At 44.5% G+C, this 65,355-nt stretch overlaps 2 protein-coding genes across 7 annotated transcripts; one reads left to right on the forward strand and one right to left on the reverse strand.

Moving 5' to 3' along the window:
• Positions 1–228: 228 nt before the first annotated feature.
• On the forward strand, positions 229–58,303 carry CRBN (cereblon). Of its 6 annotated transcripts, XM_039378495.1 has the most exons (15): positions 229–295; positions 1,223–1,336; positions 15,918–16,050; positions 20,821–21,023; positions 22,361–22,447; positions 44,905–45,017; positions 46,002–46,204; positions 47,065–47,214; positions 48,994–49,156; positions 49,593–49,655; positions 50,077–50,161; positions 50,324–50,439; positions 52,383–52,447; positions 53,552–53,683; positions 54,990–58,303. In XM_039378495.1, exons 6-15 carry the CDS (start codon positions 44,934–44,936, stop codon positions 55,171–55,173), a joined length of 1,245 nt encoding a protein of 414 aa, XP_039234429.1. In that variant the 5' UTR covers positions 229–295; positions 1,223–1,336; positions 15,918–16,050; positions 20,821–21,023; positions 22,361–22,447; positions 44,905–44,933; the 3' UTR covers positions 55,174–58,303. The 6 variants fall into 6 exon arrangements, with proteins under 6 accessions (XP_039234429.1, XP_039234430.1, XP_039234432.1 ...); XM_039378496.1 differs by lacking the exon at positions 15,918–16,050; XM_039378498.1 differs by lacking the exons at positions 229–295; positions 1,223–1,336; positions 15,918–16,050 and having other exon boundaries at positions 44,908–45,017.
• Positions 58,304–59,926: 1,623 nt separating this feature from the next.
• TRNT1 (tRNA nucleotidyl transferase 1) lies at positions 59,927–65,345 on the reverse strand. The gene is made up of 7 exons (XM_027746414.2): positions 65,209–65,345; positions 63,870–64,063; positions 63,195–63,333; positions 62,788–62,914; positions 62,411–62,604; positions 61,980–62,230; positions 59,927–61,071 (listed from the first exon to the last, which is right to left on the reverse strand). The coding sequence occupies exons 1-7, from the start codon at positions 65,267–65,269 to the stop codon at positions 60,823–60,825; spliced, it is 1,215 nt and encodes a 404-aa protein (XP_027602215.2). The 5' UTR covers positions 65,270–65,345; the 3' UTR covers positions 59,927–60,822.
• Positions 65,346–65,355: the final 10 nt, after the last annotated feature.

Raw genomic sequence — 65,355 nt, forward strand, 5'->3', positions numbered from 1 at the left:
TCTATAAGGTGCCTTAAAGAGCCTGTTTCGTAAGGCTGAAAGCAATTTTGGGAAATAGAATTCAGCAGAAAAATGGGAATAATTGGGAAAGCTGAAGTGGGGTTCAGAATTCCTTAATCAGGAGGATAGCTGCTGCTTCGAGAACCCTCTGCCTTGTTCAGAAAATTGGAAATTTATTTCTCTTCAACGTTAATAAATGACTTTTTTTCCTTCTCCTGCCTGTTCCAGCACCTTCAACTTCATCTCTTGCTGCTCAACAGAAGGGGAACCCTCTGCAGAGCCACTTCAAATCCAAGTAAGTCATGCAAGGCACTCTGGGGGGGTTGGAGCAGCTGCTGGAGAGCACAGCTGCTCAGCGTCCTCATTGTTAGTCAGTCCTGGCGTTTTAGACTCTCATGTCTCTCTGGGTTGTCTTAAAGAACATTTTCTATCCCCGAGGTGCCTTAGATGAGCTCTGCAGCCCAGGGTGTCCCCCGCCCTGGGGATAAATTGCTCCCTGTGATGCTGAGGGGCCTCTCTGGTGGAGGAGGGGGGTTGATGGGCTGGAAAAGGGGCCAGTTTGGGCTGTTTCCAGCACAAAAACGCCTCACTGGGGTGATAAAAGTTAATAAACAGTGAGATCTTCAGGGATGCATCAACTCTGCCCTCCCCAGAGTGATGGGCCTTGATGCAGGTGAGCAGAGGCTGCAGAGGTGCCCCAGGTCAGGCTTGCCAGGCATTAACCCCTGCAAATAATTTATTGGCTGCTGCCTGGGCCGTGTATCAAATCTCACAGTTGTTGGGGGGTCATGCCCTGGTGAGTGTAAAAAGACAAATTTTGGACCTCTTGAGTCCTTGCTGTGATGGAAAACCTGCACTCGAGGCTTTCTAACAAACATCTTCATAACACTTAACATTCAGTGGAGTAAAAGGAGGGTAATGAGCACTGCAGCCATCCCAGGTCAGTAATTACCGCCGTCATTATTAATTTTCCAGAGCAATCTCGTCAAATGAGTCATTATTATCTCAATTCCTTAGCCAGGACTGATTGATTCTTTCTCCCTGTTGTGACTAATTCCATATAATGTCAGAGTACAATATAGAACTATAGAGCCAGTGTAATTCCACTGCACAATAATTCCAAATAACCAAATCTCTTGCCTACAGCTCTGTTTGGATCTGATGCTTTATAGTGCTTAATTGAAATAAATACCCCAGTCCTGTCACTCCCCACTCTCCACAGTCACTGGAATTGCACTGGAGACAGGGATTCACATCAGCCTGGGATCTGCCCTGTGTTCTTGGCACCAACCAGGAGCTTCCCAGCACCTTGAGGAGCAGCGTGGCGTGGGCTGGGGTAAGTGCTGATAATCTTCAACACTTCATAATGTTAATTTTGACCATTTTTAAGGGTGTTTGTCAGTCTGGCTGTGTGTGGGTTTTTTTGGAGGAGAGGCTAAAGGTGATGGTTTTCCAGCTCTGTTCCATTCTCTCTGTTCCCAGTCCCGTGTCAGCAGAGCTGAGCATGAAGGAGTTCAGGGCGAGGAGAAGGGTCTCCCTGGGGGTGGGAATGTGGTTCATTCCTCTCTGGAAATGGTGAGGTAGATGAGGCAGAACAATTACCTCTCCTTGAAAGGAATTGGAAACCCACTGCTGGCATTTCCCTTGAGCTGGAGGGAAGGAAAGGAGAGGGAGACAGCAGCTATTTTACAGCTCTGACCTTTCTGTCTCCCAGACTTCAAATGATCAGAGTGGAGAGGGAAGAGAGGAGGCTGGAAAGCCAGAAGGAGCGAGAGGGACCCTTGGCAGTGGAGCTGCTTTTTAGACCATGTGATGGTCTAATTCTGAACTGTGAGGAGGGATGAGATGTTCCATGTCTCCAGTCTCAGCTTTGCCTCCCTAAATCCAGCCCTTCCTTGGCAGCAGTCATGTCCTCGTGCCAGGTGGGAATTAAAGGGTCACTCTGGATTGGATTGGGGGAATTAAAAATATTGAAATGAGCAGTAAATAAACAGGCAGAGGTCTTGTGCCATTGCAGCCTCTTGGCCTTCCAGCACTCCTGTACTTCTGCTGGTTTATTGAGGCAGTTCCTCGTTAGTCCCTTAGTGCTGAACTGAAAATACTCTGACACAGCCCCTGAAAGCAGAATTTGGCTGACAGCCTCTTCCCTCGTGGGTTCCAGTCTTTAAATCCAATGGGATTGCTTGTTACACCAGGGACTGGTGTCCACAGGATTCATCCAGGGGAACTGTCTTGCCCCGGGTCCAGCCAGCCCTGCATTGTCTCCTCCCCTCCAGGGGTGGATCCGCCCTGTTCCTCAGGGTGTGTTGCACAGAAGCTGTAAAATACACGTTAAAATTTCAGGATTTCCAGATTTTAATAGGAATACTGCATATTTGTGTGCCACCCTCTTGGAGCCACGTCTCTGCTGTGAATCCCTGCTTTTTCTGGCGTTCTTACCTTGCGTTCAGCAAGAAGAAACTGAGGTGAAAATTTTATAAACTGTTTCCTTATTTACAGGAAATAATAATAGTCTGTTTATAGTCATTTTTGTAGGTTGGAGATGCTGAAATTAAAGCAAAGCAAACCTTGAACTAATAGGAGTGTTTTTTTAGGCATGTGGAGCCCAGTGCTGGAGTCAGAGGTGGCACCTCTTGTTTGCCAAAGCCCAGAGCTGGTGACACAGTTGTTGCCCCAGAGCAGGAGCTGACCTATGTCTAAACCTTTCCTGCATCCACATGTTTGAATAGTTTGGCTGGAATCTGTGTAAAGAAAGTCTGCTTAAAGGATGTATTTATAGGAACAAGAGGCTGAGGTTTGTAGTTAAAAAAAAAAAAAATCCACAAAACCCCCCAGTTCTGGTGTTACAATTTGAGTATCAGTTGAAGTAAATGCAACTTCTTACATACAAGCAAGCTGGGAGATAAATCTGCAGGTTTTTATAATAAATGTTGCTTTGTGGCAATCACCATATGCTACCTCCAGTCCTGTTTGGAGTGTAAATCATAACAAGTGTGGATCCTAAAATGCTTTATTGTCTTTTTATGGCCACACGCGGCTGCTGTTCCTTCCACTTGTGATTAATTTTTGTAACAGTTCCCCCTGGAACCTAAAAAAAAATAATTAGAACTAATGAACACTGTGCAGTGAGAGCAAAGGAAGGAGCAGACTGCACCTCCTCTGCCCAGCTCTGAGCAGAAGCAGGAGTGGGGCTGGGAAGTTGTGCCACTGACACTCCGTGTGGAGCTGCCGACCCCCCTCCCGGGCTGAGCAGGAATCAGAGTGTGCATCGTTTCCCAGGAACAGTGCTGAGAGCGTGGAATTGAAAGCAGTGGAAGCCACAATGCTGATTTCTTAGATTTCTGTAAAGAAATCAGCCCATGGGAAAGATTTGGAGGCAGTTTTCCCTTCTGTCCTTGCCCCTGGAGCAAGGAGTGAGATATTCTGGGGACCAGCACTGGCCAAAACTCTGGTTTCAACCAAACCTTGGGGAGAGCACGACCCCTTTTCAGCTCAAAACCTGCAAGCCACAGGTCTGTTGGTCCATCCAGGTTGGAGTAACTTGTTCAGGGACCTGCAGCTCCTGGAATTCGTGGGGAAGCAGCTCCTGCCCCCACACCTGCCCTGTCAGAGCATCCCCAGTGCTGCCATTGGTGTGTCCTGGACTCCAAATCCAGAGCTGGGACTAAAGCAAGAATACTGCCTTCCAGACTGGGTTTTATCTGCCCTCCAGAAACATGTAGGTTTGATTTTATTTTTTTTTTCCCCCCAGTGCACTTGGGTTTTGAGGGTCTGTTTGTGTTTGGCAAGGCAGCACAGCCAGCTTTGAGGGTTGCTTAAAAGCCTTGGAAATTCCCTTCTCAAAATTAATATTTCTCTGTAAAGGCTGTAATTAAGGTGGAGGAGGGGTGTGTTGCTGTGCAGGGATCTGCCACTCTCTGGGCTTCCTGCAGCTCACAGTGGCTTTGAAATGAGGCTTAAGGGGAATAATTGACAACAAAGTGCTGGAGAGGGGTTAAAGTGTCAGTGCTGCAGGAGGAAACCTCAAAGGTCCCGTTCCCTGGGGGACTGGCCAGGGCTGCAGCCGTGGGGAGGGATGAAAAACAAACTCCCCAGGCAGCTCTTGGCACGGTGTCACCTCCTCCTGCCTTCATGTGTGTGCACATGAGCATTTGGTTTGAAGTCACTGTGAATTTTCCATGGCTGTTTTTCAGGCCATGAGTGACTCTGGCTCCTCCTTTTCCTCTCTCCTTCTCCTCCTTCCTTTTCCTTCCTTTTCCTCCCTTCCAGCTTCAACCTTTGTCCCCACCAGACTTCATGGCCAGTGACCAGTTACATCAATAAATACTGTTCTTCTACTAGAACAGGTTTAATTACAAAACTAAGCAAATAATGGATAATAAGGAATTATCATCATCTGCATGACTGGTGGGGGAATAAGTTGCCCTGCATTAAGTCACTGGTAGAGCCATAAAATTGAATCCCACCTTCTGAATTCCATTTTGACATCTCAAGTTGGACACCACTGTTTACCTTTTCATGTCTTATGTTGAGTCACTTCTGGTTAGAAGAGTTTTAACTGTTTAAGTCGACTTGCTTTGCAAGCAGAATAAAACCAGAGCACTTTTTAATTTCCAAAGGTTAATTGATTCCAAAAGCAGAACTGATTATAGTTAAAAAATAGAAATGCAAAGATTTATAAGAAGTTTTTCTTATATATATAAGGAAATTTCTTACAAGAAGTATTTCTTATATATAAGAAAAAAGGGTCATTGAAGTCAATGTCAAGATGCTGCCAAGTGGGCAAATGTCACTGTCCTGGCTCCTTCTGGAAAACAACTTTGATGTTCACATAATTGCAATTTTCTGTGGTAGGTTCTCTGTGAGCTCCCCCTGTACAGCTGTACAGTATCAGGAGTTAGAGTGAACCAAATTAAACTGTTGTGGCACATAAAACCAGCCAACAAAGGCAGGCAGCTTTTTTCCCTAAACCCCTGAGATTTATTCTGACAGTTTGCAACCAGATGAAATGGATAATGGAAGTCCCTTGTCACAATAACTCAGTTTAAATGTGTTGTTGGATTAATAGACTCAGTTATCCACTCTTCCAAGGAGAAAAATGACTTGTGGTTTCCAACCAGGCCCTCACTCGTGGCATCCCATCAAATTAACCAAACAGGCCAAATTCAGACTCCTGGCAGGAGCCAGGGATTTTATGAGTTGTGTCATAAAAATGAGTTTATTTATTTTTAATGATTTCAGATTGCCATGGCAACCTCTGTGGGTGATGGTGTGGCTGATCAGGGACACGAATCCCGGGATTGGCACTGTCCAGGTGGCCCTGCTGGCTCGAGACTGGGAGATGGTGCCAAGGGGTGATCCCATCCCTCTCCCCTGCCTGGGCAAGTTGGTCCTGGCTGGTCTCAGAGCTCAGGTGAGGGCAGGTCAGGGAGCTCATCCAGTTGCTAAAGAACACTTGTAAAAAGGCTGCAGGGCTGTATTTCCTCTGCCTTGGATACAGAGCAGTGGTAATTTACAGCTGGTGTAACCTTGACTTGCTGACTTTCCTCAGAGCTTGAGAAGCATTTTGTGATTTCCCACATCCATTCCTGCAGAAGGCTCTCCCTGTGCTCTGCTGCCAGGGAGAAAGCACACTGGCCATGTCTCTTCACCCTTCTCTTGTCTTTTCACTAAATAATGTCAGGGGATAATTGCACTCTTTGCAAGGTCAGGAGTTGGTTCAAATTTCCATGAGCCAGACGCAAACCCCTCACTGGCACAGGGTGCCCGGAGAAGCTGTGGCTGCTCCATCCTTGGGAGTGTCCAAGGCCAGGTTGGACGGGGCTTGGAGCAACCTGGGCTAGTGGAAGGTGTCCCTGCCCATGGCAAGGGGGGGAATGGGATGAGCTTTAAGGTCCCTTCCAACCCAAACCATTCTGGGATTCTATGATGGGAATTTTTAATTAGCTCAACCTTTGCTCTTGCCATCTTTCCTTTCCTCTTTCTCTGCTTCCCACAAAACCTCCACCTTCCTTTTTCTTCAGGAACGTAGACACTGTGCCACTAGTTTGGATTTTTTTCCCTGCAAAGTAACCCAGAGATTTGGTCCATGCTCTGAATTCCTGAGTGAAATTATACAAATAAAGATTTAGGAAAGAAGTTGGGGAGCACAGGGCCAACGGCAGGTTTGTGTTGAGTGCTGTCCCACATCAGGCAGAAACATCATCTCCTCTTAAATATGTGGGTGTTGTGTCATTTCTGTAAAACCTCTCCTAGATCTAATTCCCAGGAAGGCCTGAAAGGGTTCTCCACGTGGCTCTGTGGAAATTTAAACCCCAGCACAAATGGAAAGATTGGTGTGACCCTCCCTGGAGCAGCAAAACTGCTGAGCTCAGCAAATCCCTGGAGCACAGGGGACAGCTTTTATTTTAAACTGTTACCATGAAACAGGAAAAAAAGCTTCTGCCTTATTATTTCTGCCCTTACCACATAAAAATAGAAGCACCTGCTGCCTGCTGGGCTCATTAAATATGTCTTTTTATTTTCATAAATCACCGTGGTAGAATTTGAATTATTTACTCGGTAAACTCGCGGGGACACTAATTTACATTCTCCAGTGGTTTTTTGTGCATTAGCTTTGGAGCTGTTCCTGCCCACCTTTTGTTCAGTGCCCACCTTGGCTTCCTGAGCAGGATCCCTCCCTTTGGTGACTGCAGGGGTTTGGTGAACTTCAAAAGCAGCCCAAAATGCCAGGCACCCGCAGCTGAATTATGGAGCAGAACACAGCACATCAAACGGCCACAATTATTCACTTGTGGGTCTCTGCTTGGTGGAGCAATGAAAATCTCTGCGTTTCTTCTTTGCTAAGATGTGGGGTGGTTGTTTTACCTGCTCAGAGTAATGTTAGCAGGGCATGGGGGGACGTGTAAGATTTTTTTTTAAGTGAAGCACTTCAATCAAAGCTTCGTTCTCCTGCAAACCCAATTAGCTGCAGTCTGCCAAGTCAGCTTGGCTGTCTGCAGGGATGTGTGTAAGGCTGGGAATAATTGCTCAGCTCCTTCTCCCTAAGAAATGCCACGAGGCTTTTGTTACCACAGACGAGCCCCTGCACTTGTCTCGGAGGTTCCAGCTGCAGACACCCCCCCAAACCCCACCAGTGTGTTTGGGTAGGGCTGTGGGTGGAGAGGCTCCGTGAAGAGCCAGCAGCAGGAGGAGCAGGAGGTTGCTGAACCCGGATCCTGGGCTCTCCAAACCCTCCTGGGTTGTGCCAGGGGCTGTGGAGGGGGCAGGAGGAGGCAGAGCAAGCCCATTGCTGTAGGAGAACAGTCCCTGTGCCACCGGAGAGGGAAGGTCAGGGAATGAAATGCTCCAACAATACCTGTGGAAAATGGGTCACCCGCTCTGGGCAAGGAAGGCACAGGGTGTTCTCACTGTGTTGAACGTGCCAACTGCTGCCTCCTGCCAGTCTGGATGGGGTTGCACCCCTGGGATGGTGCCAGGTGGGAATACGGGGCTGTGCTGGTGCATCGGCCCCCCTGGCTGGGGGGACAGGGCTGTTCAGGGTGTCGGTCTCTTTTCCCATGTAACAAGTGACAGGAGGAGAGGAAACAGCCTCAAGCTGTGCCAGCGGAGGGTTAGATCAGATATTAGGGAAAATTTCTTTGTGGGAAGGGTTGCCAAGCTTTGGAACAGGCTGCCCAGGGCAGTGGTGGAGTCCCCATCCTTGGAGGTGTTCAAACATGTGTGGATGTGGCCTTTGAGGACATGGTTTAGAGGTGAACATGGTGGTGGTGCTGGTTGATGGTTGGACTTGATGGTCTGAAAGGTCTTTTCCTAATGATGGTACTGGAGGTGTCCATGGGACTCAGCTGCACAACCCCCCAAACCCTACCAACAGGACAGGCCTTCCCCATCTCCAGTGGGTTCCCATGAAATATTTACTTGCCTTTGCACCATGCATGCAGAATATCCCAAATTTTCCCTTTCCATCTCCAGGCCACCTCAGAAGCTGTCAGGGTGGTGAGTCATCCATCTCACTTAGTCTCAACTCAAGTTTGATGGACTGTGATTTCTGTTGACATCCCTCAAGGATGGCCACATTCCAATAACGTCTTGAAGACTCTCCAACTCTTTTCTTTCCAAAAATGAGAGTTTTAATTTATTTTCCTTGAAGTCTAAGGTCCATAAAGAGATATAACACTCTGTGTGATGGCCATTGGTGAGAGGTGTGACAAGATTTTGATGCTTCAGGGAAAAGGTTGGATGTGCTGCAAGACTTTCATCAATTCAGTGTTAAACTGTGTGTTTTTACACTGACACAGAGCTTTTCCCCCCCCCCCCAAATATGGCATTATATAAAGCGTCACAACATTAATCCCTTTGTCTTTTGCAATGTCTGCCAAAAATAATCTGTTTGCACTAAGACTGATAAATGTAGATATGAAAATATTTCTACTACAGGGCCGATTTTGGCTAATTTTATTAAAGCAGGTACACAGGCAGATGCCTGTTTGAACAAGTATGAACTGAGCTGCATGAAGTAGGAGTGACAGTGTGATTCCCAGCAGCAGAAGTCAGTGCCACTCTGGTTTGTCACAGCTCCAGCTCCCTTTTCCTCCAGGAATGATGGTGGTGTCTGTTATCCCCCAGACCTGCCAACAACTCCCTCCTCAGTCACTTCTGGTGTGTGTGAGGGTGGGGTGGAGGAGCAGGTGAGACCTGAGAATAGCTCATTATCAACAGGGAAAGCTTTCACTTCCTTTAAATAGAACCCACGTCTGGAGAGCTGCAGGACTCCCAGACACTGGGGAATCTAGAGGGGAGTTTTAATTTTAGCTCTTGCTGGGGGATAACGTGGAAAACACACAAACCTCCCATTTCTTTTGAAAAAATGTCTTGACTGATCATTCCTGCTCCTAAATCTGGGGGTGAACAGCAACCCAGAGCCCAGGAGGAGTGGGTGCTCCTCTGGTGACTCTTCCAAGCAGTGTAAAGCACCACACAGTGTTTAGGAACAGGGGGACAGCCCTCAAAAATAGCTGTGAGAGGAGGATTTGTCCCAGGCAGCTCCTGGGCTTGTTTGTTGCTGTGAGGAAATTAAAACCCCAGGTTAATGTGATGAGCAGCAACTCAGCACCGTGGCTCAGCTGGGTCCTGCCAGGGCTTGAGGACATTTGTGCCATCAGCCACAGGATCAGCAGGGTTGGGAAAGACCTCCAAGATCATCAGGCCCACCCTCGGGTCCTCCCTTCTTGCTGGGCAGACCTTGTTGCTCCATGTTTGCCTGGAGGCTCCTCAGGGCTCCTGCTGTTCATGTTGGTCCTGGTGGCATCCAGGTAGGTGGGATTTACTTGGAAAGAAATAACAGATGTTTTAGGCTTGGCAATTACCATGTGCTGAGAAATGCCAGTGTTACATGAGGAGGTTTTTTGGTTTCAGCTGAAAGAGGAGGAACCTCAGCCTCCCCTCAGGAGCTCTCAAAAATTGTCAGAGGACTGTGTTGGGGGTAAGAAAAATGGTCAGAAAAATGTTTTTTCCCTGTTTTATCAGTAACCATTTGATATCTTCATCACCCAAGGACGTGGTCACTGTTTTGTCCTGGCTGATGATACCTTTGACTAAAACATCAATGATGGTTTCTAAAACAGCTGAGAAATTTGGGATAATTTCAGTAGCTATTAATGAGCTACAGCCTTGCTTAGGATGAAGTCTTCAGAGAAAGGAAAGGCAAAGGTAAAGGGATTTTGTAAAATTACTGGTATTGATTAGGTGCAAGAGAAGTTTTACTCCTATTTATTTTAATTTCTGGCTGAGTATGGACTCTCTGAGTGCAGACCCCACAAATCTCAGCTGAGATGCTCAGGACACACACCCAGGGAAGCCACAGGAGCCCATCCAGGGCTCCTGTCCAGAGCCATGGCAAGGACTGGACAGAGGTCCTGCTCCTCTGCAAACCCAGCAGTGGGGCTCCAGCTCCTGCAGCATCTTCTTGAGGTCTTTTCCTTGTTTCCTGTTTCCATGGCACTGCTTAGGATGAGTTTTTAGTGCTTTGCAATTAAAGGACACTCAAGTTGGGCTTTGTAGTGGGAAGTGATGGGATGAACATCTAGGCTGAGTTCAGCCTGCTCAGCTAAGGGCTTTGTGACTGCAGAGAGCTCTGGAATGGAGGAACATGGGGAAGCTATTTTAGAAGATTTATATCTTTAGAAGATATATATGATGCTTTAAATGCAATTGGGGGGCTCAGCTAAAGGTTCTGCATTAGCTCATTAAAGGGTGGCAGCTGTAACGAGCTGTTGGTGCTAAATGAGGAGAAGCCCCACCACTGCCCTGTCCCAGGGCTGCAGGATCCCAGGAGAGGGGAACAGACAGGCTACTGCAAGGAATCCCAGGAATTTCCTCAGCTGGATTTAGCAGCCTGATATTTGATATGACCGATATATAGAATATTGTTTGTTGGAACAGAAACAGCCCCTGGGGCAGAGGGAGCACAGCACAGGCAGCCCTGGATTTGGGCAGAGGAATTCTGGCAACTGAGCTCACACTTGGAGCCAAATGCAGTGTGGTTTTTTCACTTCTTTTGGATGTCCAGGCAGAGCTGGGATTTGGGGGTTCATCAGAGGTGCTGTGGAGGTTCTTTGCAGTGTCAGGACCTCCCTGAGCTGCTCCAGGCTTTGTGTGCAGCATCCCTGGTTCTTTGGGAGGCTGAGCTGCTGTGGCACCACATAAATGAACACGTGGGGACAATGTGGAGCTCCTGAGGAGCCTTTGGTACTGCAGCAGTGGTGCCAGGATCCCTGAGTCCTGCAGGAGCCTGAGGATTCTCCAGCCCTGCCACCCCAGGGGGATCTGGGGGGAACGGACACGCTTTGGCCTCTCGTCCCTTTTAATGGCTCTGCTCAGCTGCAGCTTAGAGCCAATTAATTTTATGAATCCTATTTGTAGCTCATGTTCCTCCTTATATAATCCTCATTTGTTTCAAATGAGCAGAGTGTGCCCCTGAGATTCTAAACATACCTCTTTATTAGAGTTCAAACAGAAACTGTTACCTACAGGAGCTAAACTTAGCACTAATGCATGAAACGAGATGAAGAGATCCTTTTAAACCCCCTCCCAAGTGTTAGATAACATGGACTGCACAGGGAGGGGGAGAAGGGACTGCAGAGTGCTGTGAACAGCAGCTTTAATGGTCTATTGTAATTATTTCTCCGGGAAGAAGGAGATTAAAAACCAAACCTGCAGCCACTGGTTGCACAGCAATCGGTCTCTGATCTCCCTGAAGCTGGACAGACCAAGCCTGGCCTCCCCCTGCCCTCAGGACAGGTTTGGGGAAGGTTTGAGAGCAGTTTTATAGCTGAGAACACGTGATTTTAATTGCCTTTATTGCTGCTTTGCCACATGAACACCGTTTCACGTTGCTGAGTGTTCTGGATGCCCCAGTTGGGATATTGGTCTCCCACCTCCACAATTCCCTTCACAACCTGTGGTTCAGCTGCCAAGGGTATTCTGTTCAATATCCTGTTCAAGTCAAAGCATGAGAGAACCCACATTGTCTCAGATATTGAAGGTTTCAATGAGCTGAAAAATGTCCAGTTTTCTAACAAGCCCAGAGCTGGAGAGCAGGAGGAGAGAGGGAGGCAAGTCCAGGGAACTCTGGCATTATGACCATGGCACAGCTCCAAAATTCAGGCTTGTCAGTCCTGCCAGAGGTGACAGATCATCTGAGGGCTCAGCAGAATTTGACTTCAAACTGCAAATTGGGTAAAGACCTCACAAATTCACAAAGGTCTCAATTCAGCCACGATCATTTTCTATGCCACAAACAGAAGTGAAGAAGAGCAGAGGTTGTCTGTGGGCTCTCCAGTGGCAATTCTGCCCTGGGAGAAGCTGGGCTGGGAAGAACTGGGGGTGTGGGGGAGCTGGGACTGCCCCAGGTACAGGTTTGGGGAAAGGGGCTTTCCTTTCTGTTTTTGTGGTGGATATGTGGAATCAAACAAAGATTTTACACAAGAAACACAATTAGATGTGGCCTTTTAGCTTGGCTTTATAATCTCCCACCAATGCACTGAGGAGCTGCTTTTCCTCCTGCTCCCAAAAATCTGTCTCAGGGTTGGAGCAGAAAGGTGACTGTGGCTGTGGCTTTTTTAAACGAAATCAAAATGTGTCTTTCATCCTCTTGTGTCCCTAAAACAATTTATCCCACTGTAATTATTAGCATTCTCATTAAGAACAGTTTAGCTGAAAACCGAGACACAAAGACAGCAGTGACTTCATCAAATCCAGATAAAGCAGGTTCCTAATTCACTTCTCTACTTTGAAATAAATCCAAATCCTCAGAGCATCAATTACTGTATCTGTTGTAAAGCAATTACTATCAGCCTCCATTGCTCCCCTTTACACATTTTAATTTAATCATTATTTTTGCTTTAAAATCCAGGGTAAGGAATTTCACAGTTCCTCAGGAAGAACTAAAGCAGACAACAACAACAAAAAAATCCTGTAAGAGCAGAAATTACTTTCTTTTGTAATCAGGTTGATTAGACTCATGTATAATCATACACAGCAGGTGGGAAGATTAACATTTCACTAATTCCTAGTGGTCATTACTGCAAGGAAATTTAATCTGCAGAGTTCACAGGGATTGGAGTTGCATGCTGGTAAAGCTCATTTAAAACACAGAGCAAGACCAACACAACTTTGTATTCTGGAATCCAGTTTTACTCAGAACTATTTTGGCCTGCAGGCAACACACATACACCAGGATCTTCTGCTTAATTGAGGAATAGATTTGTATTGATCAGCCCACTTAACAAGCACATCCAGAGCCCTTCCTGCTCTCCTTGCTCGGTGGGGATGCAGGCAGGCCCTGGTGGGTTAAGCTACTTGATAAAATAGGTATTTTTACAGCAAATGCATTCTTCTGTGTGGGGGCTGTGTTAGTGCAGAGCACTGAGAGGGTCAGTTCTCATATTCGGATCAATTCAGAGAATTCTGCTGAAGTTGAACAAATTATTAATTTCTTTACCTGGAAACAAAAAGAGACATCATTATTCTGATCATATTCTGCTTCACTAAACCTGGATTTTTCCCCAAACTAAAGGGCCCAGCAGCCTCCAGGGTGAAAGTTCTGCTCACCTGCTCCTCCTGCACCTCTGAGCTCTGCCCTTCTTCCTTCTGGTTCCTCCCAGCAGGAGCCTTTCCATGGACACCCAGGGGTGCAGCTCAGGGTGGTTGGACTGAGCTGGGAATGCCTGAGGGAATATTGGATGGGTCAGGAGGGGGGAGTGCTCTGCTCTTTCACTTGGATGGGCTCTGGCTGAGGTTTGGCTGGTTCCTGTCTCTCACAAGCAGAGGGAGGTGAAGGAGCAGAAAGGAGGGTGAGTCTCAAGTGAACAGGTCTCTGGGTGGGAGGGGAAGCAGAGCCCGAGGGCAGCAGGTGGGCACCATCCTCCTCCTGCTTCTCCTGGGGCTCATCCCCTGGGCTGCACCACCTGGAGACCCCAGTGGCTCAAACCCACCAGGACACTGGGGTAGAACGATGGGGAGGAGGGGTTTAAACTGGGCATGTTGGGCTGGATTGGGCTGGACTGGAATAGGGTGTTATTCCAACTCCAAATCCACCAGGTGCCACTGAGCCTGTGTTTTACTGAACGTCAGAGATTCTTGCTGTGAAAATTGTGCTGATGTTACACTGATGTAATGCTGGGGTCCTTTGTCCACAGAAGCCCTGGTGGGACTGGTGACACTTCCTTGTCCCTTGCAGGTCCAAGAACTCACGTGGAAACATGGCTGAGGCTCAAACCTCTGGTCCAACCAGAGTCATGCCCAGGTCAGGATTACTAAAGTTGTAAAGGGGGAAAACAAAATTAAAATAACCTCCTTCTATTCCAAGAGTTACTTTCGCTTGATTTTCAAGGTCTGGGGTGCAGAACAACAGCCACAAAACATGTAGCATGAATCAAGTGAAGTGCAGCTGAACTGGGTTAATAGTGGTGTAGATGATGGTTTAAAAATTGAGAACAGCTAAAAATAGGACTGCACTGATGTTAATGCTGTCTTAGCCCGATAAAGGGACTGATTTCAGAAAGAATTTCTTCCTGGAAAGGGTGGTCAGGCCTTGCCAGGGGCTGCCCAGGGAGGTTTGGAGTGCCCAGCCCTGGAGGTGCCCAAGGAAGGCCTGGCCGTGGCACTCAGTGCTCTGGGCTGGGGACAAGGTGGGGATTGGGCACAGGGGGGATCCATGGGCTGGGAGGGCTTTTCCAACCTCAGGGATTCTGGGATTGTGTGATTGTCACTCATCAGTCAGTGTCTGGCTCAACCCTTCTCTTCAGAAAGAGCCCAGTGTCCTGGTTTGATCGTGGCCAAAATACCAAGTAATCCACTCAAACAACTGGGTGTACACAGAACTTAGTGCTCACTGCATCCATAATTCAAAGATAATTTTGGGATTCGAGCAATGGAGTCACCAAGCAGAGCTGGAGGGTTTGCTGCCATGAGGTGCCAGAGAGACCCTGGGAGGGAATTTCCATCACACACAAAACCAGAGAGTTCAAATCCATGATGGTGATGGAATGCCCTGAATGGGCAAGGGAAGGGCTCCCTCACTCCTGGCATCCCAACTCCGGGCCTGATGTTTGGCACGGCCCATCTTGGGGTTCCAAAAGGTGGGCTCTGTGGGAGAGCACGAAAGCCAACAGGACAACGTCGAGGAAGTGACACTAAGAGAGAGAACAAAATGACCAAGTGACCACGAGGTGAGTCAGGCCATCTGTATGCAGGGGAATAAATCCCCCTGAACCCCCAGAGATCTGCTCTCTGACGATGCCACGGTACAAACACGGCCCTGAGCTGCTTCAGACTCGTCCACCGAATTTTGGCTGACGTTTATCAGTTTATATGAGGGAAAATTTATGGCTGCAACCGAAATGAAACAGTGCTTTGGACAAGGAGAAATGGATTGCAGGTGCAAACAAGCATGAAATGAAAATCTACTAATGAGTTTCCATTAGCAGCTAAATACATAATCGAATAATTTTTAGCCAACATAGAGCAATGAGAAAATCAATTTATTCCTCCTAAGTACCACTAAATGGATTGATGCTCTACTAAAGCTAAGGCTGGTTTTGTTTAGTGAAAGCTGAGCTTTGGATTCAACTCACAACAGCAGAAGGTGGGTTTGCTTTTGAGTATGAATGGAACATATTTTCCTTGGAAACCCTATATAACATAAGATAATATATATATAGTTATATATATATTAATTAATATGTAGTATTTCCATCTGAAGGCTGGAAGTTAAAATATCTCAGGAAGATGGACCAGCACTGGCACATCTTAATTGACTCAGGAATATCCAATAGTGAACTAAGCCTTGTTCTTCATTGCTCTTGAAGCAACAATGTCCTAAATTTCCTTTCTTCTTCCCTGAAAAACAGCCTCTAACCTGAGTTCTCTTTGCCTGATGTTTCTCACCTTATTCAGTTATGGCAAATATTTTCTTTGAGGCCCTGGCACAGGTTGCCCAGAGGAGCTGTGGCTGCCCCTGGATCCCTGGAAGTGTCCAAGGCCAGGTTGGAGCACCCTGGGCTAGTGGAAGGTGTCCCTGCCATGGCAGGGGGTGGGATGGATGATCTTTAAGGTCCCTCCCAACCCAAACCATCCTGAGATTCTGTGATTTGTGTAAATATAAAAGACACCTGAAAATACCTTGTTTTCATAAGAACCTGTAAGAAAATATCTGTAAACTTTAAACCCAAATGAGATGTGAATTGCCTGGAATTTTAACTTAAAAATTAACTCGTTTTGTCTAAGAAAATGCCCATATTTTGGATCCATCTAATGACAATTTCCCATTGACTCCAGCTGGCTTTGCATCAAACCTCAGTGTGCTCTACAGCAGGAAAATGAGAGAAATCAGTAATTTTTTTGTCTTTCTGCAGAACTGTGAGTGCTGGAGTAACCTGCAGATACCCACGAGGTCTCCCCAGATGCACCTACAGGGATGGGATGAGCAGCAAAGTGGTGACAGGGAAGAAACCAGGAACAAAAGAAAGCCCAAATATGAGTGTCCGAGTAAGTTTTGACAAAGTGTTGGAAAACACACCCTCTCCACAGCCTCTCCAGCTGCACCACTGTGCTCAGTGCAGGGCCAGCTGAAGTGTATCTTCCTTCCCATCTTCCTCTAAAACTCTAAATGAGAAACAAATCAGAATTTTATAACCTTCCACAGCCCCTGCCATAACCCTGTGTATCAGCAGCATCCTTTATCTCCCACCGGCTGGAAAGCTCCCATTTTCATTGCCTGAATCACCAGATTCATTCATCAAACATGACAAATGCCTCCAAAACACTAAATCACACCACTCCATCTCAATGGGCTACATAATCGTTGTCAGGCCACCAATAAATCTGAAAATATCTGTGTTCCACACTCCAATCTCTCCAGCTCCTACCAGGGCCGAGAAACTGCAGCAGCAAAGCTGAACCCTAAGCCAAGTTAAATTTAAGAGTTTTGCAGGCCCTCAAAAATTTGATCCACTCGTGAATTTGTGCAAGGCTGATTTATTTTTAGGGGAAAAAAAAAATGTGTTTTCTTTTCTACCCACAGGAATGATTCATGGACTAAGAGGTGTTTTCCCCCAAGAATAAGGTTATATCTTAGTAAGTACAAAAATATAGAAGGGAAAAGCAATTTCCTGCTCTCCTGGGGAGCTGCCAGGGGTGTGGCATCCCAGAGGCATTGGAAGGGGATGGCAATATCCCTACAGCTTCCAGAGGGACAGGGATGCAGCAGAGCTCTGTTTGATGGGGCCCTGCCCCCAGAAGGCAGTGCCAGGAGAACACTGAGGCCACTGCAGGTCAAACTTTGGGATGGCCCAAAAAAAGGAGAAGTTGGGCTGTGGACACAGGAGCAAAATGCCCCGAGGGTCCCATCTATGAGCTGAGCAGAGAGAACCACGTGTGCCCTGCAGGGAAAGCAGCAGTGCAGGGCATTGATACCCTCAGTTAATGAACTCAGCCCTTCTCTCCAGAGCTGCTTGAGGAGAGTCAGGTGGTGCTACCCCAGATGACCTGGGCTCACCCAGGAGCACAGCCTGCAGGGAACTGGTTTTACTTCCATGGAGCTGGTTCTCCGTGGTCAGGGTTTAAACAGAGGGTTAAATCATGGAATTATAGATGGTTTGGGTTGGAAGGGACGTTAAATATCATCTATTTCCATCCCCTTGCCATGGGCAGGGACACCTTCCACTAGCCCAGGTTGCTCCAAGCCCCGTCCAACCCGGCCTTGGACACTCCCAGGGATGGGGCAGCCACAGCTTCTCTGGGCAACCTGTGCCAGGGCCTCCCCACCCTCCCAGGGAAGGATTCCTTCCCAATATCCCATCTATCCCTGCCCTCTGGCAGTTTAAAGCTGTTACCCCCTGTTCTATCACTACAGGCCCTTGTCCAAAGTCCCTCTCCAGCTTTCTTTTCTCATTTTAAAACAAGTTTTGTAGAAGATGCAGGAATATAAACATTTCCTCTTCAATGCTTAGAACCCAAACTGAGAAGCCTTGTGTCTGTGTGTGGGATTGCAACGTGGGCATGCAGGAAATCTTTGTTTTCAGTTCACACATGAACCTTGATTTTTTAAAAGAGTGTTTATATGCAGATATTTTCATACACATTGTCCCCAGGCAAGGATCCCCCTCACTGCTCTGCAGCATTTTCTTAGATCTTTGCTGAGTGCTATTTATTGCATTTTTCATTTTAACTAACCCAGGTCAAAAAGGACACTTGCCTGGGATTTTCACTGTGGTTTTGCCCCCCAGTTCCCACTGAAGCTGAGTATGTGATTTTGCTGTAAAAGAAAAAAAATAATGCTGATTTTGCAAGAATGCAAAACCTGTGCTGACACCAGTGGGAGTTGTGCATCTGGAGTGATTAAAGACCAGAGCCACTGCATGGGATTAGCTTGGGATCTGGGAATGAGTGTGATTAACAAGGTAACTCTGCCTTCTAAATAAGGAGCATCTTGGGGTGACCAAAACCCTCAGTCCTGCTGCTGTTTGTCCTCTGGACTCCTGAAGTTGCTTCTCCTTCCACATCTCTCCAGGTGAGCTGACTTTCCAGAGAGCCCCCCTGCCAGCAGTGCTGTCTCAGGTACTGTGGGAGGAAGGATCTATCAAATTGCCATGGCTGTAGATAATTCCACTACTATTTTTCCCCAACCCCATCTGATTTACTCCAGCGATAAATCCAGTGTGCTATATAAACATTTATTTCCTTGACAGCCCGGTTTGCTGTTAGAAAAATGCCCGAACCTGGGACCTGTTATGGCAAGTGACAGGTAAAAATTCAGTGTGTGCAGGCTCACTGTGCCCAGGATATACAATTACAGCACTTGAACAGTCAGAAAACACGTGTTACAAACCCACAACCACCTCATTATACTGCAGGAGCCACCAGGGATGCACCTGGGGACAGGAAAAGCAGTTCTTCTCAGCCCCTTGTCATATTCAGTGTTAACAGGGCTTGAGATTAAACTACCTGAAATATTTTTCAGTGGTAAGAACTCGAAGTAATGATTCTTGCAGCCTAATGGCCCCCCCAGACCAATTTTTTAACCCATTGTTTGATGCAGTTTTACCTGACAAGCTGAAGAGAGATGTCAGGAAGTTAAACCTGAGCATGAGGCTGCTTTGATGTGAAAAGCAGCCGGAGCTGGGCAGGAGGGGATTTTCCCAGCTGAGAGTTACAAAAGAACATGGTGTTTTAGAGGCAGATTCCAAGGGAAGGGTGTAAACCAGGCCTTGCACCAGGATCAGCACAAAGGCTGAGCACCCTGAACATCCCAGGGAATGCTGCTCCAGGGGTCTGTTTATAGACTGGAGCTTTGTTTCACTTCATTGGGTGCTGAGGGTCCCTGGTTGTGCCCACAGAGCTGAGGAACCTCCCCAGGAGCCACGACCTGGAGCTGCAGCTTCAGGAGCTCTGGCAGCACAGGCAGGTTGGCATTCCCAAACTCCCTCAGAGGCTCCTGTTCCACCAAAACACAGGCAGGATGGGTCTGGCAGGCTCTTCCCTCTCTCCGTTTTGCTGGCAAGACCTCAGGGATAGAAGACGTGGCCCATGGGGGTGTGGGGCTGCTCCAGAGCTGCTGGAACACAAAAATACCTCTGTGGTGCCTCATCAGCTGTTTCCACATAAAGAATATTTCAGAGGGGGGAGAAAAAAAATGCTTTGTGCAATTACAGATATCCAACAGGACTTGGGACAGTGGAATGTGAAGAACTGAGTGACCAAATCAGCTTTCTCCTCTTGGAAGAGCTCCATGACACGGCTGCTCTTGGGTGTCCTCCCTTCCCTCAGCTGCCTGGGCCTCCTGCTCTGCCCTGCCACTGCTGAGCTCCTGCACTGCCACGCTCCATTTATCCAAATAATGGGCTCTTGAAGAAAAATGCCCCTTTCCCAAGGCTGAGAAATGGCTGGATCAGGGAAAGCAGCACTCGGAACTTTTCCTGGGAGGTCTCTGGCTCCAGGGCTGCTCAGGAGCTCAGTCTCTATTCTGGCCCAGAGTGGACATGCTGAGGTCCATGTCAGGTGCTGCATGTGCAAACCTAAACCATTATTTTCATGAAAATCAAATCTTTTTCATGAAAATCAAATCTAGATTGTAGCAAAGCAGCTTTATTGTTGGCACCTAACTAGTTTTCTTAAAATATATAGGATAATAAAATATATAAAAATATATAATAAAATATATAAAAATATATATAATAAAATGTATAAAATATAAAATAAAATATATAATTATTTTTAAAATGAATAATGCTAATAGTCACTTAATGATGTGAAATCACACTAATTGCTCCGACTTTTCCCAGGGGAATGTGCCACTAAAAGGAGGTTGGACTTTTTGATCTTGGAGATCTTTTCCAACCTAAATGTTTCTGTGGGTCCATGGTTCCAGAAGAACCCTTCAGGGTGGTATAAGCAGGTGTGGCTCTGCCCTTCACCCAAAGCACCCACGAGGAGCAGCACCGGTGGATTTGGTACCTGTCCAACACCAGCACAGGCCCCTGACATCTCCAGAGCACTTCTGGAATTGCCTTCTCGTGCTCTCGGGGGGTTTTGATCCCTTTGGGTATCACAAGGGGTGGGACTGTGTGAGAACAAAATGTACCAGAAATAAATAATGATGTGTGAGCTATGGAGGTGGTTGGGGTGAAGGAGGCAGGATTGGGAGTGGGAGAAAAAGAATTGCAGTTTTTCCAGTCCAGCTCACCAGTCCCCTGTGTGAGGACTAATTTCAGAGATAATTGGTACATGATTTCCTGATTATAATCTATTGTTGTCTGTGCCCTGCCAAATAAAGCCCTGGCTAATTCCAGATAACCACGGGGTGATTCCACAGTTACTCTGCAGTGAGAGTGAGGGCTGGTTAATGATCTCTAAAGATCACATCATTTCATTCTGGGCTGCTGGTAGTTACAGCAAGCTGGTCACAAAGGGGTCACTGTGCAGGCACCAGCCCCAGTTAATTCCAGAGGCAGGGGGAAAGAAAGGTGCTGCTGATCCCACCTCAGTGTGCCAGGGTCAGCCCAGAGCCTGAGGAAAAGCACGGGATAATTTGCTATTTCGTGTGCAAAACTTCTCCTCAACCCTCTGAAGGGATCAGAGAGCTCCCTCCCTGAACAGGGAACGTGTGACAGGAATTACCACCCAGAACAGGCTCATCTTCAACAGAGCCTTGGGAATGTTTGGGAATTGCTGCAGGCTCAATGGGCTGGAGGTAAAATAAAACCACTGTGGAAAAGCACCAACACTCATTGCTAAGGCTGCTATTTGTCCTTTTTCCAGTGTTTTCCTGGCTTCAGGTGTGATTCTCCACTTCAGTGAACCTGCTGGGTTGGGTTATGGAGGGAGAAGAGTGACCACATTCACCTGTGGTTTCCAGAAGAGGAGAAGTTTGCAGCCAGTTCTCCTCTCCAAAAACAGGCCCTGGGAGCTCAATAGATTGGAAATATCTTAATGAAAACCTACAGTTCATCCAACAAAATCAGGTAAATGATTTTCAGCTTGCTGGAAATGATTAATGGGTTTAGATAAAATTTGTCAAAGAGTTGTGAACCAAAAGGAAAGAAAATTATCAGAAAGAAAACCCAGCAGCTTTGAGATGTTTCTGACTTTTGTTTGAAAATGGTGCTTTCATTTCACAGGGAGCTAAAAAAATGCATCTTGGAGGCTTTAAAGGACTGTAAAAACTAACTGGGCTGGATAAAAAATACGAAGTCACCTTGAAATAAAACTTTTTTTAGAGGGTGAAACAACCCAAAAATATATTTTAATGCCTTTTTCCTTTAATTTCTTTGGCTACAAAGTGAAAAGAAAATAATGATTATTTTGCAAAGACCATGAAACTGGTCCCACCTGCACCAGCAGTTCAGAATTTACTCCCAACTTAACCAGCTCTGTGGTGTTTAGATTCAATAAAAAGGTAAAATTCTCTTATAAGATTTTTTTTTTTTTTTAAATCCTGCTCCCTCTTTTTTTGAAGGCTGGAAGGCACATAAAATGCAATTCTCAGCAGAAGGATGTAATTGGGAGAAAATGTAATAGATGGTCCGTGTTTCTCTTTGAAGTTGCCATTGATCAGTGCTGCTGAGACGGGTTTTCTAATCCATAACTCAGAAACATGAAGGAATTGTCACTTTATTCTTTGGGTGTATGTGATTCACCTCCTACAAAAACAGACTCTGGACTCCTGAGTGGTTTTATCCAGAGTGGTTTTTATCCGGGTTCTTCTTGTGAGATGGTGTAAAGTGGGGAAGAATCAGGCTCCCAGTTGGAGTGTTTTCTGTAATACAGATTTTTCCTCACATTAAGGAAAACAGCAGCGGTTTTGGGAGTTCTTTTTTATGTCTGAATTTGGTGTAAGAAAACTGCATCTAATACCTTCTGCTCAAAGAATGTGCTCTCAGCCAGCTGAACAGTAATTAGGAGATGATTCCCCCTCCTCTCGAGGCAGCTTGTGTTGAAAAACCAAACCTTTCACAAAGAGGGGAGAACCATCTGTGTGATCTCTTTGGGAAGGGATGAGTTTTGAGCAGCACCTCCGTGTAATAACTTGTTCCCATAATGAAGGCAGTTAGTGGGATGAATTCCCGTGGCCCTAATTGGCACACACCTGCCAAAGGAGCTCTGGCCACAGCTGTTGGGAAGATCAGGGAGTCACAGACACTCCACCAGCTCCAGGACGTGGAGGCAGAAATCTCTCTGGAATTGGGGATGCGCAGGAGAAATGTCCTGGTGCTTCAAGTGCCACTTGTACTGACAAAACACCTTCTCTGCACCATCAGGTACTGCCAGGCCTTGATCTCTTTGCATTTCATTATTTCAGCAGAAAACCCACCGTTCCTGGCAGGAGTTTCCAAAGGGAAAACATTGAGGACCTGGAGGATCTCACATAAATCACTGCTGGGCCCAGGTAAGTACCTGATATGGGGGAAACCTGCTCACAGAGAGGGCTCCTGGCTTGGAGGAAACTTCTGGTGGTTAGAAATAAAACTGGATCTATGACAGGGAAGTTTTCTTATTCTCCTGCCCTTCCCTTGTCTCAAACATGGAGCAGAAGGGGCTCCCCATGCCTGCTGCCCAAAGGGGGAACACTCAAACCCTGGGGCAGGCACTTGGCTTCCTGACTCTGTTTTGATAAGAGAGAGAGGGAAAAATTATAGTCCTGAGTGAGGAAATGATGGTGATCCAGAATTCAGAATAACAGTAATTAATAAATAATGAGGAGAGCTGTGAAGAAAATTAATTTTTCAAGGACTCTGAAGAACACGTTTAGAGCTGAGGTCTGGAACCTGCAGGCAGAGAACTACAACCTTCATCTGACTGCTCACACACAGCAGGTTGATCAGAAGTTTGGTAATTAGCTGCTTCTAAATTACCTTTTGCAGCTGGTCTGGTATTGGTGAAGTGGTTTGGAGTGATGCTTTCCACTGGTTTGTGCTGGTTTGAAGAAAGAGAAGGAAAACAGTGATTTGTTCTACCAAACTGTCTTCAAGCAGCAGGTTTTTTTAAGGCCAATGTATTTGTGATGTGTTGTCCTGCTACTTACCTCTGCTTTTCCATCTCTTTGTGCCAAGCACGCTGGTTCCCACTCAGGGGCTGACTAATAATTCTTCATTAACAGCCTTTTGGGTGTTCTTGGCATCAGTTTTTGCCCAGAATCCTCCTCACCTTCTTCCTTTAGGAATCCTGTCCCGTCCTTCCCCGTGGCCAGAACCTGAGGCAAACAATTAAATATACATGACAGGCAGGTATTTAGATGAGCCTGGATTTGTTAAGGGTTCACTTCCACCTTGGAACTAAACTAAATGTTGCTTTCATCTATTTTTAAAGAAATGCCTGGTTTTGGTTGGGAGCTGCCCTGCTCCATCTGTTCCTTGGATGGTTTTAAATACAGCCCCAGTGGTTGTGTCTGTAGGAAGCACATGTGGGTTTTATGCCACCAGATGAGGATTCACACAAACCAGGTCTCTCTTACCTCCAGGATTCTTTGGAATGTCAACTTTCAAAATCAAATTTAATGATGATTTCTGTTAATTACTTGGTGCTGGCACATCTGCTGCACTTCCAGGTGGATTTTTGGACCTGCTTCTTCCAGTGCCCCTCTGCAGCTTAGGGAGGTGTGGAGGTTGTGAGTGCTGCTTGTTCCAAACTTGTTCCTAGAATCCAAGGACTCAGCCTGTGCCAGGCTGAAATTCCCATATATATGGGTGAAATTCCACCTCCATCCCCATATATATGGCTGAAGTTCCATTCCCATTCCAGTGTATGGGATGGTGGGAGCTGGTCATGGGGCTCTTGGCAGTCTCTCCTCTCCCATCTTGGGAGTCTCACTCTCATTGTCTGAAAATGAGGGACTGGGAAAACCACAACAGGCAAAACGAGAATAATAATGAGAGAAAAAAATGACTGTAAAGTGCAGCATGTGAAAGACAGATTTGCATATTCATCCCTCTTTAGGGCAGCCCCAGTCATGGTTTAGTCTCCATTGATATACCCGGTGTTAGCGTTGGAATTCTGAGGAAGATTTCCTGCTTTCTGAGGAAGATTTCCTGGTTTCAGGCCCTTACAGGTGGGATGAGGGTGCAGTGGGGGAGGCAGTGGGGTGCCCAGTTGCCCCTGGGCATTCCTGGCTCCAAAGCCTCTCCAGAGGCAAAGCCTCCTGCTGTAACTCCAGGCTGGGAGCTGGATGTCCACGGGCAGTTTCCCACCAGCCCATATTGATCAGGGCACAGAACAGTTTTGTTCTGTGCTCAACAGCCCAGCGTTGGGAATTGGGAGCTGTGGGGAGCCCAGTGACTTGTGGAGCAAGTTGGAAAGAGCAGGGCTGGAAATTGCCTGGGAATTCCCAGTGTGGTTAACAGGGAACATCAGGAGGAACTGGCTGCTCACAAAGTGCCCTGCCAGGCAAAGCCCAATCGATGTGCTGACAGACATCCTGCTGAATCCCAGGGTCTCACTCAATAGTTCTTAGAATAGGTGAAATTTAGGAGGCAGGGAAGGCATTCCATTGCATCTGAAGGGATTCAGGGATGGGAGTGTTGTTGAACTAATCAGGAGTAGATGGATGAGCTTTGGAGCTGCCTGGCTGGGTTTGTTTTGTATATATGCTGCTAAACTGTGTTCAAATGGTTGTGACTGAAAAGGGACCTACTTGACATAGAAAACCCCATTTCCCTCCTCCAGAGTGTGTTCTGAAAAGGCAGTACAATATTTTTTCCCAAGTATAAATCCAGGAATTGCCTGGAAACTAGGTTAATATATTCATGCAGGAAAGTAGTAACACCCCTCCAGCAATTTTCCCCTCAAACCTCACGACTCCCCCCGGCCTGGCACAGCATCTCCACCCTTCCACAGCCTCACAGGGCTTTTCTGGAGCACTCACTCTTTGTGCCCTTCAGTGCCAACCACCAAACTCTGCCCAAAGGTCTCCCTCAGCTCCTCAGGCATCTCCAGCTCTGTACAGTGTCCTCTGCAGTCATCACCCAGCTCAGCCCCAACCACCACCTGCTCCTCTGTGCTTAAGCAGAAGATGGTGTTTGCAGGAGTGCAAAGGTTCCAAAAGGTGATGGCCAAAGTGTTTTAAGGTCTTATATCTTTGCTGGTTAGTGTTGATCAGTTAGAAAAATCAGGAAAAAGGAGGGAACACTCACAGAGATCCTTGGTTTGCAAAAGGAACCTATAAAGGAGGTTGCCCAGAGAAGCTGTGGCTGCCCCTGGATCCCTGGAAGTGTCCAAGGCCGGGTTGGAGGGGGCTTGGAGCAACATGGGCTAGTGGAAGGTGTCCCTGCCCGTGGCAGGGGGTGGCACTGGATGAGCTTTAAGGTCCCTTCCAACCCAAACCATCCCGGGATTCTGTGATTGTCAGTATTTGGACAGTACCAGTGTTTGTTGGGCTGATGGCTGTTGGAAGCAGTTCTGAGCAAGGAGGAGGGGACATGGCAAAGGAAGAGCAAGGTGGCCCTGGACACTGTGTGTCATTCAGCCATTCAGCACAGCAGCCAGTGTTCCAGCTTTTCCAGAATTGCTGCCTGACAGGAAGCCAAGCACTGGAGCAGCAGCGTTGCAGCACCACTAAATTCACAATCCTAATGGGAGAGGGAGCCAAGGGGCTGACACAGATTGATGGAGGGGCCTTTGCAATACAGGAGATACGATTTCAGGAATTACTTAGATCCCTGTAAAACCTTGTTATCCCAGATTATGCTTCCTGAAATTACAGATCCTCTCTCAAACCAGTGTGGCCGTGTCCCGTTTCAGTCCAAGGGCACTTTGTCCTTTAGGTGGAGGGGACCAGTGAGGGCTCTGAAGCCACAGTTCCCTCTTTTGGTCACTCCAAGAGGGAACTGGTGCTACTGGAGGGGGATTCATGCTCACTGTGCTCCCACTGCCACGTGAACTGGGAATTTGGGGGGAGGTTTGAAAGGGAGGGTGAAAAGCACGAACTGTAAGGAAAAATTTGGACTGACACTTGACAACTTCTCTGCTTTGTAAATTCTAAAGGAATTTGAATTGCATGATGTGTTTTCACTTGCAAATGTTTCAGACTTGTTATTTTTCCCTTTTTTCACATATTTTAAGCTTATAGCATTGCAAAGTATTTTTTTTAACTCTGTCCTTGTGGAGGAACAAGCAGAGAGCAATAACTCAGGAGTAACTCCCTTGCAACAGCAGCCTGCTTTTGCCTGAGGGCAAAATAATCCAAAAAGATGTTAATGGTTTTAATTTCCAGTGGTGTAAGAGCTGGTGCTTCTGGAAAGGTGTGATCTTTAAACCTGTAGTAAACTCAGATGCCTCAAGCAGAGCTCGGTGAGCTCTGGGTTCATTAGAGGAGCAAAATATTGGATTGTTTGGAAATACTTTGTGGAAGAGCAACTGGAGTAAAGTAAGCAGATGTTAAACTGAAAGGACTGCAGTGGGATTTGGTCCTGGGCTGGTTTATGCTAAGGAAGGGCAGGAGAAGCCAAATGTTTGGAAGGGAATATTAGACAATGGCAGGAGATGTTTAGATAAACAAAAACCAACCTGCTGAGGGCAAGGATTAAGGGATCAGTGGGAGAGAGATGTAAAAAGAAATGAAGGGGAGGGGAAAAAAGGTTGTAATAAAATTCTGAGAGGATCTGATCAGTTTGTGCCAACTGGATTAACCTCTGTGCCCAGAGATCAGCAGCTCCTGGGACTGTCCCCAGCTCCCAGGGCAGGTGGTGTGCCCGTGGCCAGCAACAGGCTCCTCCAAACTGGGGGTGGAAAACACAAGGAAAACTGAAGCTTGTAAATGCTATGGTGGGGAGGAGGGGAGAAGGAAATGGGCTTTTTTTGCTTAGTGCCAGCTGGTGCCTTGTCTTTCATGGAAGAGGAGAAAGAGGAGGGAGGAGGAGGAGGAGGTTGGCTCTTCCATGGGAGAGGAGGAGGATGGGAAGTTACTGAGGAAACGATTGTATTTCCTGGAGTGATGGGATGGGGGAATTTGACCATCTCTTGATAGCAACAAAAATGTCTTTGCAAAAATTCTGTGCTTTCCTGGTGAAAAAAAGCCAGGAGAGCTGAGTTCTGTGCCCTTGGAAAGGAACTGGGATAAAACAAATGTGGCCTTTGAAGGTCCTTTGAGGCAAGACATGGTGAGTGGAGCATCTCAGCTTTGCATCTTCTCTGTAAAGGGACAACTTTCTGTTGTTCTCTTTTTTCATTACCCTCCACTGCAGGAAATACTCCTCAGATACTGAAAATAAACAGCAGCTCTTTTCCTACCCTTTTCCAACAATGCTTCCAATTTATGGAAGCCTCTGCCCGTCTCAGGAGTGTGAAGCCCAAGTGATGCCCCCCACACCATCTGCTGCCTGCCTGGCTTTGGCACTTTGGGCTCTTGGCAACCCCCTCAAAAAGCATTTCAGTGGGAAAAGCAACATTTTCCCCTCCTTTCCCCGACTGGAGCTTTCCTGTTAATGGCCCACATTTCCATTTCCACGTGCAGTATAAATCCTGCTTGAGCTTTGTGAGACATTCATTGGGCTCCGTGGGCTATTGTGGAGTTATTCCACTGCTGCTGAGAGCATTTGGAGCCCTTCCTGTTATTTGTCTTCATTCTAGGGAATAAACATGTGGCATTTTCTGCAGATGTGCCTCTTGTACCGAAAAAATCCCCCCCCAGCACCAGCAATTAGTGCAGGCATAACAGGCAGAGGTGGAAACACCCTCTGAAAATGCCACACTGGCTTTTCTGAAACGACAGTGTTGACATTTTGGGTTTACATGATCCAAACCCTTGTGTGAGTGCTCCGGGGAGCAGAGGAAGGCATGGGGGAGTGCTGGGGGTGCTCCTCAGCTTCCCAGCACTGGCTGTTCTGGGTGTTCATTGTCCAGGAGATTCCCCCCAGTTGCCACACTCTCCTCCCTGGTGTTTTATTTAGGAAAGGAAGTTGCTGATGAATGTGATCTGGTCACTGTATTTAACGTACCCTTGGATAACATTTAAATATGTAATGGCAGAGCAAGCTGTGCTAAACCTCTCACAGCGAGGCAGAGCAAACTCATTTACAAAAGTACTTCAGCAGGAATTAAAATAAAATTTCCATTTTCCACAGTCCCATTCTGATCCTGGTTGCCATTAACTTACTCCCAACCCCATTTGGTATTTCAAACTTGAGTAAATCATCGTGTCTTCCAATTAACTCCCATATTCCAGACAACATAATGTGACTGGTTTCATTCAACCCTGTTGTTTAATAAACAGCTAAACAATTCTTTCTATCTGAGCCACAAAAGAAATGTGCAGTTATGGTGCATTGTGCAGGCAATAATGGGCAAAAGGAAAATTACTGGAAGGAAATTCATCTTGGTTTTGGTTTCTGAGCTCCCCCTGTGAGGGATGGGCATGGCTAGGGAATGAGCTGCTCTCCTGTCGCACACACAGAAATATTTGCAAGGAGAAAGTATTGCACTCCTGTTCCAAATCCCTGGGATTTTTGGCTGCCTAAGCAAAGGCACTGCAGGGGTCAGTCGGATGCTCAGCAGCCCAGAGGGAGCAGAGGAGGTAGCAGTGACTATGAAATATGATTATTTCCATCAAAGAGACAAGTTTGGGAGCTGGGATGCTGGAACAGTGGTGGGAGACAGGCTGGAGGACTCCCTGTTCTGGAATCAGCCAGCAGGCCCAGCTGAATTTAAGGAATGAGACTTATCAGAGTGATGTGAGCTAAACAATCCTATTGCAGTAACAGAACTAGGATGTTAAGTTATCCAGTGGTTAAAAACAGAGAATGTGGCTGTAGGGGCCCAGTTCTGCTCTGGGGGTCCCTGCAGAGGCTGAGCACAGCCCTGGGCTGGCACAGGAAGGGCAGTGCACCCTCACAGAGGGTTCTCACTGATGCTTTCTCACTAAAACGGGCAGGTTTGTTGTTACAAGGTGCTCAGAACCTGTGTGAATGATTCTGGTGCCATTGCAGGGGGCTCTGTGTGGGAACATGGACCCCCATGGCCGCTGTGCTCTGCAGCAGAGGGCTGAGTGCTGGTAAAGGGAATATCAGCACTGGAGAAATGCCCTTCTTCCTGATTGTTCATTTTGAATATTCTCACCAGGAGAGTTTGAGCAGATGTGTAATCAGGGAGGAGAAAGACTGTGGGGTCACTTATCACGGAATCACAGAATGGTTTGGTTTGGAAGGGACTGTAAAGAACATCTCATTCCACCCCCTGCCAAGGGCAGGGACACCTTCCACTGGCCCAGGTTGCTCCAAGCCCTGTCCAACCTGGCTTTGGACACTTCCAGGGATGGGGCACCCTCTCTGGGCAACCTCTTCCAAGTCTGTTATCAAATGGATCACACTTGAATCTGGAATTTCAGCGTCTGTGGCCTTTCCCAAGAAGAGCCCTTGAGATGAGCTGGGCTAAATCCATTCCAATAATGAGCCTGTTTGAGGAACACAATCTCCTCAAAGGATTCCTGGAGCAAGGAAGAGAAAAGGCTTGATGCTTTGACTTCTTTGCTGATCACAGACCTGAAGCCAGGCTGTAGCACGTGGACTCCAACCTTTGAGGTGGAGGGTTCTGGTTGGCATCACCCACAGTCAGGAGCATCAGTCTGAGCACCGTGAAAATCCTTCTGCTCCATTTTATGCCTGACAGCAAAAATGGGCATCTATTCCTGAAGTAAGGAGCTCCAGCACTGAGGGAAGGCATCTGCAGAGCCAGAGCTGTGGCAGAATGCAAGCAGGGCCATATTGGCAAAAAATGAGGAGTTAATTTAGTGGTGAATGTGCGGATGTTTTTCCCAGATGTGTTTGCAGAGCCATTAAAAGCTGTGTTTAATCTCAGCTCCTTTTGCAATCTGATCCACATTATGCTGCTTCCACATAGAAAAGAGCAGTTAATGGCACTGGATGGCTCTGCCCTGCTCTTGGAAGGCTGGATGAGGTCTCCCTGTCCAGGGCTGCTCTGCCAGGGCACTGGAGGCAGCTCTGGACCCCAAGCACAGGGCTGAGGGCTGTTAATGTCTGTGTGTGCCACACTTGCATGCCAGCACCTGTGACTGAATGAAAACATCCCTGAATTAGTAATGACGTTTTTATTTTTAAGGGACTCGAGCTCAGGCAGCATTTTAAAAAATGAATCATGATTTTAGGTGATTTCTTTCTGCATGGATGGTCAGAGCTGCCTGAAAATCGTCTGTTAAAGCTGCTGCAACTTCTGTCTCTAATGGAGGTGCTCAGGCTCACTAAACTGTTTGGCAAACACTGGCTGTCGTGTCTCATCCTGCTGATTAAATTCCATATTTGCATTTCCTTGGATATACAAAGAAAAAGCAAATCAGCAATGAACAGCGCAGTTAGAGCAGGAATAACCAAAGAGGGAGAGAGGAATAACTGCTGGTCTGGAGATGACAAAGTGCGGAGCCAGACACACACCTGGGCCCTGTGCAGCAGGGCATCCTGCATCCCACAGAGCATCCTGCATCCCACAGAGCATCCTGCATCCCAGAGAGCATCCTGCATCCCACAGAGCATCCTGCATCCCACAGAGCATCCTGCATCCCACACTGTCCCACAGCCCACAGAGCATCCCGGGCATCCCAAGGCCACTTGGGTGCTGCAGGAGGAGCAGGGTAGCCCTGGACTCATTCCCTTCCAGGTCTCCTTGGGGATGCACTGATGGACACAAACACTCCAGCTCAGCACAGCTCAGATGTTGTGAGTTTTTTTCTTGTTTTTTTTTTTTTTTTTTTTTTTTTTATCCTTTTCCTTTATTACATCTAAAGGTTTGATATTTTAACACTTGGCTTAATATTAACTAGGGAAATCCAGCCGATGTACTTCATCTTATTAAAGATATGAGCAATCTCCAGTGCTCTGGTATTAATGGGGGGAGATTGACTGAAAATGTTTTGCTTCAATGGCTCTTAAGGAATTCACAGTTCATTTCCAGTCATTAAAATAATTAGTGCTGTGCTCTGACTCCTCTAAGGGCAGAGCTCTAGGGCCAGCTGCCCTCGGTGTGAAGGAGGCTGTGAGCTCCCAGTGCGTCCCCTCCTTGCTGGGATGCTCCCAGCCTGTGATGGAGGTGATCCCAAACCCTTCCAGAGGGCTGGGAAGACCCAGGGGAAAGCAGGGCTTAAATAGGACTTGGGGGCTTAAATGGCTTTGAGGAGCCTTTCAAAGAAAACATGAATAACCAACCCATTTGTTTTAATGAGGCTGCTCCTGTAATAAAGATAGTCCCATAAATAAGTGATTATAGGATTGAGCCCAAACCAATCACTAAGGATTAGATGTAACCCACGGGATCAAGCAAAGTCCTTATTTTACTGGAGGCAAGGGAAAAACAGTCTGTTCTTTGCTGGGTCACATTATGGTTCACCTTCCCTCTATGAAGAGATCTTGGAAAGTGTGACTTTAGGTGATATGAGGATGTCAGGCAGAAGGAGCTCTATAATATCACCTCTCTTTCTATACTATTTCTGCTACTAATGCTTAATCTAAAAGTCTGTGATCTTTTTGGAAAAAGCAAAGAGATGTTCTTGTAATTCTGGTAGCAAAATCTTGAAGGTATTTCTGTAAATATGCTTGGAATGGATAAAGTTTGGCTCAGGGGAATTGCTGAGGGTGAGCAAAGCTTTTCTCTGCATCAGCAGTTTGGACTGAGGTGAGGTTTATAGGGGTGGAAGGGCTGGATAGATTTGAACAGGTTAGGAATGGGATATTAGAGACACATCAGGAGAACCACAGTGCAAAGAGGCCTCAGGAGCATCCAAAGGGGCTGGAAATCTCTTGGCTGCTTGGTTTGAGCCCAAACCAAACAAGACTTAAGGTGAGAAGCTCTTCAGTTGCTCCATGACAATGCAGGATCTTAGGGACCAGGATCTAGAGAGGATGAGGGGGAATGGCTTTAAGCTGAAAGAGGGTAGATTTAGACTGGGTATTAGGAAGAAATTCCTCCCTGTGAGGGTGGGGAGGCCCTGGCACAGGTTGCCCAGAGAAGCTGTGGCTGCCCCTGGATCCCTGGAAGTGTCTCAGGCCAGGCTGGATGGGGCTTGGAGCAACCTGGGCTAGTGGAAGGTGTCCCTGCCCATGGGTTGGGAGTAGATTATCCACTCACTTTAAAGGGATCAGAGGAGTTCAGATGTTTGGGTAAGTTTTCTTTCACTGTTCCCTCATTCAGGTTTGATCAGCACCACTCATTGGAGTTTTAGAAAACCAGACAATGAGTGTGTTAGTGATGGGAAAATAGGCAGCAATAAAAAAGGCTGTTGAGACACTCATACAACGATGAGGGAATTTTCTGAACAGCTGTACTTGAGTAATTATGAACAGAACCCTTGTTTCCACTGAATAAATTTATATTAAATTATTCCCTAATTAGAAAGATTATTTAAAAGACAAAAGCTATGGAATAATATACAGTGGAAGATGTATCTATTTCCAGAGTCCCTGAAACCATCCTTAAATCTTGGGAGTTATAACTCACCTTTTCCAGAGCTCTCATCAGCTGCAGTGTAAGCCCCAGAGCTGACACTTCAGATAAGTACATGATATAGTTCAGCCCTAAAACTCTTTAACAGAAAATACATCAGGACTTACTGTAAAATTTCATGGAGGATTAGAGAAAAATATTAAGTCAATAGTTCTTTAGTTATTAGGGGCTTTTAAGGTAATCAATACTTTGCAGCCATGTTAGTGCCTACGATGATAAAAGATGACATTAATATCCAACCCTTCTCTTTTTGGTATATTTATGTATATCCTTTCTTTAGTCACTCCTGCTGAAATCAATAGTGATACAAAGAATATGGTTATTTTTAAAATGTCATCAATATTGATTTGCCTATAACTGCCAGTTTCAAGTGGAACTTGATTCCATGGAAAAAAACCTTACTTTTTCATACAAAAGCATTACCAGCCACCCTAAATCTTTGGAGTACCCCTGCCTTTGCTTATGGTGATTTTCACATTAGCAGTGTGCTAAGGCAGCAAAAACTGTTTTAGGATTAATAAATCCTAAAAATAGGATTAATAGGATTAATTCTAGGAATTCTTTAGAGTTACATGACGTTTTATGTCCTCAAAGCATTGCACAGATGTTAATTGAATTTAATTGATATCATTCAGTCCCAAATTTATATGCATGCAGTTATTAATGATTTAATTATTTTGTCAATGGAATAGATTCTTTGCCTTTGATTCTGTTTCAGAAGATAGAGTTGTCTTATGTAGAGTCCTTTGGCTGAATCCTTTTTATTCAGGTAATTTGGGAACAGAGTTGGTTCAACGACAGCATTTCCCATCCTTTGGAGCAGCACTGCTCTGGAATGTGCTTCCTTTTGTCTCTCACTAGTAATCTCCTGGGTTTCTTCTGTATGTCTCATGTAGGGATTTGCTTTAAAAATCTGGTGCTATCTCAGTGTTCTTGTGCAGTTTCCTTGTTGGAATGTCACTTCTCCCAGCTCTGAGGAAAGGGCAGGTTTGTTTGCACGTGGTGTTTTGCTCCAAGTGCCAGTGGATGAAGAGAGGATACATTTAAATGATCATGGAATGCAGAACTGCATTGTTTTGGCTAAATTTAAATAACACTGGACTACCATTTTCATCTTGTTTCCAATCCACTTGTACATTCTGATGGAGCTTGGAACTCAGACTGTTACAGCAGTTGCCAGCTGGAATTTCCCTTGGAAAGTAGCTCCCAGATGCCTTAAGGTCAGCAAAGCTGCTTCACGTACAGTTTGTCCCTTTCTGACCCGTTCTAAGAAGATGGAAGAAGGTCTCTCAGGTTTGGAAATGAAAGGAGCTTGTCCTTAAAAATACCCCTGAATCCGTTGCTTTTAGAAGCTTTATTGAGACACGTTGCAAAACTACTCCCAAAAATAAAACAGTTAGAAAGAGTAAGGGAGTGGATGCACTGGGAAACCACTGATGTTTGTGCTAAAACCAGTCACCCCAGTGGGTCTTAGGGCACGAAGCACTTGAGACAGAGCAAACCAACTGCAGAGCACTCAGAGTGTTTCTGACATGGAAGCCTGGGAATTACCAGCAACTTCCTGGACCTGTGTTCCTGGATGCCGGGGTTAAAATCCCACTGTGTCACCAGAATACCTCTGCACAAAGTGCCTTTTCCTTATGAACTACAAACATCTGAAGCGAGGCAGGGAAGGCGTCTCCGGCGCGTTATTGATTCTCGTTCCTCTCGCTGGCAGGGCTGAACACAGTTAGATGCTCTCAGGGGACACAAGGCTCCTTTTCTCTAACCCAGCCTTCTTCAGATCCCAATAAATAAGGCATTAAAAGGGAATTATTCCATTTTGCCTTCGATGGCTGGTCTTCTTCCAGTTGAGTGTCAGACCCTAATGATCGAGGCAGTGAAAACACATCTAGTCAGGCCTCTTTTTATTTCAATCCCTACTTATCTGGGGGAGGAACAAAACATAAAGAAACCACACAGAAAACACAGCATTTAGCTGCCCTCCCTCAATACATCATTTGTAAAGCTTTTGCTCCAGCTTTCCAAAAGGCCATTTAGCTTAATAGCCTCTCCCATTTTTCATTTCCTCATGTTACAGGTGCTAGGGGGATGATTTTTAAAAGAACAATGGAATGACATTTTACCTGACTTTGGAAATTAATTCCCAGCAGTCTCACGCCTTTTGTACCTTAGATTTGCTTTCCATAACATGGAATGGGTGGGAAGATTCTTTAACAAAACAATAGGAAATTTAAAATGAGAGAAGTCATCCAATTTTCCATCCAAAAGCCATTAGTAAATTGTTTGTATGTCCACATTAGTAATATAAGATTAATGGACTAATTGAATTTTCAGAAATTTAGGCAAGGACAAAATGAATTGGCCTCCATTGTAGTGTAACTAAATGCCAAAAAAATTACATGTACAAAATACATTATTTAAAAAACACTCTGAAGAGAATATGCTGAGCTGTATGTATTATATTTAAACTCTACAATATTTGATTTACATGAAATAGAATGAATAAAAAAGGGGGAAAATTATTATTTACCTGGCAATTTGAGTTTATAAATCTGTATCTCAATTTGGTTGTTCCTATTCTTATTTGCCATTGACTATGACAGGTCATTAAATGAAGGTCAGTTCCTTGTGGAACAGTTTGTTGGCTCCTTTAGACTCTTAAAACTTGTGAAGCGTGAAATCAGTGACAAATTTGGAGTCGGTGTTAGTGTTGTAAAATGTGGAGCTTCCAGTGATTCGGAACATTGGAGGAAATCAACTCTTTGGTGAATGGCCCACAGAATATGATCTATTGCTGAAAATCTCCTTAAACACTCAGCCATTGGAGGAAATTAATCCTAGGTGGGACTCTTGTGCTAGAACTTCTACTTTGATGAATTTGTCATGCTTGGAAGACAGTGATATTCAACTAATAGCATTAATAACCTCACTATTTGCAGGTAATTACCCCTAGGAAGGAGCTGTGATGGTTTGAAAACATCTGTTTCTTTTTGGAATCCGTGTACATCTGCCCTTAAACAAGGTGAAAACTTGGTGTGAAACTCTGAGGACTGAATTTCTGCACTGCGATGTTCTCTGCAATTAGATAACAGCTTAAAAATGTGATTAGTGCGTTATTTTTACCTCTCAGAACACACAGACACAACAAAACTCTCCGTTGAGAGCTGATTTGATGCCAGCTAAATATCCAGGTGGTACTTGGAAGGCACTGGTAATCAAATTCCTGAAACATCTTGTGCAGAGTGAGAATTTCCATGTTTCTGAACTTATATTTCCCTCCCATTCCCAGTGGGGCTCTTCGCTGTTGCTTTATCCGAAGTCCTTTAAGCTGTTACTCAGTTCAGTGTTTCCCTGGGAGGTTCTCTCAGGTAGAGGAATCTCCTCAATGTGCTGGTTATGCTGGGAAAGAGAAAATTCTACTCTGTGAGTCATTTTGTACATGAGAGAGGTTATCTGACAGAGCTTTCCACACAGCTGGCAGCAAGATCCCTTCTCTCCTTCCAGCAGAGACAAAACTGGCAGCTAGATGGATTTTAAACGTGGGGCACTTGGGGAATCTGAACACCTCCAAGGGTAATGACCCTCGTGAAAGGACTTGGCTGTCCCAAGGAGATGTAGGCTCTGGGAAATGCCTCCAGAACGGGACTGGGATGGTCAGTGATCTGCTTGGCTGAAATGTGGGACATCAAGGCCGGGTTGGATGGGGCCTGGAGCAACCTGGGCTAGTGGAAGGTGTCCCTGCCCATGGCAGGGGGTGGAAATGGATGATTATTAAGGTTCCTTCCAACCCAAACCATTCCGTGATTCAGTGAAAACAAGAACTCCAAAAGCATAAGAGCACTGCCTGTTCCTCTGCTCTCCCAGGCAGAAACCCAGCAGTTTGGCATTTATGTCCATTATAAGCAGTTTATGCCCATTACCTCGTAGCACATTTTTTTTTCACCATCTTTGCAGTGATGCAACACTCAGTGCCACTGCTGAAAAAGGTGGGGAATGATGTTTCAGCCCAAGAAATGGAGAAAACCTAAGTAAGCAGCCTGTAAAGACAGTGTGCTCAGTCTCTACTGAGGTGTGGTAAAAAGACAAAACCAAAAAGGTCTTGATTTCCAAGCCTTTGCTGTGCCTCTTTCCCTCTTTCTCAGTGTTTAACCCTGGCTCAGTGATACATTTTCACTGCTATCATCTGCTGAGGTTACTGGCCTTCTTCCCCCAGACAAACTGCAGACAAACTTCCAAGATAAATTCCCCAGGATTAAGGACAATATTGTTGTAAATGTTGCCATATTAACTTCCTTGAAGCTCCCTGAGCTCCGAGTGATTTTCCTGCATGGATAATGGAGGCAGCACGCTCTAAATACACACAGAAAGGAAAACAGGACTTTTAACTCACACTAAGTGCTCTGTATTTTTAACCGAAGTGAGATTTATGAACAAACTACCTCCATCTAAATGTATATAAACCCATTTACATTATTTTACATAATATATGGGAACAATTTGTCTCTGCTGGTTAATATATACATGTATAAAAGTGACAGTGCTCCCACTGTGAGTAGGGATTGCTGAAGTGAGCTCTACATAAACTCCTGTTCAGACAGGACTAACTGGATCTTCTTGGGCAATAATGTCCAGAAGTATATAGACAATGAACTATATATACCTTGAACTTGCTGGCAGGTCCAGCAGGAACAATGGAGAAAGGAAAAGAAATGTTATAGGTGGTAAGAGTCCGTGCAGTCTTAGATCACTGCCATGGTCTAGGTGACAAGGTGGTGTCAAAGGTTGGACTCGATGATCTCAGAGGTCTTTTCCAACCCCAGTGATTCTGTGACTCTGAGTCACTCTTGTTTACGCTGGTTAAAGATCTTGGAACCTCATTAATGCAAAGACAACCAAAAATTTGGTGATGGAAAACAATTAAAGGAAATATCAAACCCTTAGCTCTGATACATCTTCTTTACAGGTTAAACCAGTGGTCTGTGCTAAGCTCCACCTGAAGGCTATGGACACATCCCCAGTGGCCTGGGAGTGTGGCTGGGAACTCTGGATTTACACAGAGGCAATATTCCTAAAGGTTCCAAGGACGTGGGGTGTCTTTGACTCGCTGTACCCTTCCAGCCAGTGTTGTGTTTTCCCTCACTCTCTATCCCCTTTATTGAACCAAATTTGTGTTTACAGCCCCATTTGCTTTCCCTGCCACGCTGCCCATCACTTGTGCTGAATATGGGCTTGGCACATGTGCCAAACAGTTTGTTACTTGGCCGGGGTTCCCTGGCAAGACAATTTGCTTCCCTGCACAGTAACGGGCATGTCTGGCTAATGGGCTCTTTGTCTGGGGCCTTCTGCAGATTCAGAGCTGCTCCTTTGTCACCAGCAGATAGCAAAGAATCATAAATATGCCCTGTTCTTACCACAACACCAACTGAGGCAAGAACGAGCTGGTTTGGGATAAACTGCTCCTCTGCTGCTCTTTAACTCCCCAGCTGTTGTCCAACCACACTTATTCTACAATAGTTCTCTCCATCACTGATTTTTATGCTTTTGGAATCACCTCACGTGGTTTGTGTTCTCTGAGAGTACATTTAATATTGAAATGGACAACTCTGATGGTTTAGTAGCTTTGGGATGGCAAATCCGGTGTAAGCAGAGCTGACAGCTCAGGATCTGGGCTGGTTTTACAGTCAGAAAAAGGAATTTTCCCTGTTTGCTCGGTGCCTAAACTGACAGGTAACACCTGCATTACCCTAATTTGTGCAACAAAGTGGTTACAGAGGGAGTAATAAGTTCCACTGGTAACTTGAAAATCCAGGAATTTCCTTGGCCATGTGGATATGACACATGGAGTGTCTTTAGTTTTGGGGCTGCCTGGTTGTTGGTACAAAAATGGTGTCACATATTTTTTGTAATTGGCTTTTTTCACGTCCAAAGTACAGATTTTCTTTTTGTCCTGTAACTGCTTTCTTCCTGTCAGTGTTAAATAGATCTTGTAAAGGTTGGGAGTCACTTTTTATTTTGGAATACTTGGACAAATTGCTTTGTTCTGCCTACAGCAGCGGGTTTGGGTGGATAACAAGCCAATTTATTGGCAGGGGAGAAATCAATGGCACACGTACACAGGACTTTTGCTGGTTTAATTAGACTAAACAGACTACTTTTTAAACAGCCCAGTCAAAGCTGTGTGTTGTAGAAACACACAGACCCCTCATTTAAAAGGAGAAGGTCTGAGATCAAACTTTTCCATCGTTTGCTGTGAATCCCCTATAAATAGAACCCCCAAAACTCCCAGTGCAGCAGAGCTGAGTAATTCTCCCAGAGAAATCCTGCAAAAGTGAATGTTACAGCACCATCTAGTGCCTCTCCCTCCCACAAAGGAGAGAATTAATTTAGTTTTCCACTGAATTCCGGTTATGTAGGTGGGGATGAGGGAGGGCATTGGCTGCTTATACATTCTGACAACTTTTCTCTCAACTAGTGCCGAGAGAAGAGGGAGCTGAGGGATGTAAAGGAGCTTTGGAATTTTACACGGCAAAGATTTTGTCAGTAGAGCTGCTCTGAGTTCCTCTTTTATCTTTTTACCAGTCACACAGTTTTCCTCCCGAGCATAGTGGATGCAGGAGTGGGAATATGGGAGGGAAAGTACTGTGGTTAAATAACAAACTGACCAAATGGTATATTTTGGGGAGGTTGAGCTGTGTTTTTGGTAGAGCATATATCCTGCTTGGAATGACTGACAAGGGGAGGCTGGGGATTGTTTGCAGACACCTTGTGTTGAGAACTGCACCTGTAATTCATGCACAGGGACAGGTAACCAGCACTCAAGCCTTTGCTTTCCCCATCTCGAGTATGACCTGGGATGAAAACTAAATTAACACTAAATTAAATTCTCAGTATCTTTTGCACTGCTGTCCTTTTCTTTGTTCCTTTTTCTTCTGAAAAGGTGATTAATGTCCTCTGCCTCCAAACTACTCAGAGTTTAACCAAGAACCACTTTGCAATTAGCCAGTATTCCCAACCAGCCATGGGAGATGACATGAATTTGGGGATGAAACCCCCCAGGACTGGTGGCATGGTATCTGAACTTCCATTTTATTTTAGGAGTGCTGTTTCCAGAAGCAAAGTTCCCCCCAGCTGTCTGTGTGTATCTGTGAGAAGCAGCTGCTCCAAAGCAAAAAGCCCTTCATCACATTGGAGTGCTCTGACTTCATCTAAATTACAGTAATTTGGGGACCCTCAGACAGATTGGCACTGACCAGATTAACTGAGGGACTCTGGGATATACATAGCCTTGCCCTCACCAAATTTACTCAAATAACTTGGGATTGACACGTTGCTTTTCGGTCTGCAACCTGCTGCTTTCTGTTTATAACCTGACCTGGAGGAATAGCAAACAACTCCCAGTGATTCCACTCTCCATTTGGGAACACACCACATGCTGGGAGGGATTAAAGTGTAACCTTAATGACTCTTCAAACTAATGGCAGCTTTTTGTGATAATAAATATAAATATTGATATGTTAAATGTGTTTCCTAGCAGGTTTAATTTAAAAACCTAGAAATTAATTATACCTTAGTGTATTCAATAAACATCCTGATGGTAACGTGGTACTTGACAGAAGTCACAGATGTCAAGAAAAATCTTCACCAAAAAGTCCTCACAGTGTCTTCAGTGTCTCTTTCCCTGTAGGAAAACCTGGTGAATAGTGATGTCTGTAAATCATAGTCAAAGTCTAAGTTATAGCTAATGCCCAGTTTGGGGGGTGGATTTAGATTTAAGGCAGTAGCTGGAGTTAATGTGCTCACAGATACAGCTCTTAGCAGGGTTAGGGTCATACAGAGATGCAATAGCATCCAAAATAAGAGAGAGGGAAATCCTGGGTTTCCACTACTTATCATTTTATTATGATTTTTGTTGAATTTAGTGTTTCCTAAAAGAAACCTCAGTTCTTTCAGTCATGGAATTATTGGAGAATCTCATGAGCCACGAAAAAATAAGCTCTGTCCCTCGAGAGTTCAGAAACAAGCTTAAAAGTGTGATTTAAATGTACCCCCAGCAATCCAGTAAAAAACCAACAGAAAGCAAAATAGATTAGCATATTAAGAGAAGTATATGTAGCCTAACTTTTTTATGAAACCCCAGGGTGTGGAGAAGTGGCTCATATAATTTTTTAATACTTCAGTTGGCCAGGCTGTAAACCAGCCTGACAACAAAAACATTTGATTGTTTTTATTATGGTGTATAAACAGATACAATACCCTGCAATTGGGCATATTACACTGAGATAATGCAGAAAACCTTATGGAATCATAACTTAATCACTTCAGTGATTATTGTATTCTTATAAATGCTTAATGTATCATCATGGGCATGTTTGCGCTACATTCCTCATTTGGCAAATGTGGTAGTGATTGTTGCTCTAAAGGCACATTCAGGTCAGTATAGATAGTGATTATTTTGGAATTTCCCACCCGTGATGGTAAGGAAATTAGAGTGCTATTTGTCTTTTAAATGCGCTTCTCTAAAACGTTTTATTCTGATTGAAAAAAATATAAAAATTAGTGTTTTGCTTGCTGGCTAATCATTGGTTTCCTCTGTCACTGGTCCAGGGAGAATATTGTTGCTGAACTGAAATGGGAGATACTCAAGAGAAAAGCAGAAAGTGCAGAATTCTGCCCTGCAAAAAAGGCCTTTTTGGGACAAAACAGTCTCAGGGCTGAGATAAAGCAACTGTGAAATGCTCAGGAGCACCGTATGGAATTTAGTGATTTGTAATAAACATTGCCAACAACAGAAAAAGTAAATGTTGTAATAGAAAGGGAGAAATCCCGGAGTCATTATACGGCAGGTTTGTTTGGGGTTATTCAAAGGGGAAAGCAATGAAACTACACAAGGACTGAGGTCTGTCCCACAAACCACGCGGGTCATCTCAGCCTCCCTGGTGCCTGTCCAGCTCACACTGGCACACCAGCCCCTCTGCCAGGCTCAAAGCAGGGCTCGGGCACTGAGGCGCTTTCGGGAGCCGCAGCAGGTGCCAGCCCGGAGGCTCTAACCGGGTAACCGGGTCCGCCATGGCCGTGCCCTCTGGGGAGAGCAGGGGCCCGCTGTCCCCGGCACCGCCAGGGCCGGGAGGGACTGTCCCTCCCGGGGGACACGGCACCACCGCCCCACGGCCGCTGAAACTCCCGCTCCCCCCAGCCCACGGCTCGGGCTCCTCCTGCTGCCCCGCCCCGGCCGCTTCCCAGGCTCCTCTCCGGGTAAACAGCGATGGCCGCCGAGGAGGGAGGCGGCGAGCCGCGGAACAACATGGGGAACCACCTCCAGCTGGTGCCCGGTAGGGGCCGGGGCCGGGGGGAAGGGGCGAAGGGAAGGGCTGAGGGCGATGTGAGGGGAATGAGCGGAGCGGGCAGGGCGGAGGGGCCGTGAGGGGAGCGGTGCGTGGCCGGGGGTGCTGGGCTGTGGAGCTGTGGGCGCTCCCGGTGGGTGGGGGGCGAACCTTGGGCGGTGGAGCCGCAAATCCTGCTTTTGTAAGGCCTGGGCTCTTATAAGTCCACCGAGTCCATAAATGTGCGGTGGAGGGTGGGACACTCGGTCGGGGGTGTTGGGGCGAAACGCGCTGTGGGGTTTCCACCAGATTGGGCAAACCGGACATTTCTCTGCACATTCAGAAACCAGGCAAAGTCTGAGGAATACATGTGTTGTTTTAGAAGGTCTCCACTGCATTTAAATGCTCCCCGGTGCCGTTAATAAGCAGGGAAGCGAGGGGCCGGAGGGCAGCGTTGTGCCCCGTGTGCTGTGCAGGCTTTGGCAGTGTTTGTGCTGGGGTGTGTGGGACAGCCCGGCTTATCTGTGCACGCACCCCACTGTAATTCCTCGTTACGCGTACTTATTGCATAATAATGTGCGTTTTTCTGCATATAGTGCCTCCAAAGTGGCAGGAGATCGTATGGTTTTCGGAAGTAGCTCGTGCTAAACTGGAAAAAAACATTATTTCAGAATAAGCATGTAGAGGAGAAAGTAGCAGTAAGTCCTGCCAGTAACCAAAGTCACTTCCTATGGCAGGAAATTCTATGAGCATTTTAGGCCTGTATATTTTAAATAATATGAAAATATTCCCTGAATATTTTAGGAAGTAGGGCCTTAATAGGATTACATTGTTATGAGGTTCATATTTGTGCACAGAGGCGTCGAGGGTGGAACGGGAGCTTCTGGGAATGCCTGATGTGCCATGAGGGGAACGTGAGCCCTGTCTTGCAGGGTCCCCTCAGCACTCGCCTTTCCCTCGTCCCCGCGTGCTGGAGGTCTAAAAAAATAATACTAATAAATGTCTAGTGAGGGGTGTAAAGCTGCAGGCTGTGTTGCCTCCCCCCTGCTGTCCCCGTGGCGAGGGTGAAGACGCCGGTGGTGTTTTTTCGCTGCTCGCTGGTGCTGCTGCAGTGAAATGAGTCATCGTTCCTGTGCCACCACACAGCAGCCACTGTGCGTTTTTGGCAAGAACCAGCAAAAGTTTGCAGGGCAGGCAGTTCTTTCTAATCAACTGCTGTTAATTCCTTCTGCCTTCAGCAGAACAAGGGGAATGGCCTCGCTCTAAAAGGCTGTTCGACCTGCTAATGATGGATCCAGCTGGATGAGAGCACATGGAAAAGCAGAATATTATGGGTTTTTTTCCTTCCCCCCATCTGGCACTGCTGCCCCAGAACCAAGCAAAAACTTCCTGCTCTTTCCCTCCATATCAAACTAAGCAAAATAATGGCAGTTTTTTACGTCTTAAGTGTTTTGCAATCATTCACAGTCAGGGTTCCTAACTGAATATGATGGAAGGAAATTTCATGTAGAAATGGAATATTTTTAACAATAATTAGGAAGATGATGTCTCATTGCTTAAAATATTTTAATTAGGAAAAATACCAAAGAGAGCCTGTAACCTCCTTTTCTGACACGCTGGATAATTTTTGTTGAGCTAAATAAAATATAGGATGGATCCATAGGAGCAGGTTCTATAAACTAGGCATTATTAAAAGAAAAATGAGGTGGAGCAGAAAGAAGACTATTGACTATTTAACAAATGTGTGTGAAGGCCAAACAAGGAAAGGAAAGGTTCTCCAAAACCAGCTTATAGTTCTTCGCTGTTCTCTTGTCTTCCCACTCTCAGAAATAGTAAAATTAGTGGTGCTCCCCTTTCTTAAGGAAGATTCTTCTGTTCTGCAGCACCTTTCTTTTGTAAGATTTACCTACAGAACCCTTCAGATCAGTTAATCACTCCACCCTTTAAATTTTCAGCTCTGGGTTATTTCTTAAGAATATACTAGTTGCAAAGGCAGGCAACCAGACAGGCTGTTGTTAAGATATTTTTCTGCTTATCTTGTAATAGCTTTCAACATCTAAATGATGTTTTTCAGCACCATTGGGATTATCCATTACCCAGCAGCTCTTGGTGTAAGAATCCTGCAGATTGGTTTATGATAACATCTATTTTAGATATAATATGGTGTATAAATAGTGTTTGTGTTCAAAGAAATAGGGTCAGATAAAGCAGATATAAATTTGTGATCATTGCATTGCATTTGGTTTGGGTATTTGCAGGCACACATTGTATGGGAATGCACAGAACAGACAGTGAAACCAGCATTTTAGACATAATATTTTTTATTATTTCACTATGTTTTTAATTTATTTTAGAATATCTATACGGATTTTATACAGATAAGTACACCGTTTATGTTTCCAAAATAAAATATACTGATAATTTTTTAACTGTCCTCTTGCTGAAAGTGATTTTAAGATCAACATCTGGAACTGAGAAATAGGAAGGAAAAAGTAATTTTTAAATACTGTTTTATACCTGCAATCTTTTGGAGTCACGTAATTTGCTTCCTTAGGAGTTGCCTTTGCTGGGTTTGTGTGTTTGTTTTGTACACACAGCAGAGCCTGACAGCAGTTAAATTGTCTAAAATACCAGCAGGAGTCCCTGCATGAATACACAGCTTCACATTGCTTATTTTTATTGTTCTGGTTTGTACTGCTTCAAACACTGCATTCAGCATCCTGCAAGAAATTAAGTTATCTGGAAACCCAGTGTACAGACAGAAGACCTTTAGAACTGAGATAAAGAAGTACTACTGCAGGGAAAATCTGCACTGACAGCCTTTGTTTATTATTTTCTTCCAAAAATGTCATTCTTTAGCTTTTCAAAAGTAAATTGCCAGCGTTTGAGTCTTTCTGTAGAATAATGATTTTCCTGTATACAGCAAGAAAATTATTTTTCTTGAGTTTACACATATAAAGGTTGCTTCCCTGTGCAAGGCTGTAGCCTGGGAATATTGAATGCATTTCCCTCATTCTCTGATTTTTTTCAGTCTCTTAGTCTTTGCTGACTGATTTCTACACAATATTCTGTCTGTGCTTCTTAGCAGAGAGTGAGGAAGAAGATGACAATGAAATGGAAGTGGAAGACCAAGATAGTAAAGATGCAGAAAAGCCAAACGTCATTAATTTTGATACCAGTTTGCCCACATCACATATGGTATGTTTTTTATATATTGTCCATGAAATACATCTTGAAGAGGTTTGGATTGGGTTTGTGTAGTTCTGTTGTAATGTTCTTAAGCCCAGGACTTAATTTTAGTTTCATAGAATCATAAGATCATTGAATGATTTGGGCTGAAAGGACCTTAAAGCTCATTGAGTCCCATGGGCAGGGACACCTCCCACTATCCCAGATTCTCCAAGCCTGGTCTTGGACACTCCCAGGAATGGGGCAGCCACAGCTTCTCTGGGCAGCCAGTTCCAGGGCCTCCCCACTCCTGTTATAAAGAATTTTTTCCTAATACCCCATCTAACCCTACTCTCTGGCAGTGTGAAGCCATTCCTCTTGTCCTGTCACTCCATCCCTTGTAAACAGCCTCTCCCCATCTTTCCTGTCGGCTCCTTAAGGCACTGAAAGGCCACAATTCATAGAAACACAGAATCAGCTGGGTTGGAAGGGGCCTCTGAGATCATCCAGTCCAACCCTTGATCCAAGCCTGCCGTGGTTCCCAGCCCATGGCACTGATGCCACATCCAGTCTGTCCTTAAACACCTCCAGGGATGGAGAATCCACCACTTCCCTGGGCAGCCCATTCCAATGCCTGATCACCCTCTCTGGAAAGAAATTCTTTCTAATATCCAACCTAACCCTCCCCTGGCACAGCTGAAGACCCAGCCCTCTTGTCTTGCTGATGGTTGCCTGGGAAAAGAGACCAACCCCCCCCTGGCTCCCCCCTCCTGTCAGGGAGTTGCAGCGTGAGGAGGTCTCCCCTGAGCCTCCTCTTCTCCAGGCTGAGCCCCCCCAGCTCCCTCAGCCTCTCCTCATAGCTCACTCTGAATCCTCTGAACAATCCCAGCTCTCCCATCCTCTCCTCCCAGCAGAGCTGCTCCATCCCTCTGATCACCTCGGTGCTTCCAACACCTCCACGTCCTTCCCGCAAACCCCCAGGCCCTTCTCTGACTGTCCTTGCCCTGTTCCCAGTACTTAGGCTCCGACATGGAGGAGTTCCACGGGAGGACGGTCCACGACGACGACAGCTGCCAGGTGATCCCGGTGCTGCCCCACGTGATGGTGATGCTGATCCCGGGGCAGACGCTGCCCCTGCAGCTCTTCCACCCGCAGGAGGTCAGCATGGTGCGCAACTTAATCCAGAGGGACAGGACCTTCGCCGTGCTTGCCTACAGGTACAGCACACGGGCACTTGGGGCGCTGGTTCTTTGGATACTAAACCAAAAGCAGGTGGTTGCTTCGGTTCTGTGCTGAATAACCAGTTGTACGTTGAGATTGTTTGCCCAAAATCGCCTTTTAGTGTGTCACGAGGTTGTCGTGTCACGCCGGGTTGGTGCTTGACAGCATCACGTTTTTGTGTAGAGAAACAGCGAGTGCTGATCTGCTTCCTTGTTTGAGCATCCTCTTGATTTTGGGAACTGTTTGTTCCATCTTGCTTAAAGAATAAATCAGGACCTGAAGTGGAAAAATCACATTCTTGTTTTGAGAGCTGTATTGTTGCTTGTTTTGTGTATAAATTAACAAGCACAGACAAATGTTTCACGGTAGAGTTTGGACACAGGAGGTGATAAAAAAGCAGAAAAGATGAAGGCTAATCAGTGCTAAAAGAAGTTGGGAATTTTTTTCCCTCTTCCTCCCCCAAGATTACTATGGTTTATTTATGTGGGAGGTGGTAACAATTATTTTTATAAAGTCCATCTAAAGAATGTTGGTCCTTTAAGTATCTGCATTTGAGAAGCAGATACACTGTGCCTGTGCTACTAGAATGTCACCTATAGACCCTAAAATAAAACCAAGTTAATTGGCAAAAAAACCCCAACCATAAAAAAAAAATAAAATTAGAAGTTGCTTTTAAAACTAAATAAAGGAATTAAGGAAAAATAATTGTGATTACTTGAAAGCATTTAACCAAAATTACTTTTTTGATAAGACTCATTATGTATAGTCAGTGCAGGCAGACTGACTCCTGGAATTTGAATGAGCTGTTTGGAGGGTGGGTAATTGATTAAATTTATCCTTGATTCTGTTATTTTAGTAACGTACGTGAAAGGGAAGCACATTTTGGAACAACAGCAGAAATCTATGCCTACAGAGAAGAGCAGGAATATGGAATTGAAACAGTCAAGGTGAAAGCAATAGGAAGGCAGAGGTTCAAGGTGCTTGAAATAAGAACACAGTCAGATGGGTAAGACATTTCTTTAATTCTACTTACTGCAAACCTTGTCTCCCCAAAACTTTACATTTTACTGCAGATGCAGCTGCCCTTTCAGTCACACAGTTGTCTAATTACTATAGATAGTAACTGAATGCTTAGTCAGCAGCTTCTCTGGTTATTAAGGACTTCTGGCATTTTTTCCTTGGTAAACCAAAAGCCCACTGAGATTTGTGCATAAATATTTGACTATGAAACAAGGATCTTTATTTTTACTAACTGCAAGCAGCCCATCATTTTCAGTTTCTCAAATCCTGAATCTTGTTCAGCTTAACCATTGTCACAGTTTAGTACATCCTGACCTTCAGCAAGTCTTACTCTTCCTTTCTGTTCACTGAGGCTTCACTGATAAAAATGTGCTGCTTCTCCTGCTATTGCTTGGCAATTCTCTTCATGTACTTGTCAGACACACTCAAGTCAGCTTTGATAGGAGTATTCTCCTATTTCCTAGTCCTTTTCCATGTTCCAGTGGGATCCCTGTGATATTTGGAGGCTCTTCTGACTGTTTTTATCATATTATGTAATTAATACCTTTGTCCATTTATAAAAATGGATAAGATACTTAACATTTAGTAAGAATATGCTGAGTCTTTTCTCATTTCCTTTGACATCATGCCCTCTGTTATGAGCCTCTGTCATTGTCACTGTCCAGAGGTGCAGGCTCCAGCCATTGATCCTGTGAGCATGTGACAATTCTTAGCACAATTTTTAGAGGTTTCTGCAATCTTTTCTGCAAAGCTTATAAAGTATTACTCCAGATCTGTAAATCTGAAGCTAATCACCTGTATCGTGCTGTTCAGTATAGTGGCATTGCTTTAGGAAGAGGCCTGGGAGCAGCCAGGACTCAGCATTTTTATGCTTTTATGACCTGCAGCTGAAGAAATTAAGAATAACTGTGCTGCTTACTGTTTGTCACTGTGTAACCTTTGGTTACAAATAACACACTCCAAATTTTACAGCTCAGGAAAACCACTGCTTGGACACATGGTGGCAGTACTTGGGCAACTGCAGTAGCAGCAGCTACTGAGGATTCAGTGTCCAGAGCTTCTGAGCAAGAGAAACATTTCCATAATTCCTGGTTTTTCTGATTAAGTGCTTATGGCAAAACATCAGTTTATAATTTATTGTAAGTTACCAGTTCAGTGTTGTCCCTCTAATAAAATTGGAAATTTGTAATGACACACACCTCAATATTTCAGTATTTCTGCTGCATAATACTGATAAAAAGTGAAGTCTTTCCCCTGGGCAGCATTCTTAGCAGCCACACAACATAAGCTGAACTCTTTGTGGAATAGGGATTTGATGGTGGGATATTAAAAGCTGATCAGAGTCTATATCCTATTTCTGCTGATTCTGACCTCTGGCTGAGCACATAAGCTTTTGTGGTTTGAAGATAGCAAACTGCAATTCAGCTGAACCACCTTTTGAGGGTTTGAGATGTGAGAGCTGAATACTGGCTTGTACCAAAAGGAACTTGAGGAGACAAAAATCTTAAATACATAGTGCTGAGATGGTGGAATATTCTGCTGCGTTGCCACTACCAATCTGTCTGTATTTCTGTCCACCACAATCCCAACAGTGCTCTAAAATATAAAGACCAAAAAAATGTGATGGAATGGATTGCTGCTTAAATTCTGTGCTACAGTGTAGTGATTAATCTATTACCCAAGCCTATGTTCTACAAGCAGTCCAGTGCAGTTTTTAACCTCCTGGATCTGTGTGTACAGCTCACCCTTTTCTTTCTTCTCTCAGAATCCAGCAGGCCAAAGTGCAGATCCTTCCCGAGCGAGTGCTGCCCTCCACGATGGCAGCAGTGCAGCTGCAGTCCCTCAGCAGGTGCCACATGTTCCCCTCTCCCAAGCCTTCCTCCTGGCAGGACCGAGCCATCCGGCAGTGGTGGCAGAAGTACCAGAAGGTTAGAAGTTACTCCGTGGGTTTGGTTGAGGGTTTTTTTTAATTTCTGATGGTGTTTTGAAAATCAATATAAAATTCCATCTGTTCATCTGTAGAGGAGGAGGCACAACGGGGAAGGGAGATGCCAGCATCCTGCTTTTCATAGTATCACAGGATGTTTGGATTGGGAAGGTCCTTAAAGCCCATCCAGTGCCACCCCCTGCCCTGGGCAGGGACACCTTCCATTATCCCAGGGTGCTCCAAGCTCCATCCAGCCTGGCCTTGGACACTTCCAGGGATGGGGCAGCCACAGCTTCTCTGGCAACCTGTGCCAGTTTATATATGGATTTATTATTTAACCCACTGTTTTTGACATATAAAAGGGAAATTACCTTGAAATCTTCTGTCCCTAAAATCTGCTTGTGTTAAAGAACTAATATTTCCGGGTTTGCTTTCAGAGGAAGTTCCACTGTGCCAGTTTGACATCTTGGCCTCCCTGGCTCTACTCTCTGTATGATGCTGTAAGTCCACCCTGTGCATTATCAAACAACCTTCGGTTAGTTTTGTGGCTGTAAAATCTAAGGATTGGATAATAGAAAAGCTTTAATTTTGTTGACTCATAAGTTACATTTTAAAGCACTTTATACTTTTCAGTGTAGTGTGAAAAGATCAGGAAGGGCTTCCCCCTCTGTGTGGTTGTTCCCTCCTTCTGGAGCATGTTTTTGGGGTGGATTTTGGAGCTTCTGATTCCTGCTGTGTTGTCTCAGAGAAAAAATAGTTAAAATATGTAGATACAAAATGATTCTTTAATTATTGCAAGTCTTAAAAGCTCATGTCCACTTAGGGAAAATACCTTACTCTACATTTTGCTTCCCTTTTTTTTTTTTCCTAAGAAACCAGAAATACCTATGTATTTAAATTAGGCTTTTCTTCTAACAAAAGGAAACCTTGATGGAAAGAGTCAAGAGGCAGCTACATGAATGGGATGAAAACCTTAAAGATGAATCTCTTCCAACAAACCCAATAGGTAGGAAATTATTGATTTTTACAAACTCGAGTTTGCTTCATTATTTTTTTTCATTTCCTACGAGAACACAGCTTAGATAATTACCTTTTACAGAATAAGCAGGAGTAGTGGGTTTGGTTTCTCTGTTGAATTCTAACAGACCTGCTGGTCTCTCATTTCCAGATTTTTCTTACAGAGTTGCTGCCTGCCTGCCCATTGATGATGCTTTACGTATCCAGCTGCTCAAAATAGGCAGTGCTGTGCAGAGACTCCGCTGTGAGTTAGACATCATGAACAAAGTGAGTATTTTTGCTTTCCTTGTCCTTAAATTGTTCTTGCCATAAAGAATTACAGCAGTGACTGTTACAATCTCTGACAAGAACCTGTTAATGTTCCAGCTCATCCTTCTAGAGAGTGAATTTCTCTTGTTTCTTCCCTCCCCTTTAAGTTTGCTCAAGAAGGAAAGTGGTCTCTCAGTGCTGGATTTTGTTTGGCAGCAAACATGAAACAAATAATATTTGCTTTTGTTAGAAACACTATTTCAAGGCCTCCCAGCACTTTTTTTAGCCAAGAGATGGTGCTGTAAGTCCAGTGTTGCTCAAGCATCTTATGAACATCATAACCCCATATAGACACTGCAGTCAAGGATCAGTGTGCCATGGAAACCTGGGGATTTTTTAGCAGAAGATAAACCTTTGTACTGTTGATCTCTTGAGTATCAATCTAAATATTGGACTATGAGGATTTTTTTCCAAAAGACAGGTATTAACTTGTCAGGCAGTTCTTTGTTAAGATATTAAAAAACTTGTCTTCTTTCCATTGCCATGGCCTTGTGATACTCTAAATGTTTTATTTTTATTCAGTACATTTCTTGATAGTAATATGTGCTTTATTAATAATAATAATATTGTTTATCTGCTTGATACAGAGCAGTGGAAATTTTGCCTGTTTGCCTAAAAAGTGCTGCCTGTTTCTGAGGAAAAGAGAACCACAGTATCATTTTAATGCTGTTCCTCTTCCCAAAGTTCAGGCACCAAAAAATGTAAAAGGGAAAATACAGAGAGTGGAGACAGAAAACGTCTCTTCCAAATTCTGAGGCAGAAATGGGCAGGTTTTTGCCTGAGGCTCTGTAACCAGATTAAATTTCATTTATCTTTCCTGAGTCAGAGACTCTGAAAATACTCTGCTATTCAGGTGCTACTGTTCATGTTCAGTACATTCAGTATTTTCTATAAATTCCAAGGTGACAAGGCTAAAGTTACCCTCATAAAATAGAAGGTAAAGTTGATTTTTAACCTGCACTAAAAAGGTGTTTTCTTCATCAACATGCGCCATTCTAGCCTGTAAATGTGTTTAACTGTTCTGTAATAGTGTGAGATTGCTGAGTGCATTTATAGCTTTTTACAGCTTTTTCAACAACATCTATTTTGGTCCAATCCATTCTTTTTTTCAGCCAGAGTTCTTTAGGGTGCTCTGACTTGTTCAGAATGTAATTCCCAGTAATATAACTGATCTGAGGCCTGATCCATTTCTTTGATATAAACTTGATTCACTGATATCAAATTGAATCCAAAATGCAGTGGATCATTTTGGGGGAATTTCACAGGTGTTACCCTTAAAAAGCAGTACTGCACCTCCTGAAAATTAATAGGAGCTGATTCACTAATTTACTAAGCTGAGTTAAATGCTTATTCTCTGGGCAGTGATGAATTGCTTGGTTCTACTTTCTAGAAATTGTAGAAGATGGATTAATCTGTTCTAATCTCCCAGAGAAAGATCAATATGTTTTACCTATTTTTTGTGAGGAAAATAAACCCATTGATCTACAGTACTCTGAAATTTTTAGAAAGACTTAATGATTGCATTTGTACTCATCTGCCTTTTCTGTGCTGCAGTTTAGAAGAGCAAAGGTTGTTTTTTCTAAATTAGCTTTTCGAGACCTTGAGAGGTTGGCTCGTTTATTTATTATCTCTGTGTAGTCAAATACAAGACTGTGTGTGGATCTCTTTGTGTGTAAAAATTGTGATGTCTTTTAGATCATAATTAATGTTTAAATAAGTGAAATGCATAGAAGAAAATATCCTTTCATAGAAAGAGAAAACATAAGTGCCTGCTGCTCAGATAAGCAAAATAATTGCTACAAAGCCTGTTCTGAGGGAAAGAGAGAGACATGTTTATTATTTACCACTGCTGACAAGTGTCTGGAAATGGATGGACTGACCCTCTTTTTTCCCTTTCCAAGTGTACATCTCTCTGTTGTAAGCAATGCCAAGACACAGAAATAACTACCAAGAATGAAATATTCAGGTGAGTTTATTGCACTTCATCTTTGGGAGGTTCTTGAATCAGAAACCCTGGCACAGCAAAGCAGGTTCAGCTGGGTCATGTCTCATAACTGCTGTGTTTTGCACAGCTCGAATAAAATGGAAGTAAATATTTATAGGGAGTTTTCTTTACAAAATAAAACTGGTTATTTAATTTTTTTTTAATAAAAAGTGAGGAAATCTGGGGTATATTGGAACAGAATTTAGTGTGGTGCCACACACCCAGCACCTTGCACTAAAGCATTTGAAATAGAAATGTGCTACATGAAACTTTTCCATCCTGTTGTCTCTGAATAAAGTTTATGAGATCCCAAGTTTTATTTCTTGGCCCTTCCATCATCACTTTTATGTGTCAACAGGGGATTAAAATGCACTAATTGGGTGATATAAATAGGCTCCCAGGGTGTTGTCATGCGAGGAAGGTGTACTGTGATCCCTTTTTTATTTTGAGAATTTCAGGTTATCCCTAATAACTACAGTATGGTCCCATTCTGTATTTGAACTACACAATATCTTCCTTGTTTAACAATAATGAGACTGTAGATTTCCCAAATAATTGCTGCTTCTGGCAGTTTTGTCACCATTTTAATCTTGACTATCAGCCCATCCCCTGTGATAATGTGAAGGTTAAAAGATGTCTTGGTTTAACAAAGACTCCCCACAGTTTTCCTTTATCAGTGTGATAAGGAGCTGATATGGTAATTAAAAGCCATTTCTTATCTTCTAATCAAATAATGGATTGCAGAAGCCACAATTCCTACTGTGTCAATGTGATGTACTTTTAACAGAAGGTGAGGAGAAGTTGGTGTGATAAATGAACATTTTTCTGACTGTTAGTTAGATTTTAATTGCTTTTATTGGCAGTTGCTATTTAAAAACAGCAAGTAAAATAACTGATGAGTCTATCATGTACCTCGCTGCAATTCTAAGAAAATGGGACAAATGACATTTTAAATTATTTTAAATATTTTCTTTCAGTTTTTAAGAATATAATTAAAGGTACTTTCCCCCCTCCTCTATTTACATGTGCCAGAGTTTGTTTTTTGATTTTTCCTTGAACTCTGCTGCCATTAACTGTGTGTTGCAGCTTATCCTTGTGTGGCCCCATGGCAGCCTATGTGAATCCCCATGGATACATCCATGAAACCCTCACTGTATATAAAGCCTGCAATTTGAATCTCAGTGGACGGCCCTCGACAGAGCACAGCTGGTTCCCTGGGTAAGAACACTCAGATTTTACCAGGAAATGGCAGAAATTCCGATGTAAATGTATTTCTGTGACAGTGGAGTAGTTAAATATTTAATTTTTAAGCACGTGTCATCATTTCACTCATATGAAAAACAAGGGAGTAAATTTAGACATTCAAAACACAGCATAAAATGAAAAAAATCACATCAAATATTTACAGAATTTATCTTTAATGTTTTTAAAATAGGAAAAGCTTCAGATCTTAAAAAGTGGCTTAGAGTCTGATCACTAGTTGGTGATCTGGGAGTTTATGAATAGTTGGTTGTCTGGGAGTTTCTTTGTGTATAGTTTTGTATAAGCTGCAACTAAAATAATTGTTTTCACACAGCTTGCTTTCAGCAGAAAATGCAAATGAAAATCAGAATATATAAATTTGGAATATATTTATCTATATTTATAGAATATATTTATTCTATATTTATAGAATATATTTATTCTATATTTATAGAATATATTTATTCTATATTTATAGAATATATTTATTCTATATTTATACTATTTATTTAAGAAGTATTTTAGTAGGATATACTTATTCTACTGAAATACTTTTTTTTTTAGCTCTGAAAACTGAATAAATGTTTTGTAAAATTAAAAGTTACATTTGTATTGCTCTGATTATCTCGGATTTTATTTTGTTTTTAATGAGCCAGTCTCTCTGAGAGAGTAGCACAATTAGCTGTCAAGATGTAAAAGTTTGCCTAATAATGACCAGGATTTTTCCTTGGATTGTCACATAGCACTGAGCAGTGACGTGGAGGGTGTGTGGAATTTCTGTCCCAAGACTTGCACATTTTAACACTCCCTGAAGAAAACTTATGGCTTCTAATACCTGTAGTTAATATTTCTCGTCCTTTTGTGCTTTCTCAGCTCTTCTGTGAGGGCTTTGAAATATTCATGTTCTACCCTTGAAAGCTGTTACAGAAAAGCTCTGTTGCTGTGGGAAGTGCAGTTCCCTGTTTTTTTGAGAGCAGGGCAAAAGTCCCTTTTTTCCCATTAAGTAATTTACTCAGAGAACCATTTTCTGACCCTTCTTTGAGGCTCTCAGCATCTCCTCAGCTCCTGAAATGTTGTTGCTTCCTCTCTTTGAAGGCTGCTTTGGGGGTGGGGAGCTTGGGGGGATTTTTTTCTTAATTTTTTTAAGCTTTGCAAGGTTTTAGGTGGGAATTGGGCACCTGGATTGTCTTTGCAAATCCAACTTGGGACTTCTTAGCCAATGAAGTGTTTTTAAAGTGCCTTTTCCTTCCATCCAAAGGAAACCTTTTGTTTTATGTTTTAGGTATGCCTGGACTATAGCCCAGTGCAGGATCTGTGGGAGCCACATGGGCTGGAAGTTCACAGCCACCAAGAAGGAAATGTCCCCTCAGAAGTTCTGGGGGCTGACACGCTCCGCTCTCCTGCCCCGCATCCCAGAGGGGGAGGAAGACTCCAACCACGAGGGCTCCCCGATCCTCTGCCTGTGACCTGTCACCTCCTGGAGGGCCTTGGCCAGGGCTCCTGCAGATGCATCTGCTCAGTTCTGCTTCTGATGCTTCCTTAGACCTGAGAACCCCCAGAACCCCCAACCACACTCACCAATCCAAGGAAACAGGCAGGGTCACCACGTTTGGGAGTGCTGTGCATCCGTGCTCTGTTCCTTCAGGAACGCTGAGACTGAAGGCTGAGTCCTTAAAGGGAGAGCTGAGGAGAGGAGATGGCTTGAGACACTAAGAAAGGATGGTCCATCTGGACAGAAGCAGGAGACACCAAGAAATCTCTGATCCACGTTGGCCAGATTTGAGACTGAACTTTCTCCGTGTATAATTCCCACTTGCAGTGAAGGAAGATGGGCAGGAACTAAATCCTGGATAACCAGAGTCTGATTTATGCAATAGCCCCGGGATGGTAGATACCAGTTACTTGCTGCAGAGTATTTTCCATAACACACTTACAAGTGGTTTTGCTGAGAATCCCTGTTTCTGACTCTGAAGTACTTCAGGTTTTCTGCTTGTGCTGTTTCTCAGATATTTGCTGAATTACCATGGAAGAGAGAACCAGGCTGAAGTCTTTCTGACTGATCTAAGTGTTGGTGGCAGTGCTGGAATGGGCAAAAGCAGGAGCTGCTGCTGCCTCACGGGATGGAACCCATGGGAAGTGTTTGTTCCTTACCGGTTGTCTGATCTATTTAGTCTCTTTGACTTTAGAAGTCTTAAATTTTAAATTGTTTATAAAAAATACACAGGTCAGTCCCAGGGCAGAAACAACATTGTCATTTGCTGTTGAATGTGCTTCAGTTACTTGTCAAAATTGTTACTGGAAAGGTTTACCAGCAGAGGTATCCAGAATTCTGGGGAGGACTCTCTAAAACACACCACTGAGGGGATTTTTTAGGACTATTTATCGTGACAAGGGGGAGGCAACATCTCTTTAATTATTTTTTCTTTTGCACTTACAGATCATAAAGTAAAATTCCACGTTATCACCTTACAAAGAGGAAAAGTTTCTAAATAAAACAGATGAAGGCAGAGTGTTTTGAGGGAGGCTGTTTTTTGGTAGGTTGTTGTTTTAGTTTTGGTGGGGTTTTTTTGTCTGAAGCGTTATCTGCCAAACTGAGGCAGCTTTTGCCACTGGTTTATTGGGGTGGTTTTCCCTCAGAATTCACTCTGGTGATGGAAGCTGGAGATTTCTCCCTATGTTTGTGCACATACTCACTTGTTTTTCTTGTGAAGCTTTATCATTCACTCTTTATTTCTTCACTTGCTAAATACAATGACACAAAACTACTTAAGGTTTAAGGCATGAGCCGTTAGTTGCTTGTTCTCTGTCAGGCACCAGATGTAGCAAGGCCAGAGCACTTCAGTTGAGGGCCAAGTCCAAGCTTGTCCCACAAGGAGCTGATTCCTGGGGGAATGTGGTCCCTGCAGCTGGGAACACCCAGGTGTGACCCTGCAGGATGCTGAGAGGCTGCTGAGGTGTTTGTCATGCCAGGTATGTAGGAACTGATGATTGTGTAACTCAGATTTAGTTCTCTGAAGCTTTCTACCTCTGTGCTTCTGTGGTCTCCTTTGTTCTCAGACACCCTTAATTCCGTGTTTAATTCCATGTGCAGTGCTCTGTGGAGCAGTGGACTGTGAAAAGCAGTGCTTGGGATACAGCTCTGCACAAATAGGGGGTGAATGATGGCTCATTTTCTGGGAGAAAACATTCTGTATTTTGATTATGTTTCTGTAATAAGCTTTGAAAAGGCTGGAATGCCAAGCACTGGTGTGAGAGGGAGGCTCTGGATCCTCTGCACTTGGATAACCACTGGAACCATGCCTGGCTCCCCTCACACCCTGCACACACAGACACACCTTGGCTGTAGACTTGGTTTATTTTTCCCCTCGAAATCCCTCCTATCTGTTGTTCCCATGACCCTCAGGGGGGCTTGGTGGTGGCAGGAGGTTTGAGGGTGGTTTCCTCTGCTGCCATTGGAATACTCACTGAGGGGATGGGGAAGGGGGTTTTCAAAAGGATTTTCTCAGCTGTCACTTAACTTCATAAGGTCTTTGAGTTTTTGGCTGAGTCTTTTGGATTGTCTCAACTAAAAATCTTGTTATGTTGGTACTGTTTGAATCCAAAATAGGCATATTTTTGGGATTGTGTGTATATAATCAAATGTAAGCTAATATAATCAAGGTAAGTCAGGAGTAAAATTAGCAGTAATTTCATTTCCTTGTTGATGATGCTGTTCCATCTGCCTGACCCGTGTGATGTTTGCCATGTGGAAGTCCAGGACACTTTCCAGGTTGCAAACAAGTGTGATGTGGGTTGCTGAGGAATCCTGCCATGAATCCAGCACAGTGAGTGAGCAGAGTCTACAGGACGTGGCTTCCAGGGTGGGTGGGGGCCTAGGGTGGTTCTGTACCTTGGGTCATGTTTTCTATGCGTTTCTCTGTTTTGAAGAGAAAACTCTGGTTGGGATTATGGAAAATGGTTACAAGTATCGACAGGGTATGCTTTTGAGAGCTAGAGCAAAGGAAATGACATTTAATGATAATTTGCTACATTTACCCCATTCCTTGGTTGTAGCTTCCTGCAGGAATTAATCCAGTGGTTGCTGCCCCAGGGGATTATTTTTCTCCTCTGCCACCATCCTCCTCTGCCCTGAGATGTGGGAACAGGGCTGGGGAAGAGCTGGTGTGTGTCTGGGGAGGGGAGGGGTGGGATGTGCACCCTTTGGGACAGGAGGAGTGTCCTGCAGGCAGCAGGACTGAGGGATCACAGCACATGGAGCACAGACTCATTCCCAAGCCATTGTTGCACCATCACAAGCAGAGCCTGTAATATTGCAGTTTTCATATATTTCAGTTAACAGGTAGAACCACATAGGCCATTTGCACACTGGGTCTGAAACATGTTCAAATGCTCTTTGTTTTATAATAATGCTCTTTTTGTACGTGCTGCAGTTCATTTGTTCCTCCCACTGTCACCTTGAATTGCTCTGTGAGGCTGGTGAGGGGCAGCCCTGTCTCCTCTCTGACTCTTCCTCTCTCTGCCTTTTGGGACAACTTTTCTGACAAATCTTGTTGCTTGCAAACATTTGCAAAGAATAAAATTCAATTTGTTTCAAAACTCCCCTGTTCTTTTGCTGATTGCTGGGAAGGGAAAAAGGCAATGCTTGGGTTTATGTTGTGTTTTAAACGGGTTGGCTGCAAAAGTCATGTGGAATGAAAGAGTTTTGGCTTCAAAGTCTGTGCAGGCTGGACTGGCACAGACTAATTAATCAACTAATCTGTTGTAGAGCAAGTATTTTACTTGACCATGTGTGTATCAAACTGCTTCATCTCTTCTGACATTTAAATAGTCCATACTCTGTAAAATATAAAGTGTTTACTCAAACAAACAAACATATCATTTTTCCAGAGCTCAAGCTGGCACTGCTTGCTTTAAAAAATGTGATTATTTTGTTTTCATGCCCTTTCCTTTTAGCAGGGGTTAATTCCTGTGGAAGATAACAAACAGAGATGCTCCACAGACCGAGGGGAACCCTGAAGCACAAGATGGTTTTTCAAGGAGCTGTTTGAACGCAAGAATTCCAAGCAGGACTGGTAAGGAAGGTGCTTTCAGACTCATCTGGTTGTGCTGTTTTTCATGAGCGCTGGAGATTTGTAGCAGGACCCTCTGCCAAGCTGGGAGAAAATCAGCTCAGACTTGGCCTTACTGGAAGTCACCAGTGATGGATGGAGGGCAGAGAGAAGCTGAGACCAGCTTGGCCAAAACATCTCAAATTAAACCCAGCACAAGGCAGCCTGAGTCAGATGCTTCCAGACCAAGGCTGTTTTTGGGTGAGTAACATCACTCTCTTAATTACCTAGTGGTAATTAAGCTGGCTTTGAAAGGATTGATTTAATTACCAGTGCACTCACAAGGAGTTGTAACTGTGTGTGCTGTGCAGTAAAAAGTTCTGGTTAAAGCTTTTTCAGTCTAATCATTATCAGCATCCATTTCAATAAATCATCCCTTTCTGTTAATATGTTTAGTTTGTCACTCTTAATCCTGAAGGACAAAGCTGTCTGAAGGTTCAGTGACACCTCTACAATCCTTTAGACATAAACCACTGACTAAAGCTGGGCCTAGGACTGGATCCAGGCACAGCCAGCCCCTCTGAGGGCTGAGAACCAGCTGCAAATTAAACCTTGTGACTCACAGGAGCGTCTCCCTGCTGAACTTTGTCCAAAGTGTCCAGTTGGTCCATGACAGGACTCAGTTTTAAGCTTTTGTCCTTAAAAACCCTCTTTCCAAGTGCAGTTTGACCCCGACAGCAATTTTGGGTAAGGTTAATGTGTTAATTTTAATTAATTCATTTTATCACCTCCCCAGCCATTGCCCTAAAGATGCAGGTTTAAGTTCTTTAAAGGAATCCACCACAGCACTTCATTTTATCACTCGTCTCCCTCCCAAGATTTCTGGAGCTCAATAAATTGCACAAAGGAGGCTTCCATTTAATTACATCATTAAATTAAGCACCATCATGTTCTCATGAGATTTGCCTTATTAACAAACAGCACTTTTTCTCTTCCCTTGCCTCTTCCTCAGGCTCCCAAGTACCTTCAGAATAATTTATTTACAGGAACCGACTTCCTAGGAAAAGAAAAGGCAGCTGGGAAGTTGTATGAAAACCAGAAACTGTGCTGATTTCTTTCAGCAGTGCTCCAGTATTGCCATCTAGTGTTGTAAAATGATATCCAAGGAAAATGAAATCCAAAGGATTTTATTAGTTACCATGGTTTTGTAGGAAAACTTCAACCTGCAATAAAGTTTATACACACAAGGGCTGCTCTCAATAAGAGTTATTTTTTTGTTTTTTAACAGTACACCAAAAAAGGCAGGGATAGTAAGACTCATTCATGGAGACAGCAGTGCTCCAAAAACCCAACTTCCCAAGGCAAGGAACCTGGATCTCCACCCAATTAATGCTAATTAACATTAATAATTTGTTTCACACACTGTAGAACCCTCCACCAGCTCTCCGTGGATTTAATTACTCAGTGGTAAGTTACTGAAAAGCTACTGAAGAGACAAGAAGTCCATGATACTGACTCAGCCCAGTCATCCTTTTAATCTAGAATTGATTCTGGAGTTCTGGAAAATAAAAATACTTCTAGGAAACAGACTGGTTTTCCATGGTAAGACTGTTTGGGAACTGCTGGAGTGTTTCCATCTGGTATCCAGCTTTAACTACAAAGAGTTAAATTACAGCTCATTATTTCCAGACACTGTCACTCTCTTAGGCACAAAAAACCCTCCATGATTTTATCTAGAGGATACAAACACCTTTTTTTGAAGATTTGAGGTTTGTTTTTTTTTTTAGATATAGCAAAGTCAGAATGAGAAAAACCTTGCTGTCACCTCTAGTGCCTCAAAGTCATGATAAAGCAGCAAATATTTAATCACTAAACACGACAGAGAGAGGTAGAAAATGTGGAATTTGGCAAATAATGTAATTATTACACAATTAAACCTCTCCTTGCAGAAATGATGGATTAGTTACTGAAGGTGTTAAATGTCACAGAAGCTCTACTAGCTGTGAGGGACGAGATACTCCAAGTTACACTCAGATCAGGGCACAAACAGTTCTGTTATTATTCATTTTACACCCTCTTCAGGCAGCTCAGCAGTTCCTCTTTATCCATGTGGTATCCACTCTTTTTCCACTCATCCCTCAGCTGCTGCAGGGCTGTTCCAATTTCCTTCCCAGAAGTCACCCCCATCTTCCGTAAGTCATGGCCACTGACAGGGAAAGTGGGAACAGTCCATTCCTGCATCTCCTTTAAAAGCTGCTCTTCTCCTTGGTACTTCAGGAGCTCGAAGATCTTGGAATTTATGTTAGCTTCCCTAGACTGGGAGAGAACAGGGGAAAAAGAGAGGATTCACTGGGAAGCAGCAGAAAACAGCTCCAACTGTGCTACTCCCATCACACCTCATCAGGCCAGATCTGGATGAGTTGGATCCAGGGAAACAAGGATCTCTCTCTCCTGCCTCACAAGTGTTAAAACTCAGTGCTAACATTTTTCAGCCTGACTGAAAGGCTTTCAACTGCTAAAAATATGGTGGGTTGGTTTGCTTGTTTGTTATAAATTTCTTAAAAATGAATTTAAAGCCTCAGTATCTTGGATGGAAAAGAAAAAAAAGCTTTTGAAGCCAAGCAGAAATGTCTGCTGTTCATCCTTTTGCAGAACTAGACTCTACCAAAGGAAGAGAATCTTTTTATACCAAAGTTTCTGCTTTATGTGCCAGAGACATGCCAGGACATTTGCAATAGCTCTTGATTTCTGGTTCCCCGTCCAGAGGAAAAACAAGGGGGGAAAAAAAAGAATAATAAAATCACAGAATGGGTTGGCTTGGAAGGGACCTTAAAGGGATCTCTCAGGTTGCTCCAAGTCCCAACCCAACCTGGCCTTGTTTGAAAAACAAACCACCCAACCCCAGCTGACTTAACTGGAACTGGTATCAATAATATTTATACATGAAAGTTACTCCTCCATTTTCTGTGACAATATTACAGTGGCAGCAATCCAAAGCTGGCTCATAATTTTTATCAGTGCATGCCATCCTTGTGAGAAAAATATCATGGCCTTTAAAACACTGGCAAAAAACTGGTTAAGCCTAAGAAAGAAGCCTGCTGTGAAATGGCTCTCGGCTCTTTTAGGCTCTTTCTTTCCACTAGGCCTTGTCATCTCTGCTGCTCTGTACAACTGGAAATTCAGTTTCCTGGGAAGACCAAACAAAAACCATAGGAAACACTCACATCCATCAAAAAGTCCTGGTATGGCCTCAGTGGTTCTGGTCCCGTGGCCTTGCTCAGTTCCTGCCGGTGCTTCACTAAGAAAAGGCCCAGGTTCTTTTCTTCTTTGGAGATTTTCAGCCTCAGGTCAAGGTTGGTGACATCATCCTTCCCCTTGAACAAGGATGTCAGGACAGTCATGGGTTTTGGAGACAGATTCTGAATGTTTTTAGTGACTCTGGCAAATTCCTCTAAATTCCCATCAAGTGGGAGCCCTAAAGGGATCCACAAAGAAATGCAAGAAAGCATTAATAAGAAATGTGGATGTTGTTAACACAAGGAAAAAAAATCAAATCTAATTTCTTTCTGAGCGAAACCAAGTTTTATCTCAGTTTGCCACACTGCAATTCCTGTTTGTCTATGATATAGGAGTAAGAAATCAATTTTCACCTTACCTATGTACTGGGCAATATCCAGCTCATACATAAGTTGAACCAAATGATTTACATGGTTTCCGAGAAGAATTTTTTTCAGTTCCACCCAAATCCTTTCTCCTGATATTCCAGCCAAACCTTTGGCATTTTCTTTAATTGCTTGCAGTGTAGCAGGTTCATGATCTCCAGCTTTCTCTGCAATTCTTCCATAAAATCTGCCAAATACACCCCCTGGATGTTAGATTAGGAACAACTATTGCACTTACAATCACAAAATCGTTTAGGTTGGAAAGGAAATATGACAACTACAACTCTTTTTACACCACTGATCTCTTTTTGCATATTTTTGAAACCTTCTACAGTTCATTTCCTCATCTGGGAAAGGCAAAACCTCTTACCTGAAATATCTGAGGATTCGTAAATAATCTTCTTGTATTCTCTCACTTGCCTTCCCTACAAATCTGATTTTCTTGCTTTTCAAGTCTTCATAGCCATTAAAAAAATCATACAGTGTCCCATCCAAACCTAGAAAAAGAAGGAAAAACCCCCAGAAAAATATGAATTTAAGAATGTGGTTGACATAATTAAACACTATAATTTGAAAATACAGAAGGGAAGTTGTGTGAGTTGAGCTGGTTTGTCAGATCACCTCACATATTTGCACAGGAGAATCAAACAAAATTGAAACAGACAGAATTCACTGGCTTATTTTGAAATATTATAGATATTTATAAATATAAATATTTAGAACACTTGCTACTGCATACAACAGGAAAGGTAAATATTTGCTTTTCAAAGAACCTACCTAAAAACATGGAATTGACAGTGAGATCCCTCCTCTCAGCATCCTTGTGCCAGTCAGTGGTGAACTCCACCTCGGCGTGTCGTCCATCGGTGACAACATCTATTCGAAGAGTGGTAATTTCAAAATTCTGTTCATGGAGCTGCAAATCCCACAGACATCGTTACTTCAGCACAGCCAGGCAGGGAAAAACCTAAAACCTTGTGTTATTTTTTTCAGCCTCCTGTTTGCAGACAGCAAGCGGGCAAAGCAACGTGTGCCATGTTTTCCTACAGAGCAGACAACTGAGAAATATGAACCCCTGAAGACAATCCTTGCATTATTTATTTTCTAAAGAGCCTGCAGAAATATTCCTGCAGACCAAGGCAGAAGAAACATGACCTGGGAAATCAGGACAACTTGCCCACATTATCTGAACATGTGGGTGGTCTACATCATCTTTTCAGGTGATGACACAGCAGCATGAATGGGTTGCATGCATTAAAATATGGTGATTATTTGAATTCTACAGTGAAGAAGCAAAAAAATCACTCCATGCTTTAGAAGAGGGTCTCATTTAAACCCCTGCTGTGAGGTTTTAACAAAGAAAGAGCACACTAACAGCTTTCTACTGGACATGCAGCACATCCACAGACATTCAGATGTTTGGAAAAGACCCCAGTCAAACCCCAAACCAACCCTGGCAGTGATGGTTCCGTGTTTCTCTCCTTTGTTGTTGATCAGACGAACTCCAGCTGAGGTGAACATCTCCTTCATCTCTGCAGGGGTGGCTGTCGTGGCAAAGTCGATGTCCTGCGGTGTCACCCCACTGAGCAGATCCCTCACGGCACCCCCTGCTATCCTCAGCTCATAGTTCTTCTTCTCAAACAGCTCTGGGAAGGAAAGGAAAACCATAAAGCACCATCTCACATAAACCCAGAGCACAGTGTCAGCCCTAACCTGCCTTCTCACAGATCAGGATCACAGATGTGGGAATACACACTCCAATGTGCAGGAAGCAGCAAGTACCTCACAGCTTCATGCAAAATGCACTGATTAGGGGCACAGCTGAGCACCCACAGGTATTTTCCCTGTCATTTGATTTTTTTTTTCCTGGAGCATTTTTGACATAAATATTGGCAGGTTGCTGGGGGGTGCAGATCATTTTAGGGGCTGACAAGGGAACAGTGCTTGGTTTACTCATGGCAGAGAGAGTGAACTGTGAACCAAACTTCTCCAGGAACAATACAGAATCATGGAATCACAGCCCACAGAGGGGACACCGAGCTCTGCCTCGTCCCTTGAGACAGGCTGGGAGAGCTGGGGGTGTCCAGCCTAGGGAAGAGAAGGCTCTGGGAGACCTTAGACCCTTCCAGTGCCTAAATGGGCTTACAAAAAGGTGTGGGGGGGGACTTTTTATGGGGCATGGAGTGACAGGACAAGGAACAATGGCCTTAAGCTGAAGGTAAGATTTAGACTGGATATTGGGAAGAAATTCTTGCTGGTGAGGGTGGTGAGGCCTTGGCACATGTTGCCCAGAGAAGCTGTGGCTGCCCCATCCCTGGGGCAATAAACATGTATAAACAGAGTTAACACACTGAATAAATATATATTGTCTCTACATGGACTCCCTTTGATATCCAAGGAGTGCAGTCAGCAACTAAAGGAGTATTAGTGCAAACAATACAAGTATTATTATTATCAGGGCAAGTAATTATAAGGGCAGGGGGGATGGCTTCAAACTAAGAGAGGGGCAATTAAAGTACATACTAGGAAGGAATCCTTCCCTGTGAGGGTGGGGAGGCCCTGGCACAGGTTGCCCAGAGAAGCTGTGACTGCCCCATCCCTGGAAGTGTCCAAGGCCAGGTTGGACGGGGCTTGGAGCAACCTGGGCTGGTGGAAGGTGTCCCTGCCCATGGCAGAGCGTGGTACTGGATGGGCTTTAGGTCCCTCCCAACCCAGACCATTTAATGACTCGTCTCCTTGCTCAGAAACACCCCCAGGCACCCCACGAACACCGCGGTCCCCCCGCACTCACCGGCCACGCTGCGCAGCCCGGGCGTGAAGAGCGCCTGGAACTGCGGCGCCTGCAGCCTCATGGCTCCGCTCCCGCCGCTCCGCAGCCGCAGCCCGGCCCTGCGGGGCACAACCAGCACCTGAGCCCACACGGGTCCCCGCAGGTGCC

Source organism: Pipra filicauda, unplaced genomic scaffold, assembly GCF_003945595.2.
Source record: "Pipra filicauda isolate LSUMZ 115617 unplaced genomic scaffold, ASM394559v2 scaffold139_size1960392_pilon, whole genome shotgun sequence".
In the NCBI taxonomy this organism is placed as follows: Eukaryota; Metazoa; Chordata; class Aves; order Passeriformes; family Pipridae; genus Pipra; species Pipra filicauda.

Bases quoted from the DNA above. Each gene is read 5' to 3' on its own strand.
- CRBN (XM_027746412.2), top strand. From the start codon at position 41,762: ATGGCCGCCGAGGAGGGAGGCGGCGAGCCGCGGAACAACATGGGGAAC. The intron at 47,215-48,993 runs GTAAGACATTTC...TTCTTCTCTCAG, and splicing joins ATAAGAACACAGTCAGATGG to AATCCAGCAGGCCAAAGTGC. The intron at 50,440-52,382 runs GTGAGTATTTTT...TCCCTTTCCAAG, and splicing joins AGTTAGACATCATGAACAAA to TGTACATCTCTCTGTTGTAA.
- TRNT1 (XM_027746414.2), bottom strand. From the start codon at position 65,269: ATGAGGCTGCAGGCGCCGCAGTTCCAGGCGCTCTTCACGCCCGGGCTG. The intron at 64,064-65,208 runs GTGAGTGCGGGG...TTTCCTTCCCAG, and splicing joins CGGGCTGCGCAGCGTGGCCG to AGCTGTTTGAGAAGAAGAAC. The intron at 62,231-62,410 runs GTAAGGTGAAAA...GGATCCCTTTAG, and splicing joins GGATATTGCCCAGTACATAG to GGCTCCCACTTGATGGGAAT.